The sequence below is a fragment of the Castanea sativa genome, chromosome 3, assembly GCF_040712315.1.
Source record: "Castanea sativa cultivar Marrone di Chiusa Pesio chromosome 3, ASM4071231v1".
NCBI lineage: Eukaryota > Viridiplantae > Streptophyta > Magnoliopsida > Fagales > Fagaceae > Castanea > Castanea sativa.
The window spans coordinates 28,099,762-28,171,850 of NC_134015.1; the positions used below are offsets into that span (position 1 = coordinate 28,099,762).

The 72,089-nt window shown below is 33.6% G+C and overlaps 1 protein-coding gene and 1 pseudogene across 1 annotated transcript; both read right to left on the bottom strand.

Annotated features, from left to right (window-relative positions):
• Nucleotides 1-2,155: 2,155 nt before the first annotated feature.
• On the bottom strand, nucleotides 2,156-8,493 carry LOC142628774 (exopolygalacturonase-like; annotated as a pseudogene).
• A 52,204-nt stretch (nucleotides 8,494-60,697) lies between these two features.
• On the bottom strand, nucleotides 60,698-62,509 carry LOC142629389 (lignin-forming anionic peroxidase-like). The gene is made up of 4 exons (XM_075803370.1): nucleotides 62,191-62,509; nucleotides 61,922-62,098; nucleotides 61,412-61,577; nucleotides 60,698-61,306 (listed from the first exon to the last, which is right to left on the bottom strand). The coding sequence occupies exons 1-4, from the start codon at nucleotides 62,410-62,412 to the stop codon at nucleotides 60,909-60,911; spliced, it is 963 nt and encodes a 320-aa protein (XP_075659485.1). The 5' UTR covers nucleotides 62,413-62,509; the 3' UTR covers nucleotides 60,698-60,908.
• Nucleotides 62,510-72,089: the final 9,580 nt, after the last annotated feature.

A 72,089-nucleotide genomic window follows, 5' to 3' on the forward strand; every position in this document is an offset into this window, starting at 1 on the left:
CGTGTTGGAGGCATTGCCTAAAGTCTGTGATAACTAAAACCTCTAGGATTGCTGCAGATAAAGAAACTCGAAAGGCAGAGGAAGCAGGGCTAGAGAAATATTTTAACGAGAACACAGAAATCTTGGAGAGCTTCCAATTCCTTTCTGGGTCGTTGCTTAGATATTGTCAAGATCAAGAGGTCTGAAGGATCTTCATACAAAAAGATTTTTTAAGAAATATTGTTCTTACAATGTAAGGAATTGTAAATCCTCTCATAATCTGTGACTTCTGGCTTGTCTAGTAGAACCTTGTTGCAAACTCGTGTTATTTTTTCAGTTTATATGAATATTCTAATTGTCTGAATATTTTGTAAGACTACTGTTGACACTTAGGAACCTGTTAAAGATGTTCTTAGGTTAGAAGTTCTAGCACTATGCCTCTTAAGCATGGTGTGTTTGTGGCAGCAGTGTTAGTGATGCTGTTTCTATTCGAGTTATATCACCTGATGTTCTTATTACTTATGGCACCTGAGAACACTAGTGTGCGATTTACTGAAATGGTAGGGCGCTTGGCCTGGCTTTTAGTCTTTACTCTTTAAGTTAGAAATGATTCTCATAAGCTTGATTAAAAGTAATTAGCCTCAACACATGCGCTTCGCACCTACAATGATGCTTTTCATATATATATATTTTTTTTGGGTTTACACATTTTACTCATGGGAGTTTTATTTTATTTTTTATTTTAAGAATAAGTTGTATTAGTACTTGACTACTAATGCGAGAGAGAAATGTGGAGGGGGGATAAAACCAGTTCAGTGATAGAAAAAATGGTACGTTTGTGGAAAGAGGAAAAAGCTGTTTTTATTTTTTTATATTTTTTCTAAAAGAAGAAGTTGTATTAGTACTTGACAACTAACATGAGAATATAATGTGGAGTTGGGAGAAAAAACCGTTTTTTTTTTTAAAATTTTAATTTAACTAAAAATTAGAAGTTTTTGAAATACTAATTTTACATGTCTAGCCCTATGATTTAAGCCTTAAAAGTAGATGAATTTGAGGGTATTTTGGGCATCTAAATAGACGATCCCAAACAGGGTAATACCCATAAATAGTACTATAGATACGTGTTGGGTGTGTGAGTACCAAGCTAAATGGATAAATCTAGCAGCCTCAAAATATTTTTTTACAGAAGGATTGGCATGTAATTTAGTGACTCTATGAAAGAGATACAATTGAATGGGCTTTTGGTTTTGGTTGATGATGGTAATGCCCAGGGCTGTCCATGGGTCGGGTCTAGTTGGCAAAATCAACCCATGCCCATTTTCCCATGCAAACCCACCAACTTAAATATGACCTAAACCCACCCAATTATTAATTGGGTTAAATGGGTAGAACCCAATTATAACTAATGTTAATTGGGTTTGAACTAGGTACCAAATTAAGCCCAAATACCATTTCTACAAATCCCCAAACTCTAAAGTATCCCAAAACCACGTAAAAGACAAAAATACCCATAAAACCTCCAAAATTACCAAAATACCTCCTAAACCTAAAAATGACATGAATACCCCCTGAAATCTTAAAATGATCAAAATACCTCTAAAACATTGAAATGACCAAAATACTCCCTAAACCCATCAAATGACCGAAACACCCTCAAAACCTAAAAAATACCAAGGTACCCCCTAAAACCTAAAAAATGAACGAAATACCTCTAAAACCCAAAAATGACTAAAATACCCCTGAAGCCTAAAAAACGATAAAAATTCCATCGAAACCTAAAATTTTGCTCGTTTTGTTTTTGTTTACTTATCCCATTGTGTACTAAATTGGATTGGTAGTAGATGCTTAACAATATTGGTGGACAATATTACTTAAGAATAAAAAGCATTTAGTAAGAGTTGAATAAATTTTTTGATTTTTATTAAGAATGATCTCACTTGCAATAATAGAACAATTACTATCTACAACAACACGACAGATCATACCATATTTCAACAAAAGACTGAACTGAAACAACTTTAAAAAATAACTAAAACAATTCCCCAATTTCATTTAAATAAAGAAAAAGGGAACATTTTAGATGGGATTTTATTTTGAATAGAACCCCGATAACCTATCTCCAAATTGTATTTGTTCATTCTACATTAGTTTTAATTGCTTGGGAAGCATTTCATTAATGTTTATTGGTACAAGCAGGAGGGTTCTGCTTGCCTGAAATTGTAGGTTGGACTTTAGCACAAGTTGAAGTAGCAGATCCTCCACCTCCCTTGTACGCGAGATCATTGTCAGAAAGCACCACTTGTTGGCATGGAACACTCTTACTGCAAAGAAGATTCACGGCTTCCTTTGTCGAAGAAGTACCTCTAATTTTCTTGAAGCTAACATTGCTGATCTTAACTTTAGAGGGAGACTGAAAAAAACAAAAAAAAAAAAAAAACAAAAAAACGCACCCAAGAATTCGATATTAGTATTTGTAATTGCTTTTACTTTTTTTTTTTTAACATTAAAATTTGTGTATGTATTTGTGATGTTTATAATAACCTGGTTTGAGCATTGATTGTTTGGACAGTAGTTTTGATCAATGATGATAGGATTGGCAACATTGTTCATGACAACATCCTCAAAATGTATATCAGAAGCAACTCCAGAAGGGGAAGAAGGCCATGTTTTGATTCTAACACCATTAACTTCATCCATTAGAGTATATATAAAAAATAATTGGGCCCCCCATAGCCCATATATATTCACTATTCTCCCAAGTCATAGATGAAGTTTTAGGCCTACTCCAAATAAAATAAAATAAAAAATTGGCCCACTTACATTTAAATACTCAAGTCCAATTGTCCAAACACTAATAACAAAATTTCACTTTCTTTCCAACTCAAAAAACCCACCCACCTGACCCACGGAATCCCCTTATTCCCTTTACATATATTCTTTTTTTTTTTTTTGTCTTCTTTGATACACTTCCACTTTCCAGTCCCACTCCACTGCCTACCAGGCCCAAAAACTTAGCTCTCTGCATCAGTCCTCTATCCTCTGTCCTCACAGCCCGAAAAAAAATAAAAAATAAAATAAAATCCTAGTGAGTTCAGTGACTGCTTGGCCTGGTGAGTTCGGTGTTTGTGTTTTCAAACTGTCACTTGCTATCAAGTAAAAAAAAAAAAAAAAGATTGAGACCCAATTGGGTTTTTTAGTTTTTACTGTGAAAAAAAAAATGTGATTTTCATATGGAAATTTGGTTAAAGTTGTGATCTTTTTGCTTAATTTTGTTGTTGTAAGCTGTGGCGAATAATTTGGAAGATTCACATGACTACATGAGTTGATTGATACAGCCAAAACTCAGCTCTCAACCTCTTAGCGTCAGTCCTCTACTCCTCTGTCCTCACAGTCCGGGGAAAAAAAAAATCCTGGTGAGTTCGGTGACTGCTTGGCTTGGTGAGTTCGGGTTTGTGTTTTCTAACTGTCACTTGCTATCAGGTAAAAAAAAAAATGATTGAGACCCAGTTGGGTTTTTTAGTTTTTATTGTGAAAAAAATGTGATTTTCATATGGAAATTTGGTTAAAGTTGTGATTTTTTTGCTTAATTTTGTTGTTGTAGGCTGTGGTGAATAATTTGGAAGATGCATATGAGTTAATTGATATAGCGATTTCGACTTCATTGAAGGAAAGCAAACCTCTTTACAGTTTATATTAGTATAAGCTGTAACTAGTAGTGAGTTTTCTTCTCTTTAATTGATACTGTGAGTGTTGTTAAATTGTTTGGTTTATGTTGTGTACTAATACTTGTGTGTTTAATTTTTGTTTTTGTTTGAGGGGTTATTATTAATTAAAGTTGTATTAAAAATGGGTTGACTATTTAAATTATAGTGGAAATTTTGTTTTTCTTAAGTATGAATAACATCCATATAACTGAGTAAAAATTTCTAATTAAAATTTTATTTTTTAAAGTTCTTTTCCGGTTAATTTTTTATTCATATTCTTAAAGCTAAAAGAATTATGAACAAACGAAAAACAATTGATGCATTCTTAAAAAAAAAATATGTTAGTAATTTAGAAATTAGAACACCTGTGACTGTAGAAACAAAATGTTTAAGATATATCAAAATTGAAATTTCATATTCAATAAACTTGTGATTTATGTTTTTTATATCAATACTTCGAATCATCCCTCCTTGTAAAAATTCGTAGCTACACCCCTGGCATTTTCATAGTGTTACCAACTCTTTACTTGATTTCAGTTCTCCTATGAAAAGCATATTCTTAGAGGGGAAAAGCCTAGCTGTTGCAAACTCCTTCCAGTTTTGTGTTGGAGGCATTGCCTAAAGTTTGTGATAACTGAAAACTCTAGGATTGCTGGGGATAAAGAAACTCTAAAGGTAGAAGAAATAGGGCTAGAGAAATATTTTAACGAGAACACAGAAATCTTGGAGAGCGTCCAATTCTTTTCTAGCGCCTTTGCTTAAATATTGTCAAGATCAAGAGGTTTAAAGGATCATCATACAAAAAGATTTTTTAAGAAATATTGTTCTTACAATGTAGGGAATTGTAAATCCTCTCATAATCTGTGACTTCTGGCTTGTCTAGTAGAACCTTGCTGCAAACTCGTGTTATTTTTTCAGTTTATATGAATATTCTAATTGTCTGAATATTTTGTAAGACTACTGTTGACACTTAGGAACCTGTTAAAGATATTCTTAGGTTAGAAATTCTAGCATGCTATTTACTGAAATGGTAGGGTGATTGGCCTGGCTTTTAGTCTTTACTCTTTAAGTTAGAAATGATTCTCATAAGCTTGATTAAAAGTAACTAGCCTCATCACCTACGCTTCGCACATGCGATGATGTTTTTTATTTTTTATTTTTTGGGTTTACACGTTTTACTCATGGGAGTTTTATTTTATTTTATTTTTTATTATAAGAACTTGTATTAGTACTTGAATACTAATGCGAGAGAGAAATGTGGAGGTGGGATAAAAACAATTTAGTGATAAAAAAAAATGGTACATTTGTGGAAAAAGGAAAAAACAGTTTCATTTTATTGTTATATTTTTTTCTAAAAGAAGAATTTGACAACTAACGTGAGAGAGAAATGTAGAGCTGAGAGAAATGTAGGGCTGAGAGAAAAAACTTTTTTATATATTTTAATTTAGCTAAAATTAGGAGTTTTTGAAATACTAATTTTACATGTCTAACCCTATGATTTAAGCGTTAGAAACAGATGAATTTAAAGGTATTTTGGGCATCTAAATAGACAATCCCAAACAGGGTAATACCCTTAAATAGTACTATAGATACGTGTTGGGTGTGTGAGTACCAAGCTAAATGGATAAATCTAGCAGCCTCAAAATATTTTTTTACAGAAGGATTGGCATGTAATTTAGTGACTCTGTGAAAGAGAAACAATTGAATGGGCTTTTGGTTTTGGTTGATGATGGTAATGCCCAGGGCTGTCCATGGGTCAAGTCGAGTTGGCAAAATAAACCCATGCCCATTTTCCCACGCAAACCCACCAACTTAAATACAACCTAAACCCACCCAATTATTAATTGGGTTAAATGGGTAGTAACCGATTAGACCCAATTATAACTAATGTTAACTGGGTTTTAACTAGGTACTTAATTAAGCCCAAATATCATTTCTACAAATCACCAAACTCTAAAGTACCCAAAACCACTAAAAAGACCAAAATACCCATAAAACCTCTAAAATTACCAAAATACCTCCTAAACCTGAAAATGACATAAATACCCCCAAAATCTTAAAATGACCAAACTACCCCCTAAATCTAAAAAATCACCAAAATACCTCTAAAACATTAAAATGACCAAAATACTCCTTAAACCCATCAAATGACCGAATACCCTCGAAACTAAAAAAAACCAAAGCACCCCCCTAAACCTAAAAAATGAACGAAATACCTCTAAAACCCAAAAATGACCAAAATACCCCTGGAACCTAAAAAACAATCAAAATTCCATCGAAACCAAAAATTTTGCACATTTTGTTTTTGTTTACTTACCCGATTGTGTACTAAATTGGATTGGTAGTAGATGCTTAACAATATTGGTGGACAACATTTCTTAAGAATAAAAAGCATTTAGGAAGAGTTGAATAAAGTTTTTGATTTTTATTAAGAATGATCTCAACTGCAACAATAGAACAATTGCTATCTACAACAACACTACAAATCATAGCAGATTTCAACAAAAGGCAGAACTTAAACAACTCATAAAATAACTAAAAAAATTCCCCAATTTCATTTAAATAAAGATAAAGGGAACTTGTTAGATGGGATTTTATTTAGAATAGAACCCCGATAACCTATCTACAAATTGTAATTGTTCATTCTACATTAGTTTTAACAGCTTAGGAAGCATTTCATTAATGTTTATTGGTACAAGCAGGAGGGTTCTGCTTGCCCAAAACTGCAAGTTGGACGTTAGCACAAGTGGAAGTAGCAAATCCTCCACCCCCCTTGTACGTGAGATCAATGTCAGAAAGCACCACTTGTTGGCATGGTACACTCTTACTGCAAATAAGATTCACAGCTTCCTTTGTCGAAGAAGTACCTCTAATTTTCTTGAAGCTAATATTGCTGATCTTAACCTTAGAGAGAGACTGAAAACAAAACAAAAAAGCGCACCCAAGAATTCGATATTAGTATTTGTAATTGTTTTTACTTTTTTTTTAACATCAAAATTTGTGTATATATTTGTGATGTTTATAATAATTTGGTTTGAGCATTGACTGTTTGGGCAGTAGTTTTGATCAATGATGATAGGATTGGCAACATTGTTCAAGACAACATCCTCGAAAGGTATATCAGAAGCAACTCCAGTAGGGCAAGCAGGCCATGTTTTGATTCTAACACCATTATCTATATTGCTAAATGTGGCACTAGTAACTCTGATTCCTGAAACAGGTTCTTTGTTCTGGTACCTTCCAAGACTTCCAATGCTGATACCATGGCCAGGTCCACAAGTTACTTGGTTAACAGTAATATCTTGGGTTCCATCACCAAAGGAGATGCAATCATCACCTGTTCCAATATCGGTATTGGTAATGGCGATCTAAGATGAATGTCCCACGTGGATTCCATCGGTGTTGGGGCTACTACATGTGCAATTATGGTAACATGTTGGAATTGCAACTTCTTGTATTCCAAAAGGTTGATGTGGAAAAATTTATTGTCCTGCGATGTAATGTCTTGGACTTTTGAATTTGTGACGTAGTAAACCTTATATTCCATTCATGTTTACAAGTTAGATAAATTAAAATGATAAATATGAGAGCTGAAGTTTCATTTAAAAACATTTTAATTAGTAAAATGGTAACGATTCTTTGAATTATACAAAAATAAATAAATAAAAAATTGTTTGTAAACAAACGTGATCATTAAATCAATATTAAAAAAATGGTAAAGTTGTAGCAAATATTATTACATAAAAACTTACAAACTAATGTTTCTATGAACGTGGTTGGTACTACTTCAATAATATTATATTATATAAACAATTCTTCACAGACCACAAGCTTTGTCAAAAGATTACATGTGTGATTGTGATTGGTGAATTATTGCTTTTACATTTAACCATTGTTTTTTCTCTGTCGCTTTTGGTTGCACATGTTCGTGTTGTGGCACAAAAAGTACTCCATAAACTTTCTCATATATAAATTTTAAAATTACTTCTTTTTTGAGTTGTGACACATCACTATACAAAACTTGTCAAATTATTAGTACAATATCATTTAACATATAAATGTTTGAATTTTTTTTAACGGGTAAATTTTGTAAAGTTGTAGTGTCTATGTATATCTACGTAGAATATGATGGAATATAAATGCTAATTAATTAAGATTGAAATCTTACAATAAGAAGTATGTTTCAGTTTTTGTCTTTGTTACACTCAGTTTTTTGCCATGCTTCTTGTCCTTTGCCATCAAAAACTCCACCACCTGACACAGTGAGACCGTAGATACGTTCAAAAACAACCCAGCCATCTTTACCGTTGAAGAAGGCAACATCTGATGGGGCCCATAGGGTTCCATGAAGGTGAAACTCAATAGCACCTTTGCATGGACCCAACAAAGTCACTAAACCTAGTTCGTATACCCCCGCTGAAATCAGAACTTTACTTCCTGCTATTGCGCACGCTGCTTTCCAAGCTTTTGTCTAAGCCTAAACACATTATAAAAAAAACAAAAAACAAAAAATCAAGATTAGTATATAATAATTATTTTGCATGTTATTGTTTTATCATTTGGTCATGACATCGATCAATTTCTAGTGTAAACGAAGTTTGAACCTAAGTTCTCTTGTTCAAAGTTAAAAGGCTTTACTAGTTATGTTAACTGGAACACACTCTTCTTGTCAATTACGTATTTATACTTGGGTTATATCAGCATTAGGTTGTGCTCCATATGATTTAACATCAAAGACTTGTTGGGCTTTAGTGGATGCCAACACCAATAGCAAGGAAATTGTTGCAATGCTTAAATTCTTCCCCATCTTGTTGTTCTTTAATTTCTTTCTATTGCCAGATTTTTGTACGAAATGATGGTAACCCCATTTGGTTTGAAGCCATTTATACTTCAATACATGAGCTCCACACCATTGAAACTACTCAACTAATATTAACTAATATAATGCAAGGTTGATAAGAACTCTCTTGTATATACTTCAACTTCTATACTATTATTAGTTTTTGTGCTTTCTCCTCCACTAAATAATTATCGTTTGTTATTGTATAAGATAAGATTATTTTACTTTTGTATATCATCTTAACTTCTTTGCTTTAAATGGCACGTTGTTAGCCACATGAAATATGTTCATCTTATCATGTAACCGAAGTGTATACTTCCGTTAGTAAGGGGGGAAAAGTCTAGTAAATTCTACCAAAATTGTCCAAAATTAGCATAGGTAGCATGCTTGTCTACGCTTTACAATAGCAAATAATGAAACCCACCAATATTTTGCTCATTTTTTAGGTTTCGAGAGTATTTTGGTAAATTTATTTTGTTTTGGGGGGTATTTCTATCATTTTTAGGTTTTGAGATGTATTTATGTCAATTTTTTTGGTTTAGGGGGGTATTTTGGCCAATTTCTAGGTTTCAGGGGGTATTTCAGTCATTTTTTATGTTTTGGGGGTATTTTGGTAATTTTAAGTGGTTTTTTTAGCATATTTGGTCTTTCTTTAGGTTTGGAGGGTATTTTGGAAATTTTAAAGTATTTTAGGAATACTTTAGTCATTTTCAAGTTTAAGGGGCATTTTAAAAATTTTATTAGGTAATTGGGTTGGGTTGGGTTTGGGTTTGGGTTAGAAGTAATTAGTTATATGAGTACCAAATGAGTAAATGAGTTTTACCCAAACGAATTGCCCACCCCAAACCCACCCCTTTGACACCCCTAGTTTTAGGGATGAACTACCACTTAACTTGATTTAATCGGGTGAATGGATTAGGGATTTGTTGCCAATTGAATGGCCAGTCAAATCTAGGTGTCTCAAATTGTTGGTTGGGTGGGGCGGAATGTCAGCTGACATGGTCTGGGCTACAATCGATAATGAAGTATCGAAAAAAAAAAAAAAAATCCAACAATTCTTTAACCACTTGTAGCCCAAATCAGGTGAGGCAGTAACACAATAATGAGTATTTTTGGGTTTATTTGATTTGAACCCATACAATTGACTCAATGAGAAAATGAGAAAAGGAGAGATGAGAACCAAAGAAAATATACATTGATCAAAAATGATATTTTTGCCAACATATCTGTTATGTGACAAAACATGAAACATATTGTATTAGTTATGTGACAATATTTGGAACTCAAGTTTCATTGGAAACTTACATAAATAAAAAAATAATCAACAAAACTTTTTTTTTGCTGTGAATCTAATTTAACACAGATATACAAGAATGACTTCATATAACCAGTTCGTATGCTTTAAACACACACACACACACACACACACACACATGTTTATTAAAAAAAAAAAAAAGGAAAACGGACTTACTCAAGGGTAGAAGAAGGTATGTCATTCTGCTCATACACGTTTGGGTTGGCTTTGTCGACATCCTCAGAAGAGCAAGGGAATGTTTGTTTGAGCAAAAAAGAATGGCTAATGGAACAAAAAATGCTGGTAATGGATTTTTTTTTTTTTTTGCACAGCAAGCAAAAAATAGGGAAGAGAGAAATCAGTGTTCTCCAAAATTAATTAGGTAAGTTGATGTTAATAACAATAATGATTAATCATATAGTTGAGTGTTTATTTTTTATTGCTTATATTTATGCGCTAGAGTAGTTCCGGTTTATTGGGCTTCATTTACTCTTATTTGCACGCAGATAAGTTAGAATAAAAGCAATTAAGCCGTGTTTTTAAAATTGGGAGTCTAAACAAGCTATAGTGTTTTACACTATTTGAGCTTTCAGATTCTAATCTTCCTGCCGTTTAGAAAACCTATATTAGAGTAAAGAGGAGTTCCACCAGCATTCGTTTTTGTTTTATATAATGGTACAGCTTTGTTTATTCACAAAAGAAAGCACAAACAAACTTCTTTATTTAATCACTATTTAATCTTTCCAATTTGGCGTTGATGTTCAGAAATCTGTCTAGTCCAAAAAGAATAAAGAATTCATACACTCGATGATTGCAATTCCCCATCGATGTCAAGTAGATTTCTTCACCAATTGTATATTTTTTCATAAAGCAAGGAGGAGACCAATGTTGCGGGTGCAGCACTATAAGACGAGGAAGGAAAGAAAGTCAAACCATAAGCTAGTTGCCATTTGAACTTGTACATTATTACAATGCTAAAACCAAACTTATTTAGGACCAAATAAGTCAATTTGCACCTCAGACATTAAGAGAGGAATCCATTCGCTCTTTTCTAACAGAGTTCCGCACCAGGACTCAAACCATACCTCGAGGAGAAGGTAGCTGAAAGAGCGCTTCCCTGAGAGACATGGGAGTCTTTGGGCATTGTTTGGAGTGCTTGACTGGACGATGTCTGCTAGAAGCTCATCCTGAGGAAGCTTCTTTGTCCACAATTCAGGTGAATAGCCTTGACTTATTCAAGGCTCTCCAACTCGCCTATAAGGCTATGATCTGTGGCTCGCTCTTTCCTCTTCTGGTTCTATCGTCTCCAACGAACACTGGACTGCAGTATCTTGATCTGGGTCATTCCTGTCAGTGGTTTTTATTGATCTCTTGCCGCTCCTAGAACGACTGGGCTCTTCTAATGTTTGACTTTCTTCACCCCTGAGTCGTTGAGCCAACTTCTGCTTCAGTCTTCGAGTCGTTGAAGCTAAGTCACTAGAGCAGTTGAGCATACAAATCTTTAAACTTTTGAGGCAAGTGAAGGAAATTGAATACTTATGTAGCACAAGGATGATAAACATAATGATTGATGTTTGAGTTTGTATAAACATTGAAATTGAATTGCTCAAATACAAACTTGTCTCTAATCTCCATAACATTGATTGAAGAAAAAATTTCCAGGCAATATGCATAAAAATACTGACAGCTTTCTTAGTAAAATTTTGAAAGTCTATAATCTTATATCAGGCAATATAATAAGACCAACAGAGACCTAAAAAAATAAAGCGTGCATGCTAGCAAATGTCATATCAATTTATATGGAACATAAAATTTGAAGAGTGCTACATAAATAAACACAAAAATAAATACCACCAGACTTGTCTTGTTCCTTGCCAATATTAGAGCTGCACCATCTGATAAAAATTTTGTACTCCCCCAGACATTTCTAGTTTCAGTCCCACACCTGTATAGAAATTAGAAAGCGGTCTCTCTCAGCACCCACAATGACAATTTTCCTTGGCATGGCATAGTTTGCAATACATGAGTTGTCATCGATTAAAGCATGAACTTGCCACTTATCGCTCTACCCCAAGTCACTGGTAATAGTATAAATCTCTCACAGACCAAAGGAAGCCATCCAGTACCTAACACCAAACCAAGATTAATTTCCTTCTCTCAATAAGAAAGTTTTATACAAGGTATGTATATTCTGTATATGTAGATCAACACTCACCCAACACATCAAGAAAGGTTCTAGTCCACAGGTCCTTCCTATAACATCATTCTCATCACATATCAGCAGCAAAACCAAGGATAAACATTTCTAAAGATATAGAAGGATGAACTTACTCCAAACATTATAATCCCAGCTGGGTCTGAAGATGCCAAAACAGTTGCTGTGTAATCCCTAATATGCTTCACAAACTTGTCAAGCACCACTTGAAGAGATTCCTAATAATATCCAAATATTTCTGAATGTCAATGTCCTCAAACTGCTCAAGAGCTCATAAAAACTTTAACACTTTCCTTAAAAATCAATGATTGACAAAAATTTACACGAGTCCACATATCTCAATCTAATTTGAACTGGCATACTTGCTACATTTTCCAATTTTCTCTAAAAAATGAATGTTGTAACCACATTATCTTGCCTACCCTACCACATCATCTAAGACGGGCATTTTTTGATACATTCCTTATTTTAACATATTATCAATATTTCCACAATAATAAAACCTTTATTGGAGAAAATCAGCATACATTTTTCAGTGCCAAAGTTGTCACCCTTACTGACTGTCGAAGTGAGACAGCATCAACTTTTAATCCTGGTACATAGCCAACAGTCAAAGCAATCCTATTATATCTATTTCCTATGTACCCAACAAATTCCTCGTCTGAATCACTAGCAATATCTTTCCATTTCACCTACATTAACATTTATGTAAAATAATAAATAAATAAAATCAATAAAAGTAAAATCCTTATTCTTCTGTGACAACTTCCCCAGAAAATGACAATTTACCAATAAAAAGTACCCAACAAAAGATGAAAAGAGATATAAACCTCTCTAAATTCAATGGTAAGAGCATCTCTTCCTATTATTCCGCTAGCAACAGTAATAATTAATGGAGTACTCTGACCCAATCTCTTTGTTATCTGCATTACAATCATTAACAAAAAATTAAGTAACAATTTAAAAAGGCCAAAATACACTTTTTGTCTCTGAAATTTGATTTAAATTCAATTTTGGTCCCTCAAATTTAAAAAATTGCAATTCCATCCTTGAAAAACTCAAAATGTAACAAAAAATTAAGTAACAATTTGAAAAGGCCAAAATACACTTTTTGTCTCTAAAATTTGATTTTAATTCAATTTTGGTCCCTCAAATTTAAAAAATTGCAATTCCATCCATGAAAAACTCAAAATGTATCAATTTTGTCCTTCAATCTATTTGCCATTAAAGAAATTGCAGTATTGGTAAACAAAACAAAATGCTGATGCGTTAAAAAGATGAGATGGCCTAAAATAATTTAAAAGAAGGAAAATGCTAACATGAGTGACACAAAAATTTACAACTTTATCACTGCTACCGAGCTAACATATTGTGACTAGTGTATAATAGTAATATCAATGAAGAGTCTATACTCACCATCTGGAAGTGATGTTTCACAAATTAATTACAACTTAACACCTTAACAATTTATGAAAAAGAAATATAAAAAATGCCAAAGTTATTATAAATATTTTACTACATAAGACTTACAAACTTAAGTGGCTATAGTAGGTTTCAATTAGCTCAACTGTTAACATCTCTGATTATTGAATAAGAGATCTGGTTTCATTTTCCGCTTACACCAAAAACCGATCGGTATCTTAGTCCGATGATAAAGAGATCAATCATGAAAACTGGATGATATAGATTGAAACTCTAAATGACAATAAATGTGATTATTGATTCAACACATAATAAATAAATGTCTTAATACTAATTTGCAATTGGTGATACATCAACTTACATGTAAGGTTTATGTACTTCTCAAATTTTTTTTTTAAAAAAAAAAAGGCTTAGAGCATCACCATTAGGTGTGCCAAACGCCAAATATTTGGCATTTGGCACACCAAACACCAAGAAAGCTCTCACATGAGGTGTTCTAAATGCAAAAAGTTTTGACATGAATGAACAGTACAATTCTAGATATACAACTGTACGGATAAGAATGCTAAAACTTTTTAATATTTATTTATTCTACTTTTCTCTCTCTTCTCTCACCATGACCCTCTAATTACTCTCTCATCCTTTCTTTCTCTCCACCAATCCTCCCAATCAGACAAGATCAAGAATCTAATCCGCGCCAGCATCCAATCAAGCTCCGCTACTGTCCAATCTCTCCTCTGAACTCAATGTCGATTACTCCTCTGGTCTCACCAGTGCCGCCGCCAATCTCAGTCTCAACATCACCCTAGTCTCACCAAACGACTCTCACCAAGCCGCCATCCTCACCTAGTTGCTGTTAATCGCCGAACCTCCTCTCCCTAAGCCACCACTGATTCGCCAAACCTCCTCTCCTTAAGATCTCAACGGTGGTGGTTTTTTGTGTGTATGTGTGTGTGTGCAGGGGCTAATATTGGTTGTAGTGTTGCAGTGGGCTAATATTGGTTGTGGTGTTTGTTTGAGTTTATTTTTTTTGGTAGCAGTGGTTGATGTTGGTGGTCGGTGGTTGATTTTGTGGGGTGCTTGTTGGTTGTGGGCTGAGGTGGGTTATTTATGGGTGGTGTGGTTTTAATGTGTAGGAGTTCTTTTTAGATTATTTTAATGTATTTTATATATTATTTTTAATGTGTTGAAGGGAAGAATAGAATATTTGATGAATGGTGTATCGTAAAGTGGTGTGTTAAAATAGAAAATGTAGGTTTTTATGTGTGAAAATGGCATTTGGGATACAACACCTAATGAGAATGCTCTAAGGTTTTGTAAAATTGGTAATATCACACTTATCAATAGCATTACCCTATAAAAATATGAAAAGTTTTTGGCTCTAGCATTGTTGAAATAGTAAAACTACTACTAATTTTACCATAAAAAATTCCAACTTAAGATGAGTATGAATATGATTGGTACTGCATCAACAACATAATAAATATATTTCTTAATTATTATTATTATTTTTGTTATTTGTTCAAAAATTGATCTATTTGTTTGTTTGTAAGGCTTATGGAGTAAAATTTATAATATCTCGAAAATCACTTTTGTAAATATAAATTTCAAAGATAAAAGTGTAAAATTTTCAATTTGAGTAACAAAAATCCAACTTACAATTAGTAATAATAATAATAACCGATTTAATCACTTAATTTATCTTCAATTGTCAAATTAGTCCTTAAAGTTGAATTGTTAATCAAGTCAAATTGAGCAAATCTTGATCATTTTGTCCAAATTTGTTTGCAAACAAAGTTTCAACATTTTTAGAAAATTTTACTAAAAAAAAAACATTTTTAGAAAATAATACTCATCAAACAAAAATATCAATTAAATGGTGCAGTTTAATTTTACAAAGTGAGTAACAAAAATTAAACTTTAAAGAGTAATAATTTCATTAGTGAAGTAAAAGGCAAGAGATGAAACTGAATTTAGCCTTATAATAATATTAGGAATAAAAGTAAGATTAGATTCTCAAAAAGAAAAAAAAAAGTAAGATTAAGATGAAACATACGAGCTTAAAAGCCTCGACATGTTTGTGTTTGTAGCCTACGCTTGCAATAGCAAAATGAGGTCGAATCGGCTTGGAGAGCACCTTATGAAGAACATCTTGCACACCATCAATCTATTAAAATTAAAGACAGAAATTATGTTATTAATTCTAATAATTGAACCAACCCAACCCAGTAATGCTATATATGATTTGAATAAAATAGTAAAAAAATTATTATGATTATGAATAGAGAAGAGTATGAGTGAGTACATAGGTGGAGGGGTTGAAAGAGTAAGAGAGAGCAGAAGAGAGCTTCGGGGAAGAGAGGATGTGATTGCAAACTTTGTTCCAAGTTTTGCTTACACATGCCGCTGATGCGAACGACAACGCTGGTAGCTTCTCTAGGGCGTTTTTGATAAAGTAACTATAAAGTCCAAACTATATCATTAGTAAGGCAACGTTCGAAACAATTTGGATTTCTAACAAATTGAGTTCAAAGGACTTGATTTCCCCATGGCGCCAACAATTGAGGTGGACAATTTGTCCAGCTGTATGTCCACCTGTAAATTGAGTTCATTGGACTCGTTTTCCAAAATTGAGTCTAAAGGACTCGAGTTTCTGGTGTCTGAGCCCACCACCTTCTAATTTCACGTGCTTGGTCACGTGGATCTATTTAATAGAAATCGAGTCTAATAGACTCGATTTCTTTTTATGGAAATCGACTCTACTAAACTCAATTTTTATGAATGGTCTCCAGCTCGTCCACGTGTCATGTGGGTCCCAATTGGGACCTTTTTCCCCCCTTACTCGGCTCACACCCTTTCTTCTGCTCTCACAGCTTTCCTCTTTTCACTCACACAACTTGCCTCTCATCACTTACACAATAATCACACTCAACTTTCATCAACTCTCAGGTAATGTTTTTACAATATTGATAATATTTTTTGTTAGTTAATATTGTGATTATTTGCTAGGTTATTTTTTTAAGAAACAATTAGAACATATTAGGAAATTTTTTGTTTTTTTAGTTTGAAATTTTTTTTTTTGTTTGTTACTGTAAATATTGTGAATAATTTATTTGTTAGTATATTGTGGGTAGTTTATTTGTTAGTATATTGTGATTATTTGTTAGTTTTTTTTAAAAATTATTATTATGATTAATTATTGGGAATACTTAGTACTAAATATTTTGATTAATGTTATTACAACATATTTGGAAATATTGTTTTTTTTTTTGTTAGTGTAAATATTGTGATTAAATTATTTGCTAAGTTTTAAAAAAAAAAAATTAATATTGTGATTAATTATTGGGAATTTTTAGTACCAAATATTGTGATTAATTATGTTATTGCAACATATTGGGAATATTTGTTTATTTTTTGTTAGTGCAAATATTGTGATTAAATTATTTTCTATGTTTTTTTAAAAAATTAATATTGTGATTAATTATTGGGAATATTTAGTATTGGGGAAATATTTAGTACTAAATATTGTGGTTAATTATGTTATTACAACATATTGAGAATATTTTTTTTGTTAGTGTAAATATTGTGATTAATAATATGCTAGGTTTTTAAAAAATATTAATATTGGGAATATTTATCGCAACAGGTTTTGAAGCAAAGACATGTAATACAGCTATTCTGAGATAGGCATGTATCCATATGTGGAGATAATTTAAAAAACAAAAAACAAAAAAATAAAATTAAAAAAAACCAAAAAAACCAAAAAAAAAAAAAAAAACCAAAAACATTATAATAAAAAGCAACACACTAATAGCCATTTCAAGAAAAAATTCATAGTTTTTGCCTCATGTGCCACCTTTTCTAATAAAAATTTTGGAAGTCATCATATCTTATCAAGGTTAGATCATTTTCATTTTTGTTACAGCAATGAGTTGGCAAAGATTATCCAGAGCCCACACGCCTCTCTATGAATTAGATCATACCACTTCATAATGTTACAGAACAGTTTTTTGAAACAACATGAATATCCGTTTTGGCTTCAGTTCACATGTAGTGGCATATAATCAAATCATACTGGTATTATTCAACACAATGCAGATAAAAATGGCATGGTCAAAACTCATTGGTATCATTTTATTTTTAATAGGTAAGAAAATTTGTATTGATAAAAAGGACTACTTTATGTAGAAGGATGAAGCAGCCAACAAAGATGAAAAACATTAAAAAAAGAAATTATGTACAAGAAAAGAGAGAATCTATAAACATCTGAATGGAATCACTAGCATCCTGTGTCCACTACAGAACTTAGCATACCATGTTCTTATCAACTCACCCATTATGGTCTGGTTCAATTATTAAAAAAAATATTTTTTTTAAAAATCCCCTCCAATATGCTATTTTAGGACGAGGCTCTAGCCAAACAAGTTATTCATACTTGATCTGGGATTAGCACACCATAGGATTTCGAGATTGATTTGGTGACATCAGAAATCAGGGGGTACTTCAGATCACCAAGCCCACCAGATTTTCTGTCTGTTTGTACCCATGCAAGGTGCGAGAACTACACCAAAGATAACATAAGACCATCAAGATAGCCAATAATTTCCAAATTAAGGCAAAGCAGTAAGCTAATAAAAAAATATAAAAAAATAACTTAATAGTAAGAAAATATAAGAAAACATAAATGGCCACACTTCATCCAGACAAAAAGCCTATAAAATGGAAGGCATCAGTTGACTCAAAATTTTTCAATGATAAGAAAATAAGAATTCAATTTCACAATCTAAACCCCATATTGCAATACACCGACTTATCAAATTCAAATGCACTCATTAAGCAGGGGAAACAAGAGTTTTGCTGGCCACTAGCTTTAAGAGTGCTCAAGATAAATGGAGGAAACAACTTACCACGCAGTCTACTGAAACACCCAATATTTGTGTATTTAGCTGCTCAAATACTGCATGGCGATCGCTGAAAGCAGTGATCTCTGTAAACAAAGGAGAACTGCGGCGAGAATAAAAGAAAGCAATAGCATCAACTAATATCTAAACTTCAATTTTTAGATTTATTTAGTGTGAAACAAACCTGTGGGACAAACAAATGTGAAGTCCAATGGGTAGAAAAAGAGAACCACATATTTCTTCCCAATGTATTCAGAGAGTTTAACCTGAAATAAGATGCTTTAGTTGAATGAAGATGTGAATTGTAATTATCCACACCAGCAAAACAACATCAATCAGATAATGTTTTAACAGAGCATGAAAAGCGAATTTGGGTCCATGAAGCTATTGCTCAATTAAGCAATCTACCTATTTCCCTACCACAAAACATGCTATACATTTTCTTCGGATAATTATCTATGAAGAGTGATGATACAGCTCCTATAAATTTTACTATGAAATTATTATAATGTTGTTGATGTGACACCAAATGACATTTATTGCCACTTGAATTTGCAAGCCTTTTTGTAGTCAAATTGGCCAACGATCCACTTAATCAATTAAATATAAATTGTAAATCACAAGAATCAACCATTAGTACTACCGGGATTCTCAGCATTATTTTTTATAAACTACCTTGATGAACTCCTGATCAAAAACAGCCTCAGCCTCAAAATCCGGTGCAATATTTCCAACCAGTGGAAGGTCATTCTGTAAAAAAGAACAACGAAAGCAAAACATACCTCAGAAATTAAAACAGAACAAAAGGAAGTATTTATCTTCAGGAGAATTTTTAAAACCAAGAAAGCTCTTTTAAGCCAGTTTTTTTTGCTTTTTAGCTTTTATGTTTAGTTATTTAAAACAATACTTTTTCTCACATTTTCAAATCACAAATATATTTTAGCACACTTTCAGCGAAATGCATAAGTTGTTCTCGAATGGACGCTTTAATACGTTTGGAAAATTACAGTGAATAGTGATTTAAAGTTTTTTTTTTAAACTATGAACAGTGAACTGTAAAGATTTTTTCCTAAAAGCTCTAAATTTCAGCTTTAGCCCTAAAGTTGTTTTCAGCTTTTAAAGCCCCCATAAAAAGCTCTTTAGCAAAATTGCCAAAAGTTTGGAGATTTTGGCTAATTTACCTGCTTCAAGGCTGCTAAACAATGTCATCAACTGAATAAAACCCTTTTAATAATATCAAATCTTTGAAATTTCCCAGTAGTGGAGCAGAAAATCAATAGCTTATTCAAATTCAATATTCTCCACAATGCAATTGTCATTCAATGAAACAAATTTATAGTTAACAAGCAGCATGTATAAGAAAATGGATTTAAAAAGTGACATACAGACACAGATTGGTCTTCTCTATTGTCATCAGAAGCAACTCTATGATTCAGTTATATGTGCATTCAAATATTTAAGTAAACTAAAGAAATCAGCCAATTGATGCAACTTAAACCTCAACACAAGTAAAAAGGTATAGAGTTTTTGATAATACAAGCATAATAAATATAAAATCAACTTTAAAACTGAAAAGTAATTGAACACCAAAAAAGTAATTGAACACCATTTGTAGGCAGATGGGGTGCTAACCCTATGGCACTTGACACTTATGCTGTCTTGTATAGTGTCTGGTATGTGGGGGAGGGGGTACTACATCTCCTTTGTTAGGCTCCTCGCGTTGCTGCAAAGACAAAATTACAAAAAAAAAACAATGGATCAAATGAATTCTAATACCAACCATAACAGTAGTCACGAAAGTATTCAAAGCTAGTAAATGACCAATCATACTGTGGGGCCAGCCTTGTGTCTTGCTTTGTGACCACCTATCCCACAAGGAGGTGCTTTTCTTGTGCGTTTAGGCCGACCTTGTGGGGGTGAGTGTAACCCAACTACTTGCTCAACATGCATAGCTGGCTGATTTGCTTGACTCCCAACAACTGAAGATCCTACAACTGCGGGGGAGGATTGTGTAGTGAACGAAATGTGAGTGAGGGTTGTAATCATAGGAGCTGTATGCAGTTTAGGAGTGGGCATGAATGACATGGAGCCACTATGGGCTGGTACATGGTGTATATGACCAATGCTGTATGAGGGAGATTGAGTGCGCATGACAGGAGGGGTGTCATTGAAATCAATGCTGAGATCAAAGGATGGCGGAGTAAGGGATAGATGAGCGGGGTCAAAAAATGTACATAAGGTGGGTGAAGGGATCTTGGGGTGAGAAGATGCATGTGCAGTGGGTATAAGGATGTGTAGATCAGGAAATGCAGAAGCAGTACGAGGAGGGATCTTTGGGGAAGGAGATGCACATGGGGGTGGAGGGAACTCTAGGGCAGGTGATGCATGTGGGGGTGGAGGGAACTCTGGGGCAAGAGAAGCATGTGGGGGTAGAGGGGGATCCGGCCTTTGCCGTTGATGGGCTGCAACACACTGGCCATGGCTAAGACTGGCAGGAGTTGAGCTCGTGCTTGGTCATCCATTTTGTTCTGGCACTTTTGGATTTGCCCCATCGGCATCTTCCAAGGGAAGATGGGCAGCTAGACAGTGAAGGCGATCCACTTCCTTTAGCATAGCTGTAATCAACTTGTGCTCAGGACTGCCTACTACATAACGCATTAACATCTGCTTGTGCATGGCAACCTGCAATTTTTGTAATACAATTAGTACACCTAACGCAAAAATGGTAATATGAAACAAAATTTGGAAAGAAAGGCCAAAGTGATTACCGTAATAAGAAGTGAAGCGCTAGTGTGGTCGACAAACCTCCAAGTGACTCTACCATACCAGCCGAAGTATGGATGAACACTCGACATAGCACCCTCTAGTCGTGCTCCATTACATAGTTCCTGTGCTCTTGTATTCCATACTTGGATGTGGCCAAAATGTCTGACCCTCTAATCCACTTTAGTCTTCCCCCTTAAGCCTATCTTATGAAGGGCTTCGTCAGTATTAACATCTTCGGGAATTTCTTGCACCATCCCAAATTGACGAAGAACACGATCTGGTGTATGTTTCTCTACTAGCCAGAAACATACAAGCGGCACCCTTGCTGTCCACATGTCCCATCCTGCTACATAGAACGCAGGCAGGTGGCCTAAATCAGCTTCATATGGTTGCCACACCACCTGATGTAGTAAAAAAAAAGCGCAGCACATTATGCAATGTTCCATTATTTTCAACTGACATATTTTATAGTTATAACAGCATACAGTATTCATAAACATTACAAAAAACACAATTTGGGTACTTGATTGGGATACATAGAATCTAGAAGCTGACATTACCGAACTAAACAGATTTCGGTGGGGCTATTCTTCGTGCTCACGATCCAAACCAACCTACAATGAAGAAAGAGGGAATCAATATCTACCAATTATGCAATGTAATAAAAAAGAAAAAGGATATGTATGCTGATGGAAGCTTAAAAAATCCATATTGTTTATTTTTCCTTGAAATACTACTACACTACATAAGCATCCTTAGTTGTAGAATAACACTTGAATAATGCTAAGTTCAATTATTTTGTAATGCTAAGTTCAAAAACTTAAGTACTTGAATAATGCTAAGTTCAATGTGTCATATCGTTTAAATTATGGATCCATTTCCAATAGAGAGAATCGGTCAAGGAAGAGACTTACTTAATAGACAATGGCGAAGATGGTAATGGTGGGCCATATGCACCATTTAGTAGGAGGTCCATCCTTGGGCACAAAAAAGGGAATCTGAACGATGTCCAATACTAAACGAGTATCAAGGCCCCACCAATTTGACTGGCCTTTTTGTCGGTTGCCCTGCATAACTCTTTGTACAACCATGCAACGCAAGCGCTCCCCCAACTGTACCGAGGTGGATTATGAAGGTCCCTCAACATCTGCAACCACATCGTATGCACCCTATCGCCAAACTTGTCAGTGAAAATTGTGTCCCCTAGGAGTGCTAGAATATAACACCGTGCATACTGATGCATAGCAACCGCTTCTGCACCATCGGGCAACCCTTGGTCAATTTTTTCAAGTAGCTTCTTAATTTGGATCCTCTGTCCTTTAAGCACCACAGAATTAGTAACAATTCCAAGCATTTGTTGACATTCAACAACCCACATCAAGGCACAAGTTCTAACAATTGCCTCACCATCGATTGGAATCCCCAAAAGAACCTCCACGTCTTGTAATGTGATCTTCATCTCAGCATGTGGAAGGTGGAAGGTGTGGTTTCAGGCCGCCATCGCTTAACAAAGGCCGTTATCAAGTTATGATCAAGCTCTCTAAATAGGGTCCTATACAACCCCTCTAATCTAATTTTCTTGACAATGTCGAGGACGCGATCATCCACCATCGGGCTTTGTTTTTGGAACTCCTCATTACGACCACGACATTTCAATACCCCCAGGTCCTGCACATGATAGAACCATGGTGATGAGATGCAATATGCCATAACCTTTGTATAAATGATTGTAGCTATTGTTCACAAAATATCCCATAAACTTTAATTGGATTTTCCATGAGTTTATGACAACTTAGTTAACGAAGCGTTTGTAGTCTCCTTATTTTTTTTATACAAAAACTAAAAATACAAAAGCTATATATCAAGATTAAGGTTATGCTTAAGAAGAATTACATCAACAAAATCAAGAGTATAGCCTAAAAAAAAATACTAGAGGTAGATAATTATTAAGAGACCATTTTGTAAGAACATAAGCAATCTAACTCAATCCAACTAATGGGCATGACTATGCATTCAAAACTAGTAATAACATTGACAAACTTAGGATTTTAGAAATGAAAAAAAAATCAACATAATGTAAAAGGATAAGAAAAGAATATAGAAATTTAGCAGGTCGTCGGTTTTAATTTTACCTTGCCTTCCTAAACAGCGGACGATCGATGTTCTGTTAGAAACCTTAACACCGAACGAACCTTGGGACCAGGACCGAACTCATTAACCACCTCAACAGCAACGGCAGCCATACTACACAAAGTTTAGGGAGTCAAGAGTAATATAAGCACATGTTCAAGATAAATTGGCAAGGATCTCAATGTATAGCCTAATTTATTGCACAATTCTTCAAATACCACTATGCACACAAGCTCCATAAGAGATAATATTTATGTCAATAAGATAGAATCAAGTGAATAGAAAAACTAGCTAGATAGAAGACATCAACTTAAAACTACTAGGTAAGTTCGGGTGACATTGCAAGGAGAAAATTGGCATATAAAGATAATTTTCAAACATATTTGTTAGTTAACATCGTTTTCAAACTAATTAGCAAACTAACATCTCAAGTTTCTTAAACTCGATTTTACTGTAGCAACTCGAGTCTCAGAAACTTGAGTTCCATGTGAACTCGATTCTTTAACACTCGATTTCCCTAAAACAAAAACAGAACCAAAAGGAGAAAATTGGCATAAGACACCCATTTTCAAACATATTCGTTAGTTAACATCGTTTTCAAACTAATTAGCAAACTAACATTTCGAGTTTCTTAGACTCGATTTCACTGTAGCAACTATCATAACAGTAACACGAAGCATGGGACTTCATCTAAGTTTTTTTCATTAGTTTGAAATTTAATTAACAATTGGAGTCTAAAGCTAATTTTGCCACTTTACTTCAAACATCCAAAATCTAAAACAGAAGCTCATACTTCCGGGTATTTGTTTCGTTTACAATAATGATGCACTAGAGTTCAAAATTTTGGTGTAGTTTAATGATTTAACCATTGGATTCTTATAGACCTTCAAATCTCTATTTTAAATGATCTAATATTAAGTTTTCACCGATCTAACTAACAATCTTAAACATCACCTCATATGATCATCCACAAATAACCCACTTTCAATATAATACATTTTACAAAAGAGAGAGAATCTAACAATCAAAAGAGCAGACATAAATATATGCCACAATAATGCTATAGAGATATGGACACAGCTTGAGCACATTCCATTATACCAATGATTGTACTACAAAGATCACATTGAAGTTTTATGTGAGGACACTACGAATTACTCACAATGGAGCTAACATACATGCTAGCTGTCCTTCCATACAAAATTAAAGCTCTATATGGAATCAAAGATTTTCCCAATTCCAAGCAAAAAAAATATGTACCGCTTGCACCAATCCTTTGCCTCTATCACACGTTTCTTTAGTGCTACAATTTGAATATGAAATGCTAGAGCCTAGAAGAAAAGAAAGGAACCCGGTATAATTGTGGAGCCACATCAGGCATTATTAAGTAATCAATAAAGAATGTAAAGAATAAAAGGACTGGCAACCATTTCTAAACAACAAGGTAAGACCATTTGGTTGGGGAAAGGTTAAGATAGTGAATTAAAGTATTAGAAAAGGAGTCATCAAATTAATTGAACTAAGAATGACAAAAGTCAATGTACTAGCTAGATTAATTTATCCCATATTATGTACAAACTTTTATAAAATGTGGATAATGTACCATATTATGTGAGTAATTAATTTTTTTTCTTTAATTTATTTTGGAAAATAGGTCAGCTACCATGATGAAAGTGTATTTAATAATAGATGAATCCAAATTCTTGACATTCTGACAAATCAAAATTTCCTCTTTTTCTGTTTTCTACTAGAAACAAAATTAAAAATGATGTAAAATCTAATGCGGGCACTACAAATATCAGTTTTCATAGGTAATGGAATAGCACTATAATACTATACTAATTTTCTAGCTTTTTTTTAGTCTTGTTAAATTGTGTAAGAGGGCATGTGAAAGATAATATTTTGCTTTGTTTGTTTAGAAAATGTCCTAAATTTTAGCACGTGCTGGAGAGAGAGTGAGAGATTCTATGGAGCCCTACATTGACATCAGAGTTTCCAAAAAGAAAAAATTTAAACAAAAAGTCTAACTTCTAAACTATGATTTTAAGCCTTGGATTTACAATATACTAGAGTGGTGGATTATATATATTCTTTAATACAACTTTGGCATTGTTGCACTAAAAAAAAACATTGAACTATATCAGCGCTTCAATAACACCGCTGTAGGTCTCTAAACTGCTGGCATAGGTCCAGTTGGGCTATTGATCCAATGCTAAGATTACCTTAAGGACTTGAACCCCACTACTAGTCTACAAGGCAAACTTCCTTCACTCAAACCTTTCAAAATATAATTAAATCCTATATGGAATCCCTCTCTAAAGAGCTTAGTAGGGTATATATTTTTGGATAAAGGGGGGCTAAGACATATGAGGGCCTATATAGATATAAACACCGTATTTTCAAACTGATTTCAAACTTTATAGTATTTGAATGCACAGATCATTATAAAGAAAAAATAGTAAGGCCTGTCATATAAGCATAAAGTGTTTACATAGTCATGAACTTTTGTATATATGCTAAAAGAAAAGGAAATCATTCAAGCTTAACTTTCATCTCAACACTTTAGTGACTTTACTGTGGTCCTTCAAATCAGTACTACTAGTTTCGCATCTATATAGAAGTGAAACTATACCTTAAATTATACAATCCTCTTTTTCATACATAAGATACAACTTCACAAGAATAAGCAAGGAAGATTCTTTGTGTTCCTCCCTTAATGAAAAAGACAAACTCAAAATTATAATGTATCCTTTTTTGTTTTTCCTCTCTACTTTCCCAATGCCAGAAAATTCCATGGCCGACCATTCACACTACTTCTTCTCCCTTGTAGGACAAAAACTTTACATTATCACTCCTAGAAATATAGGACAAATGGACAAATAACATATGACTGATGATCCTCTTGTCACCTCACACTAAATATAGGACAAAGGGACAAACTACCCACTAAGTTTTTTTCTCAGTAAAGAATGTTAAAGGCTGAATTTTTCTCCAAAACCCATTTCCTAAAGTGTCTAGTAAACATGAATATAGCCATTAATTCATCTTTAGATTCAATAACTAAATATTCATATCATGGGATCAGAAAAAGGTTTAAACCTTTAATCAAAGATCTAAGATTGGTAAACGATAGTATTAAGATGTGATCAGTAGCAAAGGCAGATGTGAGAATTAAGAGACAAATGCAAGCAAAGTGTTAGAGAGAGAGAGAGATACATACCTTGAGAAACAGTGTTTGGTGGTAATGAATAGAAGGTAGAATTGCGATATGTGTTTGAAAGCTTATTTGAACCTTTTCTTGACCAACTGGAGATGCTAAAGGTAATTACCCAGGGAACTTGTAATGACAAAATTTAAAAGGAAGCTATATGTACGGAACCCTTTAAACAAAAAAGAAAAAGAAAAAGAAAAAGAAAAAGAAAAAAGCAAGGAACTTAGATAGAATCAATTACCTGAGAGTGAGAGAGAGACGGTGAATGACCCAACAAGGCTCGAAAAGATGCTGGGCTCACAGAGATGGTGGGTTAGAGAGATGGTCAGAGTCCGACAAGGAAAGGAGCCAACGACAACAGAACGAGCCACCGATGAGGTCGAGCCACTGATGAGTTGAGAGGAGAATGACAGAGAGAGGGAGAGTCTCGTGCTTGAGTGGGTTTGAGCGTTTAGGTGTTTGAGAGTGAGAGACTATGAGAGAGAGTGAGTGGTTGAATTTTTGTGATTTTGAGAGTGAGAGATGAGTGTGATCTGTGGTTTTGAGAGTGAGAGCGAGAGACTGAGTATGCGAGGTGTTTGAGAGTGTTTTGGTGAGAGTGATTTGGGAGTTTGAGTGTTTGGGACACGTGGATGGCTGAACACAAATCGAGTATATTAGACTCAAGTTCTTAAAACGACTCCAATGCACTCAAGTTTTAAATCTACGTGGAAATTTTGTCCAGCTCAGTCGGTGCCACGATGGAGAAATCGAGTACAACGTACTCGATTTGTAAGCCCAAAATCGAGTCCACTGGACTCGATTTGTTAGAAACCAAATTAGTTTGAAACGTTGGTTAACTAATAATATTGTTTAGATTTTATAGTTATTTAAAATTTTGATCATCATTTCCAATATGTCGTCATTTATGATTAGCTCCAACCTTCCTCTACTTTTGGAGTTGGAGGCCTCGCCGGCGCCGCAGCAGCTCATCATTGTCATTGACTTTCCAATCAAAAATGCTTTTGCTTTATTTCGACAATCACACTCTCTACACCTCCACTGCTTTTACAAAGCCAAATTATCCTGCGTTGGGAAATGATTTGGCTACACGTGGGGCATTGTCTTTTGTCTTTTTTTTTTTTTTTTTTTTAATGAACTTTTAGTCTCTATATTTTGCATCTTTTCTATTTTAGTTCCTATATTTTTATTTCACCACTTTTAGTCCTTAAATCAATTAATGCGTTCCATTTTGGTTTTTTATGGTTACTCACTTAACAGAAATTACTGATGTGGCAAACGAAAGCCACTGTTGGCACATTAAATACTGACATGGCTAATAAAATAATATTAAAAAATTATTTAGTATTTAAAATATGCCACTTCAGTATTTTAATTTAAAATTTTAAAAAAAATTTTAATTTTGCAATTCTAATTTAAAGTTTAAAAAAAAAAACGAAGAACCTTTTTTTCTTTTCAGTTTTAAAGATTAAGAAAAAAAAAACTTGTAGTAACTATCTCAATTTTTCTTAAATTTTCTTGTCAACCAAACACAACATCATCAATAAACACAAAACACAAAACTCAAACTCATTTTCTTATCTCTCTCTCTCAAGTCAAAACTCAAACTCTGCTCTCTCACTCTTTGCTTTCTCTCATATCTTTTTCTCTTTAAGTTCAGGTTGTAGTTTTTGGGATATGGCTTTGATATGGGTTTAGAGAAAGAGAGGCTGAGATGTGGTGGTTTGGATTTGGGTAGAGAGAAAGGGGCTGAGATCGGTGGTGGTTTGAATTTGGGTTTAAAGAGAGAAGGGCTAAGATTGGCGGTGATTTGAAGCAGATCGGCAATGAACCTAGCCCTTTCGCTCTTCCCAGCGATGTCTTCTGACCTTGTGGTGGCGGTGTCAGATCGAACCTTGTGGTGGAAGATCAACCATGGCAAGCAACCCTTCATTCATTTAGGCTATGCTTGTTATTCTGTTGTTGCTGGATTTGTAGCGAAATTTTGGGAATATTTTGTTGAGATTTTGGGTTTATTTTTTGGGTTATTTGATGAGTTTACCAAGATATTTTTTGAGATTCGTCTAGGATTTTTTTTAATGGTTTTTTTTTTTTATAAATTTTTATGTGTGGCTTTTCTATAGATTTTTCATGAGTATTTTTGGTTGGAAATTTAAGTGTTTTTCTATGGAGAGGTAGAGACGTGAGAGGGGAAATCTTAAGGACTGAGAATTTTTTTTTTCCTTTTTTCAGTGGAGTTATTGGGGATGTTTTTGCTAGTTTTGGTGGTGCTTGGTTGGATGTTTTTCTTGGTAATTTGTGTTTGGTTCTAAGTATAAGAAAATGCAAGAAAGGTTTATGTTAATATCATGTTCTTGTCAGTAAATTTATTTTTTCTGGGTTTGTGTTCTTTCTTGTTCATGTTTAAGATGAAACTAGATATGAATTCATGTGTATTTTGGGTTCTAATTTTGTTTTTGTTTTTGTTTTTGTTTTTGTTTTTTTTCATTTTTCATTTTGTTAAAATTGATAAATTAATTTTTTTAAAATCAAAGGTTGATGTGGATGCTAATGTTTTTTTTTTAATTATTATTTTATGCTGATGTGGCATTTTTTAATATTATTTTATTGGCCATATCAGCATTTAATGTGCCAACAGTGGACTCCGTTTGCCACATCTGCAATTTCTGTTAAGTGAGTAATGGTAAGGACCAAAATGAAGCATGATAATTGATTTAGAGACTAAAAGTGGTGAAAGGAAAATGTAGAGACCAAAATGAAAAAAATACAAAATGTAGGGACTAAAAATGCATTTATGCTTTTTTTTTTTTTGAAAACTTTGTAGTGGATGCTTATGATAGCTTTTATATTACATCTTATTTCAGTACAGTACAACAGTCCTTCCATCAAAAAAAATAATTATTATGGATTTAACTCTGCAATATAAATGGAATGAAAATTATTATACGTTATTTAATGAAATTTGTATATTAGATATCTTAATGATATCAGTTAAACTACATAATTTTTGAAAATACAGAAACTATAAAATAACCAAAATAAAAATTTAGAGAAAAAAAAAAGGGGTAAAATCCATTAAATACTATTGAGATTTATGGTAATGCCAAGCACATCCATAAAATTTCAAAACTAACCAATATAGTCTATAAACACCAACGGTTTGTAACGCTGTTTGCGCACTCTAACTTACCTCCTCTCTTCTCTTTCTTTTTCACACTACCATTCATTCGTTCACCCTTCACAAACTAGTTGGCAGCAACAACATATCACGAATGAACTCAAAACAAGTACCACAAAAACTGAAATTTCAATTTAGAGCAGAAAAAACCCAAAACCCAAAATTCTGGTTTTTCTTAAAATTATGACTTGACCTCTGATCTTCATTGACACTGAAGCACACAGATCTCTACGATTGAATAAGAAAGAAACATTAAGGTCATGCCGCGTGATAGACCTAAGAGAGGTGTGCACTACCTCCGGCTCAAGAGGTATCCAACAAGTTTTTCCAATTCTTAGCTTTATCCCAGGAAGAACAAAAAAAGAGAAATGGCAAAGATAGTTGAAAAAATTAACAAAGCACAAAATTTTGATGTTCTTTATCCACGATTTCTATTGTTTATGGTATTAAATTAGCTATACAAGTTATATATTCGACTTGGTTGATATGTGCCCTCAACAACAATACCATGCATTTTTATTTGAAAATAAATTATATTTTTACATACATAATTATTATGGGTATATTTCATTGTTTAAATGTGGCATGTGATGTCAAATCTGTAGAAAAATCATGTTAATGGTTAAGGAATCAAAGACAAGGAGTAATGATTTTTCATAGATTATTAAATTGTTCTAGGCTGTGGATATTGTTTGAATATCACCACTGAAGCCTACACTTGTTGTGCTACTATATGATAGGATGATTTACTTCATCATTGAGGTAGTGACTTTAAGCAAACAAGTGGATGTAATGTAACAAGTACATACACTGAATCGGATCCGATCAAGAACACCTTATGGAGTGATCACTGTTAGTTAAAAGGTTGTCCTGTCACACTTTTCCTATTGTCCTCAAACATGAGAGGCTTGTGTATACTTATTTATTATGCACATAACTTTGATAATGTCAATTGCCGATGCTCTTTTTTAAAGGCTATATACAAAGACGTTGGGTTATGTGTGTAATGAGTAAAATATGTAAATGTTCAACAATGAATCCACTAGACTCTAAAGAAGAAGTATATTCAGTTGATTTTCATATTGAAGTTGGACTAAAAACAAAACCGGCCAATGACCTTTTTCAAAAGTGTTTTTCATATATATAATATTGTGTGTGTGTGTGTGTGTGTGTGTGTGTGTGTATTTAAAGAGTCTTTCAAAGATATTTTGGAGTCCAATATAAATTATGAAATCAAGAAATTGAGGGTTACATAAGCTAGGGGCATGACAATGATATTAATCCAATCCTAGTGAGTTGTGGGAATATAGTGTGGTGGAAGGACATAAATATAAAATTGTAAGTAATGGGACCTCATTTATAATTCTCTAATCTTCAGGAGACAATTGCAATGTGTTGATGGACATTATTGCAATTTGTAGAAGTTCAAATATTTTCTTGATATGATTGAGAAGGAATAATTTTGAGAGAGTTTCATGATAAGTCAATAACATTCAAAAAGTTATTGATTGATCTTACAGCTGAAGATTAGGATCCCTAAGGATCCCACATCCAATCTCTTTCTTGGGCTTTTTCAAGTCTTGAATAAAAAATAAGATTTTAATTATTATATCAGGAGTTGGCCATCAGAACTACTGAGTGATACTGCAGCCTTCTAAAAACCTAAAAAGAAATAGAGAGAAACATGAATACCTTGGGAGGCAACACACTTGGGTTGCTAAGAGAGGTACACAATTTTGTCCTATTTAGAATCCATGGTTGTGTGGTACAACAATCTTTAAATGAAAATATAAATTTTGCTTTATATTGCGTCTGCAAATCTTTTAGGTTTTACACTTCTTGTACCTTAGACACTGTCTTGATGTTATTAGATAATGTTTAGACTAGGCTTTTTTTAAGAAGGAAGTTGGGACTGACTCTCCCGTGGAATGGGCTCCAAGATCCCATTCTGCCGCTATTAGTTTGTGCTCAAACATTGAATCCAAAGTCTAGGGGATGACGCTGCAAATTGGGCTTATGCTCTATTTCTATAGCAAAAGGAACATTTCTCCAATTTCTACAGTAGAACTGACTTTTTTTTAACTTTCTGATGTGCAATAAATTTTTCTGCACTTTTTTTGCAACATGAGTGACCTTTCTCCATTTTTTGCTGCAAAAATATTTCTCCACTTCGTGCATATAAATAACTATAAAACTCAAAGAAAATACTCATCAAGAAAATGTTAGTTTACAAGGGTTCATATATTGTCAAATACATACATACATACATACATACATATATATATACTTATACATATTCACATATAACACACATATTTGGCAGAATAATGATTTGTTCTTATTAAAAGTAATGCGCATAGTAACCAAAGAAATAATTAAAGCTTTAGTAGAAATAATCATGGGTAAAGGGTATTCACAACAGGATGTTGACTTAAAAGTTCTCAATCCCAACTTATACAACCTTATTATCCAATAAGGCTATAAAGTTATGTGGTTTGGAATGTTAGTAAGAGTAGTCGTCCTTTGGAGATTACAAAGAGTGCAGTTTAGTGTTTTTTGAAGGAGGGAAAGGATTCCTAGAGATGCATGCTAATTCTACCGTGTATTTTCTACTTTCTCTCTTCTCTCCAATATCCCATTCTTTCTCTTTTCTCTCTTCTTTCACATTCAACTCACTATTAAAATTTCCTTCATATGTTTTTCCTTGGTTTTTGTGTTATTCCTCCTACAGTGCTTGTTGTTCCCATATTCATGGGTATTGTTCCTTTTATACCCAACATCAAGCCTAGGTGGTTTTCCTTCTTTATCCTTATTTTCACCAACTATTTTGTCTGCAGTAGGCATTCAACCAATACCTACAACGTACTGGCTATTATCTTTTGACTGTGTTCCAGTAGATTCAATCCCACTAGGGAGTTTCAACCTCTTACGACATATGGTCTCCCCATTTTGTGTAAAGGCCAATCTATAATGGTGCCACCTCACATCTATTTTCCAAAAAACAGTAAAGTCCTCCATTAATTCTCTTTGTCTAGACTCTCTAGCATGCATTAGATGGTTCCCACTTACCTTCTTCCTATTTTTTGTAATGATGCTTTCCTAGCAAAGCATATTCCTAAAAGTGGCATATTCCCCCAACTTTGCTACACTTGTCTCTTCTTTTACTTTAGCTTTTTTCTCTTTCACGTGTTTCCTGCTACTATGACTTTGTCTTATCTTTGCCACAATGGCTTGGCATTATTTTACCCTGTTTTTCTTGTAGAATTTGGAGTTCATCCTTATCACTTTTTATTGCATCTCGATAGGATGGGTTTGACTTCTATCCTTTTATACAAAAGGATTTGGGGCCTTTATGGGCCAAATACTCTTTACTGGATCAAAAGGATCTTGGAACTAATTTGTCTTAGTCTACTAAAGTCATTCTGTAGAAGAAATCTGTATTTTGCAGAAGATTTTCATTCTACAACAGATTTGTATTCTACTACAGATCACTTTCCCTTTCATTTCTTTCTCAGCCCAGGCGTAAGTCTAGGTTTTTCCTTCTTGGTGGGCCTTTGGGCCTTGCTTTCCATTGGGCTTTCCTCCTTATGAGTTTTGGGTACGAATTTGCAAAAAACGAGTATCAACACCCCAAAATCAATGAAATGAAATGAAATGAAGATTGGAAGTATTGGGTTTCTTTTCTTTCTCAACAACTAAACGAGGTTTTAGAATAAACATAATAGAGTGTGGGAATTAGGAATGGGAGAGAAATGGTTTACAAAGTAAATGTGGGCTTTTGATGGTTCAAAATTTGTGATGAAAACAATATGTTTTTTTTGTGCTTTAGCAATGAACTATGAGAGACCAGGGAGCTATCTAATATGAGGCTATGAATTAAAGAAAATTTAGATTTTGAGTTTTTGGGTTTTTCAGCTCTAAAATGAAATTTCAATTTTTATGGTGTACTTACTTTGATATGTTGTTATTGCTTGCTAGAATGTGAAGGGTGAATGAATGGGAGTGTGAAAATCAGAAAGAGAAGAGGGGAGGTTGTAAAGTTGTGATTTAGAACTATGTTTTATGTTGGCTTTATTCCATGAAAAAAAATGTTGTATTTGCTTTAATTTTTTCCTTGTATTTTGTGGGTTTTTATTGTATTGGGTTTGGTATTAAGTTGGTGAATTATTGAGCATAAAATGAAGAATTAGTGGATTCCGTGACTGTCTCGCTAGAAGCTAACCTGTGAAAGAGCCACGTGAGAAGCACATGCTGGAAGCTGAAGTGTCATGCCAACCTGGAGGATTTCGCGAGTGTCTCGCAGGTAAGGCCTTCCCGCGAGATATCTACGAAACTCTCTACCTAGAGGATTTTTAAGTGTGACTTTCTTACCCTTCACCCATATTATATATACCCTCATTACCCACAAAAGTATGAGAGGCCATTTAGAGAGAAAGCCCCTAGATAGGTTATCAACAACATACGCACCCATCTTAGAGAGAAAGAGAGCTACTAATCCTTAGTGAGAAATCATCCTAGCCTCTTCTCTTTCCCTCTCCCATTGCCATACCTTGAGAGGAGATTTGTACCTAAACACAACCCACACATTTTCAGAGTGTAGAGAGTGTTTTGAAGATTGGGAAGTTTTGGGGATTTGCCAAAAGAAGCCAGTGAGGCTTGGCGGATGCAATCAGGCATATTGCGAGATCCGGAAAGCTAGACAAGACACGGCTTCGAGAAGCCTTGTTGGAGTAGGAGTTTGGAGGGCTTAGGTACATTGGATAGATTAGGCTTGGAAGGTCTCTTGCTATTCGTGTATCCCAACTTATTTTCTAGTGGATCGATTTATCGCTTGGAGGGCGGCGGAGAAGTTTTTCGCCAAGTTCTTCAGTTTCCTCTTCGATAACACATTGCCGTGTTATCTTGTGTTTGCATCTCTCTTCCCTTACTCTTGTGCTTTACTTTTATTGTTTGTTGTTTATGTTTATACACTAGAGTAGTAACAGTTGAATTTACTTTAACTTATCTAAGTGCGGAACAAGAGTAAATGAAACGCAATCAACCGTTATTGCTCTAGTGCATAAACATGAACAATAAACAATAAAAGTAAAGCACAAGAGTAAGAGAAGAGAGATGAAAACATAAGATAACACGACGATGTGTTATCGAAGAGAAAACTGAAGAATTAGGCGAAAAACCTCTCTGTCGCCCTCCAAGCGGTAAATCGATCCACTAGATAATAAGTTGGGATACAAAAATAGCAAAAGACCCTCCAAGCCTAATCTACCCAATGTACCTAAGCCCTCCAAGCTCCTACTCCAACAAGGCTTCTCGAAGCTGTGTCTTGTCTAGCTTTTTGGATCCCGCAATATGCTTGATGGCATCCGCCAAGCCTCACCGGCTTCTTTTGGAAAATCTCCAAAGCTTCCCAATCTCCAAAAAACTCTCTACACTCTAAAAATATATGGGTTGTGTTTGAGTACAAATCTCCTCTCAAGGTATGGCAATAAGAGAGGGAAGGAGAAGAGGCTAGGATGATTTCTCACTAAGGATTAGTAGCTCTCTCTCTCTCTCTCTCAAAGATGGGTGTGTGTGTTGTTGAAAACCTATCTAGGGTTTTTCTCTCTAAATGGCCTCTCATACTTTTGTAGGTAATGAGGGTATATATAGTATGGGTGAAAGATAAGAAAGTCACACTTAAAAATCTTCCAAGTAGAGAGTTTCATGAGTATCTCACGGGAAGGCCTTACCCGTGAGACACTTGCGAAATCCTTTAAACTAGCACGACTCTTCAGCTTCCAACATGTGCTTCTCACGTGACTCTTTCGCGGGTTAGCTTTTAGTGAGATAGTCGCGAAATCCATTGATTCTTTATTTTATGCTCGATTCTTCACCAACTTAATACCAAACCCAATACAATAAAAACGCACAAAATACAAGGAACAAATTAAAGCAAATACAAAAATTTTTGTCATGGAATAAAGCCAACGTATAACATAGTTGTAAATCACAACTTTACAATATTCTCCTTTGGCTATTCCGTGACAAAACACCCTATAATAGACTTTAGACTTAAACATGAGTTTAGGAACAATGGCAAAACTCACTCACACCTAATTCTAGAAACTATGAAGCACTTGGAACATATATACTTGTAACCTGAAATACTTGCACAAAAACACATTAGACCCTCAAGGTGAAGCAAGTAATAAAAGGACAAGTATAATGTAACAAATAAAATGCAATCAAGTAAACATGATTGATACATATGAGCAACTTGATCATACATATGATAGTCATATGGAAATGACTACAATGATCATATAGCAAAACAAATGATCATCCGAACATGCAATCATTAAAGCATAAAGACATAAGGATATATGCATGTCCAACACTCAACCAATGCAAAACACAAAATGTATTTGCATCAAGGATATAAGATCCAACAAGGGCACAAGTGTGTTCCAACACATAAACACGATGCAATGACAGCAAAAAAGCATAGATACTAAATGTAACTCAAAGCACCATAAAACAATGAGAAAACAAGCATAATATAAAACAAAGCAAAACAAGATTTTCTCATAAAATCTGTCTTCTCCCCCTTGGTATATGCATCTCCCTATAGTTTTTTCCCCCTACGAATGTGCACAAGGTAGAATTTCTCCCCCTAAGTATGTTCACATGAGTCATATAGAAATAACAAATCACACTGGTATACTCTTTGGTATACACTCCCCCTTTTTGTCACGAATAGACAAATGAATCAAGAGGAAGGAAGGAAAGAAAAGAAGATATGAACAATGGTATGATGCATGAGGGGTGCAAGATGAATGAGAAAATGAAACTTAAACAAAAGATAAAACATCTTAAAGACACAATGCTACAAAGTATAAAGTAAACATGACATGCTAAGGATGTGGAACAAGCTATAGACCTAGGCATGACACAGGCACAAGAACATGTTATATGAGCTAAAAGGTCTAAAAAGACTTAACTAACATGAATGAATGCAAAATATGTCAAGTGTTAGAGTGTGTGCAGCAAATGTGCATCTATTGTGCATCTAGTGTGCGTGAGAGATGCATGACTAATGCATGAATAAGCACTCACGGGGCAAAGTGTATAAAACACACCATCAATGATCAAAACATGATCAACATGAATAATTATGGTGATCCCCAAAAATTGGTACTCATTGGAGTTCAAAACAACGAGAAAATTTCATTTGGGCATTTTATCAAACACTTAGAGTGCACACACTACACATGTATGTTAAACAATGCATGAACATATAAAAATCTTGCCTAAATACATGTTATTTTTGTCACAAGGGGCCAACATCCAAAGCAAATCTTCATTTAAAACAAACCCAATCAAAAAGATTGACAAAAATTAAGTTTTCCAACTCCCATTTGAGAAAATCCCAACTATGAACATAAAACCCCTAAAAACATAATCTAAGGATCAAAATTAATGAAAAGAATTAAAGATTACCTTAGAGATGTTAATTAAATGAAAAACACTTGAATTTAGTTGGGTTTTGATGTAGAAACATTAAAACAGGGGTTTGGGAGAGGATGGGGGATGTTTAAAACAAATGACTCACGAAATGCTCTTTAAAAGCTAATTTGAAAATTTTTGTGGGAAGTTTTGCTGGTTACATACCCACGAAATTTCGCTGGTTACATACTCGCAAAATTTCGCTGGTATCTTGCTGGTATTTTGCTAGTAAGTTTTACTCGCGAAACAGTTGCGAAACTCACTGTCCAAAGCTGAAAAACTTGAGAATTGGACCCTTTAACTCATGACTGAACTTACACATGAAATAAGTCACGAAAACACCTAGAAAATATGTTTTTCACACAAAAACATCTTGAAAAACTTTGAAAAATATGGGTGATACAAATCACTTCCAAAAGCAAATAAAAAGAACAAAAATCTTTTTGGTTTGATCCACATATGGTTGAGCACACATACATCACATTTGAACATGTACAGTCACACAAATGAAATAAGCATTCATTGAACAATAGACTTGTGTGTTGTGTGTGTGTATCAAATGTGAAATAGTCCTTAGTCTAGAGTGAAGCTTCAATGATCAATTTAATCAAATCGTACAGAACTAGTACTAAGTCAAATTAACTATCTCAATTATAGAAATGAAAATATATGATCTCCCACAAGAAAATGATTACATATCTTTGAAACTTTTCATTTGGTCTCTTTACAAATCATAACATTTGATCTTTTTTGAACAAATACATCTCATTTTGAGATCGATGCTTGAACTTTTTGATATTTCAACTTTGTAAGTGAGTCTTTGGCTTTTTGAGGCACCATACATTTAAATACAAGCCGCTTTCCCTTTTTCCTAGTCAAATGCTAGTATGTGCGATAGCTTTTCCAGCTCAATATCTCTTTTCGAGATTTGACATTTGATGAGCTATATAGCAAAAACATAAAAACGTGGGAAAAGATATAGGCACAAGTCTATGTAAGTATCAAAACCAACAAGACTATTGACTAATCATTCATAACAAGCTTGAAAATCAATTTACAACAATCGCACATAGATTTCAAGATTTGTCCCACAAAGATAGATGTGCATACAAAATAAGCTAAGCTCATAAATGCATTACGCCATTAGTACGAAGGTACTAGGCCAACCTCACATGTGATATGTGCTCAAACATATACGATCAAACTTTTTAAAATTTTCACTTTTTATGTGGTTTTGGATTTTTTCACACACAAAACTAAAACATAAAAGTAAGATCAAAACAAAAGCAATGCATACAAAAAAATGCAAGATGCATAAAATGCATGAAGATATGACATTCAATGCATGAAGGGTCCTACAAAGATCGAAAGAATTAGATCAAAGACCAAAAGAGCAAAAGCTCAACCATAGGAACCCTTCCTCATCCAAATGGAACGATTGTTTGGAATGAGTGTCTCATGAGAAGTGAGACAAGGGTTGGAAGAATGAGAACCGGAGATGCACATAGACAAGGAGGTAAGAACATTAAACATTTTCTTTAACAACATGCTATTTTTATTAAAATCCGGTTTACCCTTTTTAGCACAACTTCCAAGAAGCTCAAGTTTCTCTTTTCTTTTGATTCTTTTAAGAGCTTGAAACTTAAAGCAATAAGGTCTTAGATGACCAAAGGCACCATAATGGTGACAAACAATGGGTTTAGGTCCACTAGACTTTTTGGGGAGGGATCTAGCAACATGGTTTGTTCTCTCTTCAACTTGGAACATTAAGGTCTTATATGACCGATCTCACTGCAATGGTGGCAAGTTGAAACAAACTTAGATCTATCCAAAACCTTAGATTGAGACATAAATGGAGGCTTTGGCTTAAGAGCCTTTCTCTCCACTTTTTGTTTTTTTTTTTTTTTTTTTTTTTTTTTTTTTTTTGTGGAGGAATGTACACCGATTTTCCTTTAGAGGTAGAGCTCACAATAGGTACAAAATCGGGTACCACAACAAGATTGTAACAAATATTTTCATCATTTTTAATACTCGGTTCAGCAATCAAACAATTGGCATGCACCTTAAGAGATTCATTTTCACATTTTAGCTCATCAACAAGTTTGTTAGACAAAACAAGTTTAGCATCCAAGTCCATATTCAAACATTCAAACTCCTTTAGTTTTTCAAGAGAAATTTTAGCAAGCTTCTTATACTTTTCAACCAATTTATTGGATTCATTGAGCTTAGCAATCAAATCATCATTTTCACAATGAAACTTGCTTAAATTCTTATGAAACTTCTTAGCCTCTTTCTTCAAGAGTTTGATGTTAAGAATATCAACAACAACACCCATGGATTCATGTAACATGTCATCACAATATTGAGGATTAACACTCATAGAGGCATTTTCACAAATACATGGCATGTTACAATCAACAACATCCATAGAAGCATACAAAGCACTATCCATGACAATATACACAAGGGGTCAAGGATCACACTTAGGTAGTGAACCACAACAAGTGCACCCGTTCTGATACCAATTAACTTCACAGAGTCATGTCTTCTCTCATGCCCTTTTTGCGGGATCCCTTCTCACGAACTTCTCGAGAGGTAGTCGCGAAATGCACCAATCTTCAATTAAGCTTGAGTCTTCACCAACTTAATACTAAACCCAATACAATAAAAACTCACAAAATACAAGGAACAAATTAAAGAAAATACAACACTTTTTGTCATGGAATAAAGCCAACATAAAACAGAGTTGTAAATCATAATTTTACAGAGGTAATTTAGAGCACACAAACGGTGTGTAGTGTTTAGGAACTACATTGGTTAGTTTTAAATTGTTATGATTGTGCTTGGCATTACCCCAAATTTCAAGGGTGTTTAATGGATTTTACCCAAAAACATAATTAAAAAATGTTAAAATTAAAAACTATAATTCATAATTTAATAAAATTTTTAAAAATAATTGAAAATGAGGATTTCTTTTGGGGGAATGGGGACTAGTGGGGGTGTTTAGGTGCAGAGAGGTTGAGAGAGAGTGCTGATGCAAGCTTAAGGCATGTGAGGATTTTATTGCAAACACGGTTCCATGATTTGCTAATGTACACAGTTGATGCGGAGGTTAAGCTAGGTAACCTCCCTAGAATGTTCTGCAATATGTCTTGGTTAATTAGGGGTTGTTTGGTAGACTTGTTCAACCATATGTTTTCAGTTTTTAACAACATTATATGTATTTCAAAACATGTTTTCAAACAACAAAACATGTTTTCAAATACATGTACTAAACACACCCCAGGCCCTCCACGTCCAATAATGGCAGTACCGGTACCACCACACATTTCATGTGTAGTTGTGGACTACCTAAAACCCAATGTATTGTAAAAATGTAATTTTCTTTTTTGAGGAACCGGTAAGAAAAATGTAAATCCAATATTATGTAATAGATTGGTCATTTACGACACTACAATTATGACATAATCCAATTTCTGAGAATCATTCACTATCATTATGAATTTATGATACTATGAGATTCAGTACATTTGGTTACAAAATCAGGTTATGAAGCTCTTCCAAATTTGAGTATAGGGAGTATCTAAAATCATAACTTCTCAACTCGACTGGATTTGCATGTTGATTACTTAACCTGATTTGCATTTAACATTCCGTTTGTTTTGAAGTAAAATATTTTAAACATAAAAATATTTTCAAGTGTTTGGTATGACAAATAAAATTTTCAAGCAAAGCACCAAAAGTGGTGGCTCAGCCACTAGAGCCATTGGGCCCAACGACTTCGGCGATTGGATTGCTGCTAGAGCCATCTCCACAATGATTGGACCGCCAACACTACTTATCGGAACAGCGTCTCCATCCACTAGATTTCTAACACTAGCAGTCGGAATGACGACTTCAGTTTTTGGACCTTCAACACCAATATTCGAAATGGTGTCTTTGGTGACAGGACCGCCAACACTTGTTGTTGGAGTACTGGCTCCAATGATTGTACCTTGGCACCAATTGTAGGAGCGATGGCTTCGATTATCGCCGGAGCAACAGCTCCAACCACCGAACCGTCAACACCAGTCACCAGATCGAGCGGCGGCTCCAGCCACCAAATTGTTGGCCTTGGCTACCCAGCCCACCAAACTAGGGACCTAGCCACCAAAATAGAGAAGCCACCATGTATTTTTGAAAAATATTTTACTAAGAATTTGGTGTCACCAAGTCAAGTGGACAGTTTTGGTTATAAAATGTAGAAGGTAATTGCACTTTGCATGTAGTGTTCAAAAGGAGCTACATGAGCACAATGGTCGCAGTGCTTGCATGGGAAATGCAAGAATTTCTCATTGTACTAATTAGATTTGACGAAATAAGAGAGCTTGAACTTAAAGAAAGTAAGTGCAATGGAATGAAGATGGCGGAGAAAGCTTACCAATTTATAGAGAAGTATATATGGTACATTAATTAGGGTCACTATTAATTAATTTTCTACGATATCGCGTGTGGAAGCATCAGCTTCAAAGTAGTATGTGACCAATTCTCCTTTGATTGGCGTAGAGGGTCAACCTAATATACTTAGAAAATTCCTGCATATATTTAATTTAAAATATGGATAAGTCAAATGAGCAAGACTTAGATATAGCATTTAAGTGTTGTTCCTTAAGTTTCTCTCTTAAGATTTTACCATGTGGTTTTTTCTTATTAATGAAAGTATATTTTTTAAGTTAAGTAGCTATATGACAGAATTTTAAAAGGAAAACCCAAAAAACAACACTTAAGGTACTGTATATAAGTTTTTTCCAAGTCGAATATATATAAAAATGTCAACTCTGAAAGGTCTACTGGATACTGGGTCTTAGGCCGATTGTAATAAATGAGCAACCCATATTGTTGTTTATGCGATTATTATTTATTTGGTCCTACATTTGTACTATGGATGATCTGTATCTGCATGGTAAGAGTGGTGTTACTATTATTACTTATTATATTGACAAAGTCAAGCATGAAATTTACTTATGCGCCTACCAAATTGTCATTACCCCGAAATTGCCCTCATGGTCAGACAAGAGTGAATGAAAATTCCAAAAATAAAATGTTGTCACCAGTTAGTTAAATAAAATAAAAAGATAAAAAATTACATAATAAACTTAATTAACCTACCCAAATACCCTTTGTTAAACTTTGTTGCGTAATTTATACCTTAGTTGTATATTATGCAGCCATTTTAATCAATTGAGTCCAATTATGCCGATTTCGTTAATTTTGACCAAATAAAATAGATTAATCATATGGTACATGGTGTCGCTAATTGCATATAAGTCAATCAAAATCAGACAGCAATAAGGTGATGAAGAAGTAGAAAATCCAAGGAATACTATCTAAGTAAATTAACCATTAGAGAAAACATAATGGTAGCTGCCAACAAGTGACCCATTAGCTTGAGTACCTAACTCAATTACCTAAAAAAGAATACAAGGTTTAGTCGCTAGCTTATCAAAGCATGATGCATGTCGTGGTCATAAAAAAACCCCTAAACAAAAGTTAATTTACTTTTATCTACTAATGTTTCCAAAACAAGAGAGAAGAGGGAAGAACATGGGCTTTAGCATCAGTACATTGAAGCCACCACTTAAGGGACAAAGTACTGATTTTAAAGTGAAAGCATAATGTTGCTTTGATGTCAATCATTTCATTCAAAAATCACGGTTTTTGGTTTTCTAGAGGAACATCAACAGACCAAAGAATCTGGAATGCACTACTCCACATGTTTGGAAAGGCAATCATCAAGGAAATTCTCTACATAAATTTGTGGAATTCTAGATGTGAATTCTATTTTGAAGGAAAATTATTAGATATTTTCATAGGATAACAAAATGATGAATAAGTCAGTTCCCTAGTGTGGTTGTAGCCTGAGTTTATGACAATCTTTAGGGGCTTTGATGGAGGTGCTAGAGGAGCCTTGAAACGACCCCCTCCATGGCTGCGTGCTGCACCACTTTTCTCGCGAAGGGCTTTGGTTATATCGAGGGATTTTCATAAATAAAAATAGTAAAGGAGAAGAACGTTCTGGTTATACTTCGAGAGATAACTCAGACCTCCTTAACAAGCAAAGCTTACTTTTCACTAAAATATTCTGATATCTATTTGGTATTTATTGTTCATAAAAGGCCTTATATAGGCTTACAAGTTACAACTGAATGTAAAAACAAACCAACACCTATAAGATAGAAACAATTCCTACAATTGCTATCCTACTAAATAACAAATACTTTGAAATATAGTGAAATATTAGATAACAACCAATAGCTAAGATAAAGATAACTCCTAAGCAATTCAAATTACCACATAACTTATTAGCTTGAAACCGTCCTCTCTTGTCATAACAAGTCTCATTTGTGAGGCTTGAACTCAGTTGGTTCCTTTGTACAAGTGATTGGTGATTGCCATATATGATACTAATGATAGCCTATAGAGGCTTTGTTGGTAAAGGAGTTTCAGTCTTGTGGCTCGACCAAATTCAAACTAAGGTGAAAATTTGTTGCGGTCCAGCATAATATGGTTTAAATCTTTTAATCATGTGCACAATTTAGAATAGGACTTAACCAATTAAATGACTTTACAAATATGTTTATACTCGACCTATAGCACAACATATATATATATATATATATATATATATATATAGAGAGAGAGAGAGAGAGAGAGAGAGAGAGAGAGAGAGGACAAAACTTTGGCCTTTTGCATGTCAAGTTTAAAGAATTAGGAATTCTTGTAGTGTGAGACAATTCATTTATTTTATTTAGGGTTTGGCTTTTGTGAGATTGCATTTGCATCACCTTTGTAATTTTCTTGTTTTTTTAGTGAAACTTTCTCCTTAAACACTTTTTATGGAACCACGTAAATATGTGTTTCATGTGTAATTGTTTCTTTAATCATTCTATTTTTACTTAACATAAACTCCATACTCACAAAAAAATTGATATAAAAACTTCTGCTATTTCGACAATTTTCAAGACAAATATAATTGAATGCATAGTTATTAAACCAGAATCTATCCTGCTGATTGGATTGGTAATGAACTTGTACCTAAGCAAATCTAGTTGTTTAATTAGACCACTTATGCTAGCTATAGAATCAGTAAAACCTAGCAAACCACCAGGTTTTTTTGCAACTTGTGTAACCCATACGGGTTGTTTTCACCTTTTTGTAATTCCATACTAAATGAATTTTATAGGTCCACTGTACTACTATTTTCTAAATAATGAGTGTAATGAAAACATAGGATTTTAAATAGGGATGTCAATAATTTAAACTTGCCCCCACGGGTACCCGCCCCTAATAGGACGGGTTTTACCCACATCGTAAAGCAAATGAGGTAGGGATGGGAGTTAACATTTTTCCTTGAACTTGTTTTGTTTATATTTTAAAATTAAAAAAATATTCCTATAGGAATTTTTTATAAGGCATATATATGTGCTTTATCTTCCAAACTATAAATTTATAATGTCATTTGATGTGTTTTTATTTTTATTTTTATTTTTATTTTTTTATAAGGAGTTTATATTTTAATGTTTTAAATTTTAAAATTTTAAAATTTGAACTGTTGTATTTTATGTTTGAATTTTTAATTTTTTTAATACTTGAATTGTTGTATTATTATTTTTTTTAGAAGGTTTTATAATGTTAGAACTTGTTTTTAGATATTTTACAATTTTTAAATTAAATTTTACATACTTTTATATAAACAAAATTGAGTGTGGCAAGGGATGGATACCTACATGTACCCACCAGAACAGGGCCAGGAAAAGAAATTCCGCCATGAAGCGAGAGTGGTGTGGTTGCAAGGAATAGAAAACCCACCATATTACTCAATGACCCAGCTCCATGATTGAATTTACATCTGGTTTGAATTTAATAACTATGATAGAATGCAATTCAATATATATATATATGTGTGTGTGTGTGTGTTCAGATGAAAAGTTAATCTTTCTAGAACAAATGTAAGTTTTCATTTAAAAAAAAATATACAGTTAATATAATGAATCACATTACAATAATATTTTATATTTATTTCACAATTGGAAATAATCTAAAAATTGCTACAATAGAAACAATGAATCACACGCAAAAAATATGACAGACAGGAGGAATAATAGAACAAGAATCTAAACTTAATTAACTCAAGGTATTGAAATTGTGCAAGAATTGACTTTTTGTTTATGGTAGTGGCTTATAATTTGCCTAGCTAATGATGGTGAGAGGACCAATATCTCCCATTTTAACCATGGAAAATGCCAAATCAGACTTAAAATCAGACCAAATTCATTACAACAAAAGTGGACTATGGTGACGAAACCTTTCGTCACAATATATTCTTATTCCATCATCGAATACATATGGTGATGAAATGGTGACAAAACAGAATTCATCACCTAAGCTCCATCACAGAATGTATTGGTGACGAAAATATTTCGTCACCAATATAAAAATGATAGGTAACGAAATTTTTTTGTCACCAATAAAAAATATGATAGGTGACGAAAGTTTTTCGTCACCTAATATTTTCGTCATTAAACCTTATTTTCAACGACAGAATATTTCATCACCAAATGTTTTTTTTTTCCAATTTCAATAGATTAAGTGACGAAGTTTTGTGTCATCGTTTTTTTTTTTTTTTAAGTTCAATAGATCAAGTGATGAATTATTTCATCATCAATTTCTGCTTATAGTCAGATATGGTGACAAAAATTATCGTCACCAATTTTATTTTTCTATTAATATTCTTTACATTTACTTGCCATTACATTAACCTACTCATTTCTAACCAAATCCATAAATAAATAAAAAACATCCATACAATCTAAAAATACAATAAAGATGTTCACAAAGTAATTACAACCATTTATACAAATGATGTATTTTCCTTTATACTTGTGCGAGAAAATATAGGATTCAAGTAGTGGCAAAATGATAGCTTTTGTGGGACTACTTGAACTCAAATATTTTCTGTAAAGTTTGGAAGCTTAGACATCATTTGTATAAATGGTTGTAATTACTTTGTGAACATCTTTATTGCATTTTTAAATTTTATGGATTTTTTATTTTTTTTATTTTATGGATTTGGTTAGAAATGATGGTTTTTTTAATGGATTTGGTTAGAAATGAATAGGTTAATGTAATGGCAAGTAAATGTAAAGAATATTAATAGAAAAATAAAATTGGTGACGATAATTTTTGTCACCATATCTGACTATAAGCAGAAATTGATGATGAAATAATTCGTCACTTGATCTATTGAACTTAAAACAAAAAAAATAAAGTGGAATCCAAAACAAAAACTCAGCCACCATTATAAACACAAACTCAACCACCACAACGAATAAAAAATCCAGCCAACACTATTAAAAAAAAACTAGCCATCACCATTAAACAAAAACCACAGCTACTACCATAAACAAAAAACCCACCACCACCATTAAACAAAAAACACAGCTACCACCATTAAGACAAAAACCCAGCCAGTACCATAAACAAAAAACTCAGCTATCACGGTAAATAAAAAACTCAGCCACCACCATAAACAAAAAAACCGACCACCACTATTAAACAAAAAACACAGCCACCATCATTAACACAAAAACTCAGCCACTACCATAAACAAAAAAACTCAACCACCAACATTAAACAAAAGCCACAGCCACCACCATTAACACAAAAACCCAACCACTACCATAAACAAAAAGCCCACCACCACCATTAAACAAAAAACACGGCCATCACTATTAACACAAAAATTTTTAGATTATTTCCAATTGTGAAATAAGTATAAAACATTCTTATAAACAAAAAACCCACCACCAACATTAAACAAAAAACTCAGCCACCACCACAAACAAAAAAACTCACCACCACCATTAAACAAAAAACACAGTCACCACTATTAACACAAAAACATAGTCACTGCTATAAACAAAAAACCCAACCATTACAATAAACAAATAACCCACCACCAACATTAACCGCCATATAACACCCCACAAACCACCCGCTAGCTCCAAATCAACAACCCACAAATATATTAAGCATCACCAATTTCATTAAACAAGTTTAAATAAGATTTCCAGTTCAAATCAACGTGTAAACTTCAATTTAAGTTTTAGAAGACAAAACCCTAGGGCTAAGGCTGTCCACGGGTTAGGCAGGTCAAGTTTGTGCCCAACTTGCAACTGACCTGCCGGAGATCAGGTGGGGAGGTGCTAGACTCGCAACCAACCCGTGTTAAGGTCGGCTTTTTACAAGTCAGTTTTTCGTCGGGTGAGTGGCAATTTTGGGTGAGGCCAAAACCCGCTGGAGAGGACCAAAAAAGTAGAAAAATGGTGAGATCTCTCTCGGTCCGTCCAAGATCCAGTGAGATCTCTCTTAATCCAACCAAGATCTAGTACGATCTAGCTGGATTTGGTAGAGATTTCACCAAATCTGATGCTTTTTCCCCCAAATCTGGTGTTCTCGTCGCTGGATCTGGTGTTTTAGTCACCGAAGTCTGCTAAATCGTGCCGAAAAAACTCGTCAGAAAGCTTGAAATCTCAGCAAGTCGTTCTCTTTTCAGGCGGGTCAGGTTGAACGGGTTTTGAAGGAAGGGAACCGAAATCGAACCTTCAATGTCAGGTTTTGGAGCTCAGGACCCGCGACCGACCACCGAAGCTGTCAGATCGGGTCGTAACGGGTTGGTTTCGGTCGGGTTGGTCGATTCCGGCTGGTTATTAGTTTGCTTGGACAGCCCTACCTAGAGCAAAAGAATATGAGACTAGTCTTAAAAGACCAAAAATCCTTACCTCAGCTTATACTCGCAGAAAGCCAAGGAAACTCAACCCTACACATATGAAAGTTCAACACAAAGTTTAATGGTCATAAATAATTATAATAAGTCACGTGGCTTAGTTGGCCAACACAAGAAATCTATTTACTTTTGAAAGAAAACGTAGTACTTTATTGGGGGAAAAACCATTTAAGTGGGTAGACTTTCGTTACAAAAAAGGAATTGTACCATTTCACTAATAATTATACCATTTTCTTCTTAAAAAAATAATAAAAAAATAATTATTATACCATTCAAACTAAAATGACCATTTTGTTATCGCCAGTTTGGATGGAGGGGGTGGCAAGGGGAGTAGTGTAGAGTTGACCAAAAATTATAAACTAGCCATTAAGGAATTTGACATTAGGCCTAAGGCTATTATATATCTTACCTACATTGTGCTTAAAGAAGAGAAGCCTCATGTCAAGGACTTAACCACAGCACGTTATAGAAATGAAAGAAGATGCTAGCAAATTAAAGATCTATGAATTTGCTTGTAGAAAAACTTAACTAGCAGAATGCTTTGACATTCTAAAATCACTTCTAAACAAACATTTTTGTACACACATGCATCACATATTAAAATTTACTGTTAGAAAATAATTAAACAACAAAGGCCATTTTTATCCTAATTCATCACAAAATTGGTCAGCAGGGCAGTGGTGGCATTAGTGTCTAAAAGCAGCTCAAGGACACAACTTGCATTCTCTGACTAAAAGACTTACCTAAAGATAGTTCCGTTCACAATAGTAGAATTACAAAGATTGGCACCATAGACCCATTGAGATAGCTATGTAGCACACTCATTAGTAGTTACAATAAATTCAGCCTCCTTAACTGAACCCAACTTCAAAATTATCATAAGAATGGAATCAACAATACTCTTCCTATACTATAATCATAATTTGGCTTTGAAGTGAATTGGTCAGGTAGAAAGTAGGAACTATGAGGCAACTTAAAAGCCAATCAAATTTTAGTATAATGGCAATGACCTCTAGATGAACTCCAAAAGAATTTGTAGAGTTAGCTCATTTGTCAGAACCCTAAACAGAACTGAAATACTCTGACCATAAAATTTTTAAAAACAATGACTTTAAAATATAGGATTGGATTCAAGTTACACCTAATGTAACTCAAAAAAATGTTACACCACCAAATAACTTATTATTGAATTTATATTTTGAAACTCCAATTGTTGAATTATATGTTCTGTGTGATCTTAACATGCATGCCAATTTTCATATCAATCGGATATAATTTATCATTTCATCTTCAAACTCATCTTTTATGCGTTATTTTAAACTACTAAAACTTGAATATAGACAATTGATTGATGAATTGGAAAGTAAAATTTGATCGCATTCAAATTTTATAAGCAAGATAAATATATAAAGATAATGTAATTTAATGGTAAATTTGTCAAAATTCAACTTGAATTAAGAAATATCAGGTTGAATTTAATTTACATCACACTCAAGTCTGAAAAATATTACACCCCCAGATAAGTTATTATTGAATTTATATTTTGCAAATGCAACCGTTATATTACATTTTCTATATGGTCTTAACTTGCGTGCTAATTTTCATATCAATCGGATAGAATTAACGTTTTGATATTTAAATGTATCTTTTAAGCGTTATTTTACATTACTAAAACCTATATCTAGACAATTGATTATTGACATGGCTATTAATCTTTAATCACCTTGAAATTTTATAACCATGAAAAATATATGAAGATAATGTAATCTAATATTAGATTTGTCAAAATTCACATCGAAATAAGAAATATAGGGTTGGGTTTGAGTTATACCTAAATTAACTCTAAAAAATGTTACACCACCCGATAAGTTATTATTGAATTTATATTTTGCAAATCAAACCATTGGATTACATTTTCTATATGCTTTTAACATGCATGTCAATTTTCATACCAATCAGATATAATTTACCTTTTGATATTTAAATTTATCTTTTATGCATTATTTTAAACAACTAAAACTTGAATCTAGACAATTGAATGATGACATGACAATTAATCTTTGATCACTTTTAAATTTTGTAACCACGAACAATATATGAAAATAATGTAATATAACGGTAGATCTTTCAAAATTCACATCGAATTATGAAATTTAGGGTTGGGTTTGAGTTACACCTGACGTAACTTTAAAAAATGTTATACCACCTAATAAGTTATTATTAAATTTATTTTTTGAAAATCCAACTGTTGAATTACATTTTCTATATGGTCTTAACATGCATGCCAATTTTCATGCCAATCAGACATAATGTACCATTTGATCTTTAAACTCATATTTTATGCATTATTTTAATCTACTAAAACTTGAATCTAGACAATTGATTAATGACATGACTATTAATCTTTGATCATCTTGAAATTTTGTAAGCATGAAAAATATATGAAGATAATGTAATCTAACAGTAGATTTGTCAAAATTCACATCGAATTAAGAAATATAAAGTTGGGTTCAAGTTACACGTGATATAACTTTAAAAAATGTTACATCACCCAATAACTTATTATTGAATTCATATTTTAGGCTACCATTTTGAAGTTGAAAGTGCTATCATTTTTTTGTGGGTACAATTGTTTAGAAAATAAGGATAGACCTTTCTTATATAGGATGTATATAAAAGATTTTTTTTTAGACTGTAAACAAAAGGTTCATCTAAAGAATACAAAGTGCTATATGTTTATACGTTTCTTTTACTTTTCTTTGAATTTTAGAATAACCTTTATCTCCAAAAAAAAATTAATAGTTTAATGATTTTTTGCCAAGGTCAATTGCATCCTTGCAAATAATTTAGTATTAGTAAGGGTATATTTTTAACCCGCACAAAAAATAAACCTTTCGCAAGGGATTTTTTATTGTCCCTAGGAAATAATTTGGTGGGAACCTTTCTCTCCAAAATTTTTGAAATTTTAATGATTATTTGTGAAGGCCGATCCTAGCCCTCACAAATAATCTAGTATTAGTAACAGTTTTTTTTTAACTGTCACAAATAATACACTTTTTGTGAAAGATTTTTAATTGTCCCTCACAAATAGTGTGGAGGGAAAATTTCCCTCCAAAATATTAGTATTTGTGACGGCTATAACACATAATTGCATCAGCATTTTTTGTTGGTCACAAATATTTCACATTTTACCAAGTATTTGCGAGGGTTTTATTTTGCTATCACAAATAAGATTTTTTGAGAGGGCTTTTTGGGTCTATCAAAAATTCTTACCCATTTACCCATTATTAGGTGCAAATATTTTCGATATAGTTTAGATATTACCCATTTATCCATTATTACCTATTTAACTAATTAAACCTAACCCAAACCTAACTCAACCAAATTATTATGGGTAAACCCCAACCCACCCAATTACCCAATAATCAAAATTACCAAATTGCCCATAAAACTTGCAAATAACCAAAGTTCTCCTAAAATCCTCTAAATTGCCGAAATGCATCATAAACCTAAAAAATGATCAAAATACCTATAAAATCATAAAATTACCAAAATACCCCTAAAACTTGAAACATTACCAAAATATCCCCAAAAACTAAAAAAATAGATGACGAACACTTATTTCGTCACCAAAAACACCTCCATCTTAATATTGAATGATGAATATGGAATTTTGTCACCTTTGGTTAGTCTTTAGTTAAACAATAGGTGACGAAAATTTATTTCGTCACCAAAAACACCTACATCCTAATATTGGGTGACGAATTTAGAATTTCGTCACCTCTAGTAAGTCTTTGGTGTGAATATTCCGTCACCCTAGGTTTGCCTTTTTTTCATGACCTATAGTGACAAAATAAATATTTTGTCACCAATTTGTACATCTTTGGTGACGAAATATTGATTTCGTCACCAATTTTAAAATTTTTATAATATTTGGTGACAAATTCTTCTTTTCCTCATTAAATGTTATCATTTGGTGACGAAATTGTTTATCCTCACTAGATTTTGTCACCATAGCCCGCTTTTGTTGTAGTGAAAACAAGATATTAGACTATCAAGGCCGTCAATAAATCTTGGAAGTTCTTGTTCAGCTAGAGAGGAACTTGCAGTGGTGGAATTTCTTCTTCCAAGCTTCACTGCCCAAGATGGACCACCGACCTGTTTTCCATAGAGATTCTTATCATAATTTTGTTTTCATGATTGATTTTTTTGTAAATAGACAATGTTAAAGTGATTGACAGATTTCAATAAACTTGTAAATGAATGTTTTTAAAAGTCTTATAATTTGGTGGCATTGATAGATCTTTATTAGTGGAATAAGGGTTCAAATCCCCCTTTCCTCTTTCGTTACAATTAATTATAAAATAAAAAATAAATGTTTAATTTTTTAATTTTTAATTTTTTTGTGATTGGTGATAAGGATTATATATTAAAATTTATATATAGTACCCCTACCATTTATATACATATATGGACAGACATACAAATATATAGGGTAGGGTAAGAAGAGTGAGGATTTATATATAGTACTCACAGCAACGGAAGCATATCGTGAAACAACTGTTCTAGTAGCATTCCGAATTGTACTGTCGCAGTGCTGGCATGGGAAATGAAAGAATTTCTCATTGAACTAATTAGAAAGTAAGTGCAATGGAATGAAGATGGTGGAGAAAGCTTAAAGCTCACCAATTTATAGAGAAGTATATATGGTACATTAATTAGGGTCACTATTAATTTTTTGCGATAACGCATGTGGAAGCATCAGTTTCAAAATAGTATGTGACCAATTCTCCTTTGATTGGCGTAGAGGGTCAACCTAATATACTTAGAAAATTCCTGCATATATTTAATTTAAAATATAGATAAGTCAAATATTATAATAATAGCAACTCTGAAGGTTCAACTTGATACTGGGTCTTAGGCCGATTGTAATTAATGAACAACCCAAATTGATGTTTATAACGCGATTATTTGGTCCTACGTTTGTACCACAGATGATATATATGTTTTTTTTATAGGGAATTTCAATTTATGGTGTTCACTCTTAATAATTGTTCTTTATCATCAGACCAAGGTACCAATTAGTTTTTTGTATAGACGGAGATTGAATCCCATATTTCTTATTCAACCATTCGAGACTTTATGAATTAAACTAACTGGAATCCACCGGATAATCTTTAGTGTATCTGTTGTAAAATAGCAGAAGCTCAAATTACCAGGATTGATTGTGAAAATATTTTAGGCTTGAGAAATGTCTCCAAACAAACAATAGGAACAAAGAAAATTAATCCCAAAGAAAATAGACACAGAATACTAAGATTTACGTGGTTCAGCAATAGTATACATCCACGGGTGACGACAAACAAATTTCACTACATCAAATTTGGGATAATACAAATTGGTGTAAAGGCACTCTCACAAACCCAAATCCCAAAGACACCCAAATAGCTCTCTCTCACAAATACAAAACCAAAGAACCAAAGGTTCACAAATACCAAAGAGAGAGCCACAAAGCAAATCCAAAAGATGCAACGCACCAAGAGAGAGCAAATCACCACACCGTAGAGCCAAAACCAAGTGAACACAAACCTCTCACTATTCTAAATTGCAACCCACAAATATCAAATAACCAAACGAAAAGAGAGCCTTTTTCTCACAACTCTCTCTCTCTAATTTTCTATAGTGGCACTATGCTTGTATAGGAGACTTAATTCAGCTAGCATATCTCAAACCAAGAAGGACTAGACTTCTTTTCCACACACAAAAGGAGAATCACTCCTATTCCAAATAGAACTCAAAATCAAGTAGTAGACAAGACTTGTAATAGAGCTTGATATCTTCAAACAACAATAACCCAAAGGGAATAAAATTCCTTTATTATCCAATTCCAACAAGGATTCGAACTCCTAATTCAAGCCACATTCTACAAATCTCCACCTTGGCTTGAATTCCATCTAGCCTTACAAACGAATTTAGCAGACCACCAAATGCAAATCCTTAACAAGCCTCCACCTTAACAAGACATCTCCTAAACCACAAATTCAAAGCACTCAATCAAATCAGAGCCTAAATAGAAAAAAGTGCAAATTATCCAAAAACCACTTCCAAATGCGTCAATGGACACCAAATGCACCCAAAGACGATGCCAAATCCAAATAAGAGTCCAAAACAAAGTGCATTTCACCACAAACGAAACTTATCTGCCGCCACCACCAAAGCCCTTAAGAGCTAATTCAAATTGCAAATACCAAACAAGTCCAAGCAACACTTGAACTTATGCAAAGTCTTACTCACCAAGTCACCACATAAGATAACATCATGATTCCTAGCTCCAAAAGAAGCGACCTTAATAGGCTCCCATACATTAGTGTGTACATAATCAAGCAAACCCTTAGCATGATGAACTATTGTACCAAACTTGACCTTAGTTTGCTTCTCCAAAGCACAAGGCTACAAACTTCAAATTAGCAGTTCATGGCACTCTTAAACAATGTATTATCTGAAATAACCTCCCCAATCGCTACTCCACCTACAACAATACTCCCTTTAAGCAAATACATGTTTCTACGACATGTGGCCATTATCACTACCAAAGCACCATGTTGTACCTTCTGTTAAGAAATATGTGATTCATGTTAGGAACATATGTCATTTAGAATTGGCTAATCCTTTGACAAAATGCACTCTATTTATAATTGGTTAGATCTAAGATGTGTTTAATACTTTAAGGAACAAGAGTTCAAGTTCGAGTATTGAAACCATGCAAATCTATCCAAGAAAAAAGTGAAGAAGTGCTAGATTTTAAAGCTTGACAGCTAGCTCGACAGATAGCATCTATCGAGGTTTAAAAGTCTGCTTTAGCCCGATGCTCAACAACTGCTCGATAGATATTCTGTCTATCGAGATTTATGAAAATCAGTTTTTCGGATCTGATTTCACTCCAATCTGTGTGTACATGTTTAGCCTTTTTTTTTTCTCACAACCTTAAACATATATAAGGATTATTTTAAGGTCCGTCAAAGGTGGCACAGTTGCACAAGTGTAGAGCAAAGTTTTGTTCATGCAAATTGTGACTGGAGATAGAATTTTCCCTAGTTCATCTTTCCCTTGAAGAAGCTACTACGTTTGTACGCCATTGGATTTTGTAACTAAGGAGCTTTATGATCTTCATCGTGTTGATGAACTGAAGAACTTTGCAGCCAACATCTTTCTTAAGTCGGTGATTAAGTCGCGTACTGGGATACGCACATCTATTGGTTAGTCATGTACTAGGAGCCGTGCATTGAAAATGAGAGATTGTCACTACAGAATAAGTCCAATTGTGTATTGGGGTAAGGGTTTAACTGCAGGTTGGTATAAGGTATTAAGATTCCTTTACTTGTAACCACGTGTTGTGATAATAGTGGATTCTCGAGAGTGGTGACCTTAAAATCACCTGGTGGGGTTTTTGCCTTGGAGGTTTTTTCTATTTCGTAAACAAATCACCAAGTCAATTTTATTTTCCACTGCATATTAACTTAGTTGGTGATTTATTTGTGCTATCACGCATTTTGCATGTTAATTGATTTAATTAATTAACTTGGCTAATTAATCAATTAATTTATCACAAAGGGTCAATACATTCTTGGCCTATCACCTTCAATGTTCCATTCTCCATAACAATCTTGAAACCCTTGGATTCTAATAGACCAACTGAGATGAGATTCCTTTTTAATTCCAGTACACATCGAACCTCATTCAGAAATCGAATTGTTCCATCATGCAATTTCCGTTTGATTTTACCTTTCCCCAAAATCTCACAGATTTGATCATTACCCATGATGACTGAACCAAATTCCGACTCTTCTAGGTTGTAAAACCATTCCTTTTTCGGACACATATGGAAGGTGCAAGCTAAATTCAAAACCCACTCATTGGAATGGCAAACAAATGATGAACTAGTCAATGCAAAATTAGAATCCCCATCACAATCATGTGCAACATTTGCATTAGAATCCTTCTCGTCCTTGTTTTGCAACAAAGGACAATCTTTCTTCCAATGCCCCTTTTTGTGACAATAGGCACACTCATCTTTCTCGAGTTTCTTATCATTAGATATGCCCTTAACAATCAAAGCCTCAGTCATCGTGTCCCTTTGAGCTTGCCCATCTTTCATACGATACTCATTATTAGTCAAAGCATTGGACACATCATCAAACTTAATTTCATCTTTTCCATACAAAAGTGTAGTAATTAGATGATCATAATTATTAGGAAATGAATTAAATAACAAGAGAGCTTTATCCTCACTACTAATATCAACTTCCGAATTTTGCAAATCAGCAAGTATTTTATTGTAATCATTCAAGTGCTCAGACATAGAAATACCTGCACAATATTGGAAACGAAAGAGCTTCTTCTTTAAGTAGAGACGATTCTCCACACTCTTGGTCATATACTTGTCCTCCAATTTCTTCCAAAGCTCTTTAGCATACGTCTCCCTCATAAAAAAATACTTTTGATTCTTGGCCAAACACAAACGAATAGTGCCATAAGCTTGTCTATTAATCTTTTCCCAACCTTGTCTAACACCCCTTCAATTTTGTCTTCCAAAGTAATAGCCAACTCTTGTTGGACCAAGACATCCATAATTTCACATTTCCACATTCCAAAGTTATTCGTTCCATCAAATTTCTCTACTTCAAATTTGGCATTAGAAACCATCAAAGGTTTTACAAAAGACTTCGCCAAACCTTTTCCAAAAGAATCCACCAAAGATTTTGTAGAGGAATCACTTGACATCTTTCTCCCCAATAATCAAATTCATGAACCAATCACCAAAATCTCCAAAGAGAACAAATCCAAATGCCTAGGTAGTGAACCTGGCTATAATACCAGTTTGTTGTAAAATAGCGAAAACTCAAATTACCAAGATTGATTGTGAAAATATTTTAGGCTTGAGAAAGATCTACAAACTAACAATAGGAATGAAGAAAATTAATCCAAAAGAAAATAGACACAGAACACCAAGATTTATGTGGTTCGGCAGTAGCCTACATCCACGGGCGATGACAAACAAATTTCACTATATCAAATTTGGGATAATACAAATTGGTGTAAAGGCACTCTCACAAATCCAAATCTCAAATACACCCAAATAGCTCTCTCTCACAAATACAAAACCAAAGAACCAAATACGAACCAAAGAACCAAAGGTTCACAAATACCAAACATGAATAACAAATACCAAATGCCAATTGCGCACTAACCAAAAAGAGAGCCACAAAGCAAATCCAAAAGTTGCAACGCATCAAGAGAGAGCAAATCACCAAACCGCAGAACCAAAACCAAGCGGTAACAAACCTCTCTCACTATTTGCAATTGCAACTCACAAATATCAAATAACCAAACAAAAAGAGAGCCTTTTTCTCACAAAACTCTCTCTCTCTCTCTCTAATTTTCTGTAGTAGCACTATGCTTATATAGGAGACTTAAGTCAACTAGTATATCCAAAACCAAGAAGGACTAGACTTCTTTTCCACACAGAAAAGGAAAATCACTCATATTCCAAATAGAACTCAAAATCAGGTGGTAGACAAGACTTCTAATAGAGCTTGATAACTTCAAACAATAGTAACCCAAAGGGAATAAAATTCCTTTATTATCCAAATCCAACAATTAGTCGAACTCCTAATTCAAGCCATATTCTACAGGTATTTGTATGGTAAGAGTGGTGTTACTGTTATTACTTATTATATTGACAAAGCCAAGTACGAAATTTACTTATGTGCTTGCCAAATTGTCATTACCCCGAAATTGCCCTCATGGTCAGACAAGAGTGAATGAAAATTCCAAAAATAAAATTTTGTCACCAGTTAAATAAATAAAATAAAAGGAGAAAAACATTACATAATAAACTTAATTAACCCACCCAAATACCCGTTGTTAAACTTTTATAAGTAATTTGTACCTTAGTTGTATATTATGCAACAATTTTAATCAATTAAGTTCAATTATGCCAATTTAAACAATTTTGTTAATTTTAACCAAATAAATAGATTAATCATGTGGTACATGGTGTCATAGATTTCATATATATCAATTAGAATCAGACAGCAATAAGGTGACGAAGAAGTAGAAATCCCAAGGAATACTATCTAAGTAAAAAAACCATTAGAGAAAACACAATGGTAGAGGCCAACAAGTGACCCATCAATTACCTAAAAAAGAATACAGGGTTTAGTTGCTAGCTTATCAAAACATGATCCATGTCATGGTCATAAAAAACCCCCTAAAAAGAAGTTAATTTACTTTGATCTATTAATGTTCCCAAAACAAGAGGGAAGAGGGAAGAACATGGGCTTTAGCATCAGTCACTAAGGCCACCACTGAAGGGACAAAGTATTGATTTTATAGTGAAATCATAATGTTATTTTGATGTCAATTATTTCATTCCACAATTTTGTGGTTTTCTAGAGGAACATCAACAAACCAACAAATCTGGAATGCACTACTACACATGTTTGGAAGGGCGATCATCAAGGAAATTCTCTGCACAAATATGTGGAATTCTAGTTGCGAATTCTATTTTGAAGGAAAATTATTAGATATTTTCAGAGTACAAAAAAATGATGAATAAGTCAGTTTCTTATTGTGGTTGTAGCCTATGAGTCTGACAATTTTTAGGGGCTTTGATGGAGGTGCTAGAGGAGTCTTGAAACGACCCCCTTCGCAGTCGCGTGCTACACCGCTGTTCTCGCAAGGGGGCTATATGGTTACATTGAGAGATTTTCAGAAATAAAAATGGTAAATAAGAAGAAATTTCTGATTATACTTCAAGGAATAACCAGGATCTCCTTAACAAGCAAACCTTGATTTTTACTAAAATATTCTGATATCTATTTATTGTTCATAAAAGGCCTTATATAGGCTTATAGGTGAATGTTAAAACAAATCAACACCTAAAAGATAGAAATAATTCCTACAATTGCTATCCTACTAAATAACAAATACTTTAAAATATATTGAAATATTAGATAACAAATAATATAGCTAAGATAAAGATAACTCCTAAGCAATTTAAACTACCATATAACTTATTATATTGAAACCGACCTCTCTTGTCATAAAAAGTCTCATCTGTGAGGCTTGAACTCAGTTGGTTCCTTTGTACAAGTGATTGGTGATTGCCATCTATGATACTAATGATCAATAGCCTATAGAGGCTTTGTTGGTAAAGGAGTTTCAGTCTTGTGGCTCGACCAAATTCAAACTAAGGTGAAAATTTGTTGAGGTCCGGCATAATATGGTTTGAATCTTTTAATCCTGTGCACAATTTAGAATAGGACTTAACTAATTAAATGACTTTGCAAATATGTTTATACTCGACCTATAGCACGACACACACACACACACACACACACACACACACACACACACACACACATATATATATAGAGAGAGAGAGAGAGAGAGGACATAACTTTGGCCTTTTGCATGTCAAGTTTAAAGAATTAGGAATTCTTGTAGTGAGAGACAGTTCCTTTATTGTATTTAGGGTTTGGCTTTTGTGAGATTGCATTTGTATCACCTTTGTAATTTTCTTGTTTTTTTAGTGAAACTTTCTCTTTAAACGCTTCTTATGGAACCACATAAATATGTGTTTCATGTGTAATTGTTTCTTTAATCATTCTATTTTTACTTAACATAAACTCCATGCTCACAAAAAATTGATATAAAGACTTCTGCTATTTCGACAATTTTCAAGACAAATATAATTGAATGCATAGCTATTAAACCATAATCTATCGCGTTGATTGGATTAGTAATGAACTTGTACCTAAGCAAATCTAGTTGTTTAATTAGACCACTTATGCTAGCTATAGAATTAGTAAAACCTAGCAAGCCATTTGTAATCAAAAAAAATAAAAAAAATAAAAAAAAAACTAGCAAGCCATTAGGTTTTTTGCAACCGTGTAACCCATACGGGCTGTTTTCACCTTTTTGTAATTCCATACTAAATGACTTTTGTAGGTCCATTGTACTACTATTTTCTAAATAAGGAGTGAAATGAAAACATAGAATTTTAAATAGTGATGTCAATAATTCAAACTTGCCCCCACGGGTACCCGCTCCCAATAGGGCGGGTTTTATCCACACCGCAAAGCAAATGAGGCAGGGATGGGAATTAACATTTTTCCTTGAACTCGAGCTGTTTATATTTTAAAATTTTAAAAATATTCTTATAGGAATTTTTTATAAGGCATATAAATGTGCTTTATCTTCCAAACTATAAATTTATGATGTCATTTGATTTGTTTTTTTTTTTTTATAAGGAGTTTAAATTTTAATGTTTTAAATTTTAAAATTTTAAAATTTTAACTGTTGTATTGTTGTGTTTGAATTTTTAATGTTTTTTTTAATACTTGAATTGTTCTATTATTATTTTTTCTGAGAAGGTTTTATAATGTTAGAACTTGTTTTTAGATATTTTACAAGTTTATAATTAAATTTTACTAACTTTTATATAAACAAAATTGAGTGTGGCAGGAAATAGATACCTGCGCGTACCCACTAGAACGGGGCCGGGGAAAGAAATTCTGCCTTGAAGGGAGAGTGGGGTGGTAGTAAGGAATATAAAACTCACTATGATTGTGTTAATATCCAGTTCGAATTTAATAACTATGACTGAATGCTATTCAATAAATAAATAAATAAATATATATATATATATATATTCACACAAAAATGTAATATGTATCTTTCTAGAACAAATGTAAGGTTTCTTAAAAAAAATATACAATTAATATAATGAATCACATTACAATAATTTTTTACACTAATTTCACAATTGGAATAATTCAAAGATTGCCACAATATAAACAATGAATCACACGCAAAAATATTGACAGACCGGAGGAATAATAGAACAAGAATCTAAACTTAATTGATTCAAGGTATTGAAATTGTGCAAGAATTAGTTTATAGCACTGCATATCCTTCTAATTTGCCCAGCTGAACCAGTGAGAGGACCGATATCTCCCATTTTAATCATGGCAGATGCAAAATCAGACTTAAAAGTGGCAGGGCTCCTACTATATTCTGAGACAATGCTGTCTGTGCTTCCTCCGCTAAAAAGGATTTGATCCGATTGAAGGAGACCCTTCTTTTGCAGTAAATTCTTGAAGTAATTGTTGTCAAAAGAATTTGGTGTCACCAAGTCAAGTGGTGCCAAGTTTGAATCCCCAGGTTTTCCCGTAGTAGCAGGACAACGGCGCTTTCGTGTGCTAGCAAATCCAACATCGATGTCACTCGCATTATTGTATATCCGACCACGAAATGAAGAACATTGAGCTTGCCCTAGTGTGTGGGAACCTGTATTAGAACAACGGTATGTTTATCTTTGAGACCTTCATTATATACATGCAACTAAAAGATTAAAAGGATATCTTAGGTGTTGTATTTATTCTAAGTTCTAACCTGACAATGCAACCATGTCTCTTGCACTGAGCCCTTTGGTACCAAAACGAGATATTAGACTATCAAGGCCGTCAGTAAATCTTGGAAGTTCTTGTTCAGCTAGAGAGGAACTTGCAGTGGTGGAATCTCTTCTTCCAAGCTTCACTGACCAAGATGGACCACCAACCTGTTTTCCAAAGAGATTCTTATCAAAATTTTGTTTTCATGATTGATTTTTTGTAAAGAGACAATGTTAAAGTGATTGGCAGATTTCAATAAACCTGTAAGTGAATGTTTTAAGTCTTATAAGTTGGTGTCATTGATATGTAGATCCCTATTAGTGGAACAAGGGTTCAAATCCCCCTATCCTCTTTTGTTACAAGTAATTATGAGATAAAAAATAAATGTTTGATTAGTGATGAGGATTATATATTAAATTTTTATTGAAGTACCCCTAGCATTATATACATAAATAGACAGACATACAAATATATAGAGTAAGAAGAGTGAGGATTTATATATAGTACTCACAGCAACGGAAGCATCTCGAGCAGCCACTGCAAGAATATCTGCGCAAGATACAACTCCAGGGCATATCTTCTCTACCTGAGCTTTTGCACTGTCTATGACCTCATAACCTCTTGCAGAACCCTTATTTTGCACAGCATTCCTTTCGCCATCTTCTAGTAAAATTGATGCATCACAGCCCTGCACAGCCAAGGTAGCCTTTAAATTTTAATGCTTAAATGGCATATTTGGGGAAAGAAGCTAGAGAAACCGGCAAAGGTCACAGTACGTACCTGAACAAAGCAATCGTGAAAATGGAGACGAATTAGAGATGCCGCCATTCTACGTTCTCGTGAAACAGCTGTTCTAATAGCATTCCGAATTGTACTTAGTCCGTTTGGACAGTTCTGGTCATAAAATGTAGAAGATAGATGCGCTTTGCATGTAGTGCTCAAAAGGAGCAACAAGAACACAACTGTTGCAGTGCTTGCATGGGAAATGAAAGAATTTCTCATTGAACTAATTAGATTTAACGAAATAAGAGAGCGATCTAGCTGCTACTTATGCAATATATGAGTTTCAACTTAAAAGAAAGTGCAATGGAGTGAAGATGGAGAATGAAGCTTAAGGCACACCAATTTATAGAGAAGTATGGTTGGTACATTAATTAGGGTCACTATGCGATAACGCGTGGAAGCATCAGCTTCAGCCTTCAAGTATGTGACCAATTCTCCTTTGATTGGCGTAAAGTGTCAACGTAATAAACTTAGAAAATTCCCGCATATATTAAAATATGGATAAGTCAAAGATGTATACAATATCAACTCTGAAAGTTCTACTGGATACTGAGTCTTTGGCCGATTGTAATAAATGAGTAAACCCGAAAATTGTTTGTAACTCGAAAATATGGTGTACATTCTGTATGGATGATGATCTGTATGGGAAGATTTGTGTGCTATTTACATTGACAAGTCAAGCACCAAATTTACTCAATGCGCGGATGCGCTGCCAAATTGTCATTACCGCAAAACTGCCCTCATGGTCAGACAAGGGTGATAGAAATTCCCATAAATAAAAAGAGAAAAATATTACGTAATAAACTTAAATAAACATTACATAATAGTACTTGACATGATTCCATAAACAAAAAAACATAATTTTAAAATTTAGGAAAAAAATAAATATTATTTTGAGAGACCACTAATTATTGTAAAAAAAACTATAAATATATTAATATATATATATATATATATATATATGTGTGTGTGTATATATGACCAATTCCAATTAGAACACGTCTACTTTTGAGAATTTTAGTTCATAACAAACTCTACTATCAGAAGCCTTCTAATTTTACATATCATCTAATTATTTTTTTATTTTTTATGCATATTTTCTTCTCTTTTTTATTTATTAATTTATGCTTATTTTTAGTCGATGGTACCTGATTCTTTTTCTTCCTCTCCTCTTTTTAATCTCTCAAATCTAATTGTCTCTCTTCAAGCTGGAAGCCTCTACCTCTATCACTCTCTTTCTCTAAGCAATTATACAACATCATCCCGTATAAAACCATAAAAAGTTATATACTTATCATTTGTCCGGCATTAAATCACAACCCCAGTGAAGTATAGTATGTATAGATCAAAAGATTGTAAATTTCTAAATTGAACTGACAAATTTTTGACTTTATATGGGTGTTTATGTCCATCATATTTTTGTAATCAATTATGTCCATCTATTAAACCTACGAGTAAGTCTACTGCTCGAAACCTGTTGAACTTAAAAAGTAATGTAAAATACCAGTCTCACACCCAAACAGTGGTCTAAAGCCACCGATAGATTCACAATTTTCTTTAGTAATATTTTATATTATTATTTTTAATATTGTTTTGTCCAATATTAAACTTTTCAATGTTCAACTATTTGGGATAATTTACATAAATAATGTGTTTAGAGGTTCATATATATATATATAGACGCACACACACATATAAACTTAAGTCTTTGACTTTTTGTTAACCTCTTCAAAACTTCCCATTTTATTATCATTTTATAATTTTTTTAACAAAATTGTATTTTATATATTTTTTTTAGTCTTATCTTCTTCTCCTATAATTTCTAAGTTAATAAAAATCTTAATTTGATTACAATCCAAATTCTTCGACTACTATTTATTTGTTCATATCCTATCAAATTCTATTTCTATTTTTTGGATAAATAATAAAACAAAAGAAGCCACTACCCACCATTATGGTCTTTTTATTTATTTATTTAAAATGTGCATCCTACTTGGTTGATACTTATACAGTACATATGGAAAACTATTTTAAATTATAAAATAATTTTTCTATTAACTTTTAATTAATAGTTTTTTCATATAGGTCTCTTTTTTTTTTTTTTTTAATATATGTGATTTAAATTTAACTATCATGTGTATTACACGGATTAGCGACTAGTTATATTAAAAACTAAAACAAATCTTTTTATTTTATTTTATTGATTTACACTAATTGACACTTTATGATATTTCTAACGAAAATGTTCAAGATTTAAATCCACCATCCTTGTTGTCCTAAGTTAACTATGAAATTTTATTTCATTATTTTTTAAATGTGTGGTTTTTTTTAGTTCAAATATGTCAATTTGCACCTCAGACATTAAGACCTTGATGCTACAGTCTTTGAGTCGTTGACAAATTTGTCTCTAATCTCCATAACATTGATTGAAGAAAAAATTTCCAAGCAATATGCATAAAATACTGACAGCTTTCTTAGTAAAATTTTAAAAGTCCATAATCTTATATCAGGCAATATAATAAGAGCAACAGAGACCTACAAAACTAAAGCCTGCATGTTAGCAAATGTCATATCAATTTATATTGGACATAAAATTTGAAGAGTCCTACATAAATAAACACAAAAATAAATACCACTAGACTTGTCTTGTTCTTTGCAAATATTAGAGCTGCAGCATCTGACAAACATTTTGTACTCCCCCAGAAATTTCTAGTTTCAGTCCCACACCTGTATAGAAATTAGAAAGCGGCCACCCTCAGCACCCACAATGACAGTTTTCCTTGGCATGGCATAGTTTGCAATACATGAGGTGTCATCGATTAAAGCATGAACTTGCCACCTATCGCTCTACCCCAAGTCACTGGTAATAGTATAAAGGATGAACTTACTCCAAACATTATAATCCCAGCTGGGTGAAGATGCCAAAACAGTTGCAGTGTAATCCCTAATATGCTTCACAAACTTGTCAAGCACCACTTGAAGAGATTCCTAATAATATCCAAATATTTCTGAATGTTAATGTCCTCAAACTGCACAAGAGCTCATAAAAACTTTAACACTTTCCTTAAAAATCAATGATTGAAAAAAATTTACACGAGTCCACATATCTCAATCTAATTTGAACTGGCATACTTGCTACATTTTCCAATTTCTCTCAAAAATGAATGTTGTATCCACATTATCTTGCCTACCCTGCCACATCAGCTAAGATGGGCATTTTTTGATACATTCCTTATTTTAACATATTATCAATATTTCCACAATAACAAAACCCCTATTGGAGAAAATCAGCATACATTTTTCAATGCCAAAGTTGTCACCCTTACTGACTGTCGAAGTGAGACGGCATCATCTTTTAATCCTGCTACATAGCCGACAGTCAAAGCAATCCTATTATATCTATTTCCTATGTACCCACCAAATTCCTCGTCTGAAGCACTAGCACTATCTTTCCATTTGACCTACAATAACATTTATGTAAAATAATAAATAAAAAATTCAATAAAAGTAAAATCCTTATTCTTCTGTGACAACTTCCCCAGAAAATGACAATTTACCAATAAAAAGTACCCAACAAAAGAAGAAAAGAGATATAAACCTCTCTAAATTCATTGGTAAGAGCATCTCTCCCAATTATTCCACTAGCAACAGTAATAATTAATGGAGTACTCTGCCCCAATCTCTTTGTTATCTGCATTAGAATCATTAACAACAAATTAAGTAACAATTTAAAAAGGCCAAAATACACTTTTTGTCTTTGAAATTTAATTTAAGTTCAATTTTGGTCCCTCAAATTTAAAAAATTGCAATTCCATCCATGAAAAACTCAAAATGTATCAATTTTGTCATTCAATCTATTTGCCATTAAAGAAATTGCAGTATTGGTAAACGAAACAAAGTGCTGATGCGTTAAAAAGATGAGATGGCCTAAAATAAATTTAAAAGAAGGAAAATGTTAACATGACTAATGACACAAAAGTTTACAACTTTATCACCGCTAGTGAGTTAACATATTGTGACCGGTGTATAATAGTACTATCAATGAAGAGTTTATACTCACCATCTAGAAGTGATGTTTCACAAATTAATTACAACTTAACACCTCAACAATTTATGAAAGAGAAATATAAAAAATGCCAAAGTTATTATAAATATTTTACTACACAAGACTTACAAACTTAAGTGGCTATACTGGGTTCCAGTCAGTTTAACTGGTAACATCTTCGATTGTTGAATAAGAGATCTGAATTCATTCTCCACTTACACCAAAAACCGATTGGTGTCTTACTCCGATGATAAAAAGATCAATCATAAGAAGCAGACTGCATAGATTAAAACTCTAAGTGGCAATAAATGTGATTATTGATTCAACACATAATAAATAAATGTCTTAATACTACTTTGTGATTGGTGATACATCAGCTTACATGTAAGGTGTTGGGAAATTTAGACCTCGGTTGATAAAATTAACAAATTTTAAACCCAAGTTGTTAATTAGATTTATTATGCATAAAACTTGTTAAAATAAACAAACATCAATATCATGTCAAAATCATATGTAGCAGAAAAATAAATAAGACAAGATATAATAACACAGGAAAACCAATGAAACAAACTAGTTTCACAGCAAAAAACCTTAGGGGAAACCTTCCCAAAAAGCAATCCACTATAATAAAGAGGAGTTTCAGATCTAGTACAAAACCTTTGTCTCTAGACTTTACAATCCTCATAGATGAACTTACAGCAGAAACCTTCTACCGCTCCAGAACTTCTAAACTCTTCAATATATGAACGCCACCCTTTGATGCACGGATCCTAGTACGTGACTAGCTTCTTTGCACGAATCTCAGTACGTGACTCACTCACCAACTAGAGAAGAAGATGTTGGCTGCAAAGTTCCTCGCTTCATCAACAGTGAAGATCAAGAAGCACTTGGTTACAAAACCCTAAGGTGCAAAGACGCTGTAGCTTCTTTCAGAGAAAATAAGGCATCGGTCACCTTTTGTATATGTTCTCCTTGTATTCTCATGTATGATGGCCTTTAAAATAAGCCTTATATATGTCTAGGGTTGTGAGAAAATAAACCCTACACAAATACATAAGCATAGGTCGAAAATCAGATCTGAAAATTCTAATTTTCATAACCTCGATAGATAGTATCTGTCGAGCCTCATTAAACCTCGATAGATAGCTATCTGTCGAGTACTTGCCGAGCTAAAATAAATGAGCACTTATTCACTTGTTTTTTGGACAAACTTGCATGGTTTTAACACTTGATCTTGAAACCTTATTTCTTGAAGTATTAAAAATATCTTAGATCTACCCACATACAAGTAAAATGTGTTTTGTCAAAAGATTAGCCAATTATATAAAATAATGACATATGTTCTTAACAAGTTAACCACATATGTCCTAACATAAGGTTTATGTACTTCTCAAAAAAAAAAAAATTTAAAAAGCTTGTAAGGTCATGTGATATTTGGTAATATCACAATTATCAATAGCATTACCCTATAAAAATATGAAAAGCTTTTGTCTCTAGCATTGTTGAAATATTAAAACTACTACTAATTTTACTATAAAAAATTACAAATTGAGATGAGAATGAATATGATTGGTACTACATCAACAACATAATAAACAAATTTCTTAATTATCATTTTTTTTGTTATGTGTTTAAAAATTGATCTATTTCTTTGTTTGTAAGGCCTATTTAGTAAAATTTATAATATCTCTAACATCACTTTTGTAAATAGAAATTTCAAAGATAAAAGTGCAACTTTTTCAATTTAAGTAACAAAAATCCAACTTACAATTAGTAAAAATAAGAATCGATTTAATCACTTGATTTTTCTTCAATTGTCAAATTAGTCCTTAAAGTTGAATTGTTAATCAAGTCAAAATGAGCCAATCTTGATCATTTTGTCCAAATTTGTTTGCAAATAAAGTAGTTTCAACATTTTTAGAAAATAATACTCATTGACCAAAAATATCAATTAAATGGTGCAGTTTAATTTTACAAAGTAACAAAAATTAAACTTTAAAGAGTAATAACTTTATTAGTGAAGTAAAAGGCAAGAGATAAAACTGAATTTAGCCTAATAATAAAATTAGGAATAAAAATAATATTAGATTCTCAAAAAAGAAAAAAAGAAAAAAAAGAAAAAGAAAGTAAGATTAAGATGAAACAACAAGCTTAAAAGCCTCGACATGTTTGTGTTTGTAGCCTATACATGCAATAGCAAAATGAGGTCAAATCGTCTTGGAGAGCACCTTATGAAGAACCTCTTACACACCATCAATCTATCAAAATTAAAGACAGAAATTATGTTATTAATTCAAATAATTGATGCAACCCAGTAATGCTATATATGATTTGAATAAAATAATAAAAAATTATTATGATTATGCGTAGAGAGAGTATGAGTGAGCACATAGGTGTAGGGGTTGAAAGAGTAAGAGAGAGCAGAAGAGAGCGTCGGGGAAGAGAGGATGTGATTGCAAACTTTGTTCCTACTTTTGCTAATGCACGCCGCTGATGCGAACGACAACGCCGGAAGCTTCTCCAAAATCTTCTCCAATATATCGTCGTTTATGATCAGTTCCAACAACCTTCCTCTACTTTTGGAGTTGGAGGCCTCGCCGGTGCCGCAGCTCATCATCGCTGTTGACTTTTCAATAAAAAATGCTTTTCTCTCGACAATTACTCTCTCTCTCTCTCTCTCTCTCTCTCTCTCTCTCTCTCTCTCTCTCTCCACTGCTTTTACAAAGCCAAATTATCATGCGTTGGGAAATAGTTTGGCTACACGTGGTGCATTGTCTTTTGTCTTCTCTTTTTTTTTTTTTTGAAAACTTTGGAGTGGATTCTTATGCTAGGAGCTAGCTTTTATAGATTTTTTTTTTTCAAAATAACACTGATTTTCAAACAATTTTGTAAGTTAGCATGTTTTCAAAACTATTTAGAAAATTAGCATCTCAAGTGCAATAAACTCGATTTCGATGTTCTAAATCGAGTATAATGAACTTAATTTCAACATAGAACTTGAGCCTATTGGACTTAATTTCGTTTAAATTTCAAAATTCAACTTTAGTTCTTACCTTTGACAAACTTTAGCAAAACTCAATTCTAGCAAAACCCAGGTCAAATCCGATCCGAGCAAAACCCAGGTGAGCTTTGGTGGGAAACGAGAGATATGGAACAAGACAAAGTGAGAGAGAACCACCGATCTTATCCAATCAACTCTAGCAACTCCAATCCCATCTGATCCCAGCAACTCCAACAAAACCTGTGTGATCCGATCCGAGCAAAACCCCAAGTGGGTCTTGGGTTTGTTGATTTCGTTGTTTCTCTTTGGTTGTTGTGTTTGATTGTTGGAGAAGAAGAGTATTTGGAAATGAGTTGTGTTTGATTGTTTGAGAAGAAGATTTTTTGGTTGTTTCTCTTTGTTGTTTTTGTTTTTGTTGTGAGCACCAATTTGAACAACTCGATTTCAATTTGATAGAAAATGAGTTTGCTAGGCTCGATTTTAGCATTCCAAAATTGAATTTATTACACTCAAGATGTTAGTTTCATAAATAGTTTTGAAAACGTACTAACTAACAAAATTGTTTGAAAATCATTGTTACTTTGAAATAAAAACCCAGTTTTTATCTTACGTCTGTTTTCAATACAGGGACTAAAGTTCTTCCATCCAAAGAAAATAATTAAACATTTTTATGGATTTAACTCCGCAATATCAATGGAATGAAAAATATTATACGTTATATAATGAAATTTGTATATTAGATGTTTTAATGATATTAGTTGAACTACAAAATTGTTGACAAGAAGATATGAATTAGCAATGACTATATTCAAAATGGACTAACATAAGTGAAAATACAGAAACTATAAAATAACCAAAACAAAAATACCCAAAAAAATTAAATCATGTCAAAAATCAAAATTAAAAAGTATAATTCATAATTAATAAAATTTTTAAAAATAATAAAATAATTGAAAATGAGGACTTCTTTTTGGGGAATGGGGACTAGTGGGGGTGTTTAGTTGTAGGGAGGGTTTAGGTATGTGGATTTGATTGCAAACGCGGCTCCATGATTTGCTAATGTACACAGTTGATGCGAAGATTAAGCCAAGTACCTCCCTAGAATTTTCTGCAATAAGTCTTAGTTAATTAGAGACCCCTGCCCCTCCACCTCCAATAATGGTAGTATCGCCACCACACATTTCATGTGTAGTTGTGGACTACCCAAAACCCAATGTATTGTAAAAATGTAATCTTTTTTTTTTCTTTTCCTTTTTTTTGAGGAACCGGTAAGAAAAATGTAATCTAATTTTGTGTAATAGATTGTTCATTTACGACACTACAATTATGACATAATCCAATTCCTAAGAATCAGTCACTAACATTATGAATTTATGATACTATGACATTCAGTACATTTGATTACAAAATCAGGTTCTCTTCGGAATTTGAGTATAGGGAGTATCTAAAACCATAAATTCTCAACTCAACTAGATTTGCATGTTGATTACTTAGCCTGATTTGCATTTAACATTCTATTTGTTTTGAAGTAAAATATTTTCAAGTGCTTAGTATGACAAGTAAAATTTTCAAGCAAAGCACCAAAATTGGTGGCTCAACTTTGACGGCCGGATTGTTGCTAGAGCCATCTCTACAATAATTAGACCGCTAGCACCAATTGTCGAAACGGTGTCTCCGGCCACCAGATTGCTAACACTAGTGGTTGGAATGACAACTTTAGTTTTTGGACCTTTAACACCGGTCATTGAAATGGTGTCTTCAATGACAAGACCACCAACACTAGTTGTTGGAGCAGTGGCTCCAATGATCGGACCCTGGCATTAGTCGTAGAAGTGATGGCTTCGATTATCGCCAGAGCAGCAACTCCAACCACTGAACCGTCAGCATCGGTCACTAGAGTGGTGGCTCTAGCCACCAACTTGTTGGCCCCAGCTACCTAGCCCACCAAACCGATGACCTAGCCACCAGAATAAAGAAGCCACTGTGCATTTTTGAAAAATATTTTACCAAATTTTTAAAGATAAAACATTTTATAAAAGATTTTACAGTTGATGGGGTATGATAAAATGCAACTCCAGGATCGTCCATAGAGGTCGTCCAGGACAAGACTAGGAAAGCAAATGTTGAAAGAACCTCGTCCTGGGAGATTGTCCTTATAAGAGAATACTTGGACGAGGTTCTCATGGTCGAATTTTACAAAACTTCACCATCTCATCCAGGGGAGCCATTAACCTTGTCATTACAAGGTCGTCCACAGGGGAATGACCTTCCTGGGAAGCGAAGTACGCTTGACAAAAGGACCCCTAGATGAGCCTTTGGCACTTAGGAAAATTCCTGAGTGTGCACCACAACTCCTTATTACACGCATAACTTCCAGTGACCGTTATGTGAGAAAAACGTAACTCCTAAGCAGTTGTGGAGTTATCCCTGAACCCTCACACCTCCTCAAATCTAGGGGAGATTACGAGTTTGATAACTGTCTTTAGGACACTATATAAACGTCCATTCAGACCAAACAAAGGTAGGTTTTACATTTTCCAAAAAGTTAGAACTCCAAAATTATCGAGAGAAAACTAACTATGCCATCGGAGGGTTCTTGGCCGACGACCCTGGTCACCTTTGATTGCTTTTCTTCCTTTTTCAGGCCATCAAGACAGCCAGTAGTATGTGGATGAGTCAAACTATGTTTTGTGGGAAGTTCATGAAGGAGTATATGGGAATCATTCAGGAGCAAGATCGCTTGTCCATAAAGTCATCCGTGCAGGCTACTACTGGCCAACAATTCAGGCAAATGCGAAGGCCTATGTCAAGGTGTGTGACCAATGTCAACGCTATAGCAATGTCCCTAGA

Excerpts from the sequence above, each read along its gene's own strand:
- LOC142629389 (XM_075803370.1), bottom strand. The coding sequence starts at position 62,412 with ATGAGAAATTCTTTCATTTCCCATGCAAGCACTGCAACAGTTGTGTTC. Across the intron at positions 61,578-61,921 it reads CTCGAGATGCTTCCGTTGCT|GTTGGTGGTCCATCTTGGTC; the intron begins GTGAGTACTATA and ends TTTGGAAAACAG. Across the intron at positions 61,307-61,411 it reads AGACATGGTTGCATTGTCAG|GTTCCCACACACTAGGGCAA; the intron begins GTTAGAACTTAG and ends GTTCTAATACAG.